This window comes from Panthera tigris, chromosome D2, assembly GCF_018350195.1.
Source record: "Panthera tigris isolate Pti1 chromosome D2, P.tigris_Pti1_mat1.1, whole genome shotgun sequence".
Lineage (NCBI taxonomy): Eukaryota > Metazoa > Chordata > Mammalia > Carnivora > Felidae > Panthera > Panthera tigris.
The window spans coordinates 4,002,908-4,074,996 of NC_056670.1; positions in this window are offsets into that span (position 1 = coordinate 4,002,908).

The following is a 72,089-nucleotide window of genomic DNA, read 5'->3' on the forward strand; positions in this document are numbered from 1 at the left end:
CCTTGGGTACTCATCAATGCAGGCTACCTAATAATGTGTCTATAGAGTTAAAATTAATGGTGCTTCCCAGGCTTCTTCAGTCGTATTATTGTCAATACAACATTTTGAGACTATTAACTGCGAACATCAATTTATCACCTTGAAGTAAAGTCACTTTTTTTAAAAGTTTATTTTTTACTTATTTTGAGAGAAAGAGAGAGAGAGAGAGAAAGCAGGGGAGGGGCAGAGAGAGAGAGAGAGAGAGAGACAGAATCCCAAGCAGTCTACACACTGTCAGCATGGATCCAGGTGCAGGGCTCGAACTCACAAACCCTGGGATCATGACCTGAGCCGAAGTCAGGAATCAGACACTTAACTGACTGAGCCACCCAAGCACCCCAATCTTGGAGTAAAGTCACTTTTTAAAATCCTTATCAGTGAGAGGTAGCTATAGTCTACGACCTTATAGTTTTTTGTTTAGGTATTCACATTTCTCATGATTTTTTTGAAATTCTGATTTCAATATTTCTCATATTTAAAAGTCAAGCACCAAGCAGACTTCCAAAGTATTGAAAAATAATTTCAAAAACAAACCCTACCGGCAAAGTCAGTTCAGAAATTCAAAATTAACTGATTCATTTCATACTGAAAAATATGTTATCTGAAATTTAAAAAATACATTAATAATATATACAAAAATCTGCCATCAAAATTCTTAAAAACTGTTGTGATAATAAAGGAAAATGGAATCTATGCTTTTGGAGAAAATGTAATCTTTTCCAATGGGTGAACTCAATGCCCAGCTCTAGACTTGATTTTATAAAATACCAAATGTTTGCAACCTGAAAATATAATAATAAGAAATGTACATAATCTCAACTTTGTATTTTTCCTGACTTGCACATAGATAAGCTTACATTTTGTAGTCAATGGTTCCCATCTACCCCACACCAAGCAAATGGATAACATCTCTATGGTCCAGCCCCTATGGGCACAGGCACAGACACAGACAAGATGCCAAAGGCATCTCAGGCCTTCACTTGCTCTCAGTCCTTAGGGTTGCAAGCAACATTGCAATTCCATGCATTGAAATTTATCTAATTTAAACATACAAAGGTAATTCAACCCATACATTGTAGGAGTAAGACAAAAACTTTGAGGATTTTATTACTATTTAAATTCAAGTTAGTTAACATACAGTGTAGTCTTGGCTTCAGGAGTAGAACCCAGTGATTTCATCACGACATACAGTACCTAGTGCTCATCCCAACAAGTACCCTCCTTAGTGCCCATGACCCATTCAGCCCATCCCCCACCCACCTGCTTCTATCAACCCTCAGTTTGTTCTCTGTATTTACGGGTCTCTTATGGTTTGCCTCCCTCTCTGCTTTTATTTTTTCTTCCCTTGCCGTATGTTCATCTGTTGTGTTCTCAAATTCCACATGAGTGAAATCATATGTCTTTCTCTGATTTATGTTGCTTAGTATAATACCCTCCAGTTCCATCCACATTGTTGCAAATGGCAAGATCTCATTCTTTTTGATTGCCAAGTAGTATTCCATTGTGTGTGTGTGTGTGTGTGTGTGTGTGTATGTGTGTGTGTGTGTATACACACACACACACACATACACACCACATCTTCTTTATCCATTCATCTGTTGACGAACATTCGAGCTCTTTTCATAATTTGGATATTGTTGATAATACTGCTATAAACATCAGGGTGCATGTCCCCCTTCGAATCAGCATTTTTGCATCCATTGGATAAATTCCTAGTCGTGCAATTGCTGGGTCATAGGGTAGTTCTATTTTTAATTTTTTGAGAATTTTTTTTAAACTAAAATACAATAAGCATGTTAAAATAGTATTTGATGAAAATGTGTATTAGTGAAAGTAAAATAAGCTCTCTACTAGGGTGGGTAGGAATAGGGAGAGTGCAATAAAGGGGAAGGACTATCAATTTGTGGGGTGCCTGGGTGGCTCAGTCAGTTGAGTGTCCGACTTTGGCCCAGGTCATAATCTCATGGCTTGTGGGTTTGAGCCTTGTGTCAGTGTCAGGCTTTGTGCCGACAGCTCAGAGCCTGGAGCCTGCTTTGGATTCTGTGTCTCCCTCTCTCTGCCCCTCCCCTGCTCACGCTCTGTCTCTTTCTGTCTCTCAAAAATAAATACATGTTGAAAAAAACTAATTAAAAACAAAAAACAGGAAGGAATATCAATTTGGACTCAGCTTTGTACTTAAATAGGTAAAATCACTAACTGATTTCTGATAATAGGGATTAAATGGTCATGGTTATATGTCACCTGCGATGGCTTTGTGCCTCTCTGGAGTCATTTCTAAGAAGTACCCATGTGGTTTACATGTGTTACATTGAAGAGAAACAGGTCAAAGATCAATGTTTATTAAGACATCCATTTATTCATCTATCTGCCACGCGTCCCTGAATCCGTCCTTCATCTTTCTACTAGCCTGCCTCCCTTTTCCTGAAATGATTCCAGAGTTAAGATCTGCTTTTTCCTGGAAGAGTAATACTGACACACTCCTTTTTTGTTTTGTGTGTTTGCTTATTCGTTTCTTGGACTTTCACTGAATATTTGAATTAGTGGCAGTCTGTGCTAAACGCTGGAGCAGGACTTAACACAGGTCTTCAAGACTCTAAGTCTCATGCTCATGTGAGAGCGTCTATCTGGAAAACAAGGTGGGAAAGAGTTCCACCACTTAACTATGTGACCTAGAACGTTCATGTTCTCATACCAGGGTGAGTCATGGGTGCTCATCTGAGACATGTGTGGTATAGATTAAACAAGATGGTGTGTGCAACCCCCCGGAACAGATGAAAATGTAAAGCCTTTCAGTCTTTACCTATTACATATATTGTATACATATTACATATAAATACACACCACATATTACATATCAAGTTTTGCACATACTTTGATCACCTCCCTTTCACCCTTTCATACTCCATAGTGGAATGAATCCTACTGAAACCACAAAAACAGTGGGAAAAATTTAGTTTCCCGTGAAACATCTCATAGGTATTCTTCACCTGGAAAGTAAGCATTCCCAAAACAAATGAAAGACAAATTTGGCCAGTAGAGTAACAGCTGTTCCCTGTGCTCTGAAGGCCATCACTCCAGAAATTAGTCCCATAATCCACGTGAGATACAAGTGTAGCATGGCCCAGGGCATGGAGGTGGTGATGATCCCAGAATTATTTGGGAGACAGCACGGACAGGATTCCGGGGCTGCTGGGATGCCAGAGGGTAGGAAGATGTCACATCAGGCAGGAGGCCACCCAGAGTGTAACTGAGAGACTAATGCTCAACCGAGTGGAAATTTAAGTAGTGATGCCAAGTACCCCACGCTTCATAAAACACCTCTGATATTACTGGAACATGTGTATTGGTAATATAATAGCTTCTTAAAGTATGAGGAACATTTAAGTAAAACAAAAATAATAGTTATGCTTCAGGCCATTTGGTTGAACATTTGCATTTCCTTCACTAACTTTTCGGATTTGCACAGTAATTTATTTTGTTTTGAGTTTGCGGCAATAGTCTGAGTTAAGATGTTTTATTCAACGTTTGAAAAATTCATTTATTTAATCATTTTAAGGGTAGAGGATTTTAAGAATTTACTGCTCTGATTCACGTAAAAGCAATTTCTCTTCGCTGAGTAGCGTCTCTGCTGCTACCTCATGCTTAATGCCGGCACATTAGTGCACGAGAGAACACTTTTAAATAATGCTCCACATCTGACCTGTGTTTCAGAACATTCACATAGGCACAGGGCAGTGGTAAATCAAAGGTTGCTTGTTCGATGCATTAAGGAAAGCTATAAAAGGGAATGAAATGATGTTTAAAAATAGAACTCTAATAAAAGGCCTGGATAGAATGGAGACAATAATTATATGGTGGCCTTGTGCGTTCAGCCAGGCCAGCTAGTAGAGCCTGCAAGAAGGCTGCCCCCGGGGGGGTGAGGTTGGGGGGTGTATGGGAAAACTCCCTGTTTCTCCTCTGCCCTCACACGATGACGACACTTCACTTCTAACACCAGATGTGTGGTGTCGCGCCTGCCAAGCGGTTCTGTGACACCAGCTGGGCATCCCACGATACGGTTCAGCTCTGACACCATCTACCTGGGATGAGCGCCAGGTTCCACATGTTAAAGGCTCTGTCCGACAGGACTCCCCCATTTCAGGGGGACTCCAAACTCCAGTTGTCACCTGTACTTCTGACGGACCAGCTATAAATTCTGCTTCCCATGACTCCCTCCTTGGGTCCAATAATTTGTGAGAATGCCTCACAGAACTCAGGGAAGCACATGCTTACATTTACCAGCCTATTATAAACAATATACTAAAGGATACAGATGATTGGCCAGACGAAAAGACACATATGGAAGCGTCCTGAGCTCAGGAGCCTCTAGTCCCCATTGGGCTGGGCAGCCCCACCCTCCCGGCACGTGGGTGTGTTCACCAACCCAGAAGCTCTTCCATATTTTTGGAATAGGGAAGCCTCCATGTATGCATGATGGATCATTGACTCGAGGTCCAGCCCTCTCTCCTCTCTGGAGGATGGGTGGCGGGGCTGAAACCTCCAAGCTTCTAGTCATGGCTTGGCCTTTCTGGTGATCAGTCCCTGTGCAGAAGCCCACCCAAAGACTCCTCATTAGAACAAAAGATGTTCCCATCACTCAGAAAACACCGAGTGGTTTAGGAAACACCCCAATCACTTAGGAAATTACAAACATCTTATAAGCTGTGTGCTAGGAACCAGGATAGAGATATATATTTTTTTCTATTATTTCATGAGGGGGCAGTGGTAATTATAGCAGTAACTTTCACAAGTAAGAAAGTCATTAACCAACATTATTGCAAATTATAAAAGTGGGGGTGGGGGAAGAGTCAATACAGTAGAAGAATGAAATTATGGGCTCATCACTTATTCCAGTGTGCCCAGAGAGACACTTGGTTGGCCCTACTGAAAATGTGGTTCATTTCCTGGTTGTCCTGTCCTTACACATATATACATCTCCTCACACTAGTTTCCCTTGGAAGTCCCCTGTGAGCCCGACATGAGGTGAAAAGCTCGTGCCTGACCTCACAGCACCACGCAAAACACACCCTTTTTGCTGTGGATCCATAAACATACTGCTTCCTTGATATTGCAATCACTGATTTATCTCTCATTTACACCATAATAAATGACCTTAAGGTGCAAGGTGTTTTGTGTGTGTGTGTTTTGTTTTGTTTTGTTTTTTACTGCTACATCTCCAGTACTTGACATTCAGGGATCATTCAACATGTAGTTTTAATCTGAAGTGAAGACAGATTTCTACCAACTCCGTATTTCCACGCTTTCTCACTGGCAGTCTAAATTCCTACTTCCTCATTCCAGATCCCATTCAAGATTCTCCCCCTGGATAGTATAGAAACCATGAGTGCCAAATTTCCAAGGACAGGTTCCAAGTAAGTTCATTACTGCTGTAAACAGATGAGTTTCAGTCTGTCTGCTACAACATCTTTCAAAGACAACTCAAGGCATTTTCTCCAAATTCGGGACAGACGGTGTGATGCACGCGCGCGCGCACAGGCACCTGAATTAGCTCTGAGACGCGCTGGAGGGACTTCAAAGGGCTGTCAGCTCACCAGGAGAACTGACAGGTGCGGATTTGTGGCGGGGCATCTCCACTCGTGGACAGCGCTGCGTGGCGCTCCGAGGAAAGTGCGGCAGTGTTTCCATAGCTCATAAAAGTTAAAAATTCTACTGAGCAACACAGGCGAAGTCGGCCTGATTTCACTAATGCTTAAATATACCTTACTGTATGTTCCCAATGGGTCATTTATCCTGAAACGGCCAAGGGCCAGCACCGCACCTGCAACATCGTGGGGGGATCAGCCTAACTTCTGTGATGGGCAAAGCAGTGTCCCATTTCAGGTATCTGATCAGCTCCCAGCTTTTATTATTATCATCCCCTTCCAGAGGAGGAAACTGAGGTCAAGTGACCTGCAGGCACTTTCCCCGTAAGGTAGAGTTACAAGCAGCAGAGCTAGAATTCAAATCCAGATCTAACTTTATGTCCTTTGAAGACAACACAATGAATCTCTTGAGTTTCAGTGAATCTTTTGAGAATCAATCGGTGAATTTAGAAGAAAAATAGGCACATATATAATATAAAAATATATAAAAACATATTTATAAATATATATAAATATGGAAAGTAATATAAAATCATATAATTACGTATATACTTCCAAAGTAATATACTTGTTATAATAAAAGTACACTATTAGCCATTATATAATTATCATAATTATATAACATACATGATATATAATTATAATAAAAATATAATTATAATAATATAAGCTTATTACACAATAAAATATAAAGTATTCACATATATAATGTAAAGTGATGTATAAATATATATTTATAAATACATAAAATTATATGAATACATAAAAAATATAAAGTAATATGTAAATAAAATAAAAACTCATGTTTGAAGTGTAAGAACATTGTGGCTAGGTTTCTTTTTTTTAATCATTAGTTTGGTAAATACTTGCTACTTTTTATTACCATGTGTTTTTTTTTTTTTTTTAATTTTTTTTTTTCAACGTTTTTTATTTATTTTTGGGACAGAGAGAGACAGAGCATGAACGGGGGAGGGGCAGAGAGAGAGGGAGACACAGAATCGGAAACAGGCTCCAGGCTCCGAGCCATCGGCCCAGAGCCTGACGCGGGGCTCGAACTCACGGACCGCGAGATCGTGACCTGGCTGAAGTCGGAGGCTTAACCGACTGCGCCACCCAGGCGCCCCTATTACCATGTGTTTTAATACACCTCATCTCTCATGTACTTTGAATGCCATTTGAAGATCTGTCTCATCTTGTGGTTCTTCATTTCCTTTTTGTTTCTACAAAGAGGTTTCCGCCTACTGGTCTTCCAACTGTACTTGCTGGCAAATTTGTATGAAGCCTAATTTAGTAGAGTTTGAAAACGGAGACATTCTTATGAATATTTAGTTTTAAAAGTTAGGTTAGGGCTCCATAATGAAATAATTGTATTGAAGACCTGAACATTTGGAGATGCATAGTCCATGCGTTTAATCTATAAATTTATGGGGCGCCTGGGTGGCTCAGTTGGTTAAGCGACTGGCTCTTGGTTTTAGCTCAGGTCATGATCTCACAGTTCATGGGATTGAGCCCCGTGTTGGGCCCTGTGCCCACAGCACAGACTCTGCTTGGGATTCTGGCTCTCCCTCTCTCTCTCTGCCCCTCCCCTCTTCATGATCACACACTGTCTCTCTCTCTCTCTCTCTCTCTCTAAAATAAATAATTTAAACTTTAAAAAAAATAAAAATTAAGCTACAAATGTGAATCCTCACTTTTTTTTTCTATTTCCCATTGGTACAATACTTGAAAATGGCTGAACCACCTAGGAAAGGATTATCTAATTCTTCACATCTGGAATGGTCACTTTGAAGTGCCTCACTGCTAAATTTTATTGTCACTGCATAAAATACTATTAAAACTCTTTGGGGGGGGGGCTTCTTATTTCTTAATTCACTAAAGAAGACAAATAGTCTGTCTACTAGTAATTACAAAGGAAGACAGTGGAGCACAGACAAACGGGGTACCTCAGCTCAGGACATAGACCTAATAGGTGGTAGGTCACCTCAAACATCAGCAGTCGGGCCCCTGAGTCCACACTATCATTATGCTACAGTTGACTCACCTGAGAAGTGTCACAGTGACAGAAGGCAAGACATTTGATTTTTTAGCAATTATATGTACGTGATCTGAATGCCTATCAAAATGATTTCTTAGAATATCAACCTAAGACACATTGCTCCTCTAAACAAGAAAGACGGGGTTGTGGATTAATCAAACGGATGCATAGGTATCCCAGCCAAGTTGCTTTCCAACTGCATTTGTATTAAGTTAACTTTAATGATCTTTCTGAATCCAGAGATAAATGTAAAAATGATGAGTACTGAAGTCACAAAATGACAGCTGATTGGCAATCTTATAATCATTAGTAGAGTGAATATTGGCAGGTTGTAAGAAAAAAAGCACATAAGTTTGGAATTTGGGGAATGTGGAAACCTCATAAATTAAAATCATAGACCATAGTTAATATTCGAAACAAACTAAAGTAAACTTAGTTCAAAGCTTTTGGCTCAATACCATCTAGAGGCATGGGTCAGGGACGATAAGATGGGGCATTACATGTGACCCCAAAAGGGGTGATCCTCAAGTTTGACTCTTAAAGTAAATGGATATTTGTTTCAATTGGTGGTAGGAATGTTACTGGGTCACTTTTTTTAAAATGGGATGGAAATGAATTTCTAAATACATTACTGACCTTACAAAAATACTTGCTAATTTATCTCTCACAAAACCCATTCTAACTTTACCAGGATTCTTCCGTCTTCTGTGGTGTCAAAAAGATTAGAGGAATAAGTCAACTTGCAGAATATGGTGTTTTTTTTCTGTCACAGATAAACACTAGACTTGAATGATTATTACGATTTCCAGTGTGTCCAGATAGAGTTTCTCTGAAATTATAGATACTTCTGAATGATGTTGGAAAATCCATGACATGCCTCTATGAAACAAGTCACATTTAAAAACCAGATCATGGCAGAACAGAAAGGGAAAAATAGCCCTATACACACACAGGGGAGACTCATCAATGTTTTGTTTATCTGTGCAAAGAGTACACTCCAAGTCAAAGAAAACTGATAGCGTTTTTTTGTTGTTGTTAAAGTTTATTTATTTTGAGAGAGAGAGAGAGAGAGAGAGAGAGAGAGAGAGCGAGCACACATGAGCAGGGAAGGGGCAGAGAGAGAGGGAGACACAGAATCCAAAGCAGGCTCTGCACTGTCATCACAGAGTCTGACACAGGGCTTGAATTCAAGAACTGTGAGAACACGACCGGAGTCTAAATGAAGAGTTGTAGGCTTAATCGACTTGAACCGCCCATGTGCCCCCCAAAATTGATAGGCATTGAACAATGTAAGTTTTCCACTAGTGAAAGCAGGTAAAGAGGAAGTGATATTTCACACTGATGGCTCGCTGTATAGAGACTAAAGCTTTTTATGCCTATGGGAGTTTCCTTTAAATATCATATGACTAGGTGAAAAATAAATAAACATAATTATGTGTGCTTCTTTCCTTCCTTCCTTCCTTCTTTTTTCTTTTCTTTCTTTCCCTCTCTCTTTCCTTTTCCTTTCTTTCTTTCTTTCTTTCTTTCTTTCTTTCTTTCTTTCTTTCTTTCTTTCTTTTTCTTTCTTTCTTTAACAAATTGAAATTAAGACAAGAACCAGATAACCTAAGTGGTTTTCCTTAATCACAACAAATTGTACTTTTAAGACTGATTAATTCCTTTTTCTAAAGGAATTCAACCCAAAGCAAAATTGCCAGTTTCTTTCTTGATTTTTTTTTTTTTAATTTCAGCAGTTCTTTGGATTCAGGATCATTTCCAGCTAAAACCATCAAAAACTTACTAGAAATGACATGTTATGTAGCTTATTTCCTGAAAAATCAGTCTGATACCTTCTCATGCCCCACCCAGGTATTAAAGAGTCAGATTGGGAAACACCAATATGAATGTAAATAACCCAGAGACACATATCTAAAGAAGAATGGTAAGGACAGACACACAGGTTATCAATAACAATTAAGATACCATTATCTTCCAGATAAACAGGTAAAGCAATATCCTACCAGGAACTCCTGACTCCCCTACTGTAATATTCGCTTTGAACAGATGGTGAGTTTAGGATGGCTGCCGGGGATGACACAGAGGGCAGCTTATCCAGCAAGAGAGAACAAATTATGCTGTGGCTCCATAATTCTGTGCTACAGAATTAATCATTTAAGGACACAACCAATCTTCTCCCTCTCAGTCATCGTATTTCAGTAACTTCAATGCCAGCTACAATTCAACCGTCCCTCGAGATCTATAAAAACTGTTCCAAACTTCTCCCTCAACTCTTATTACCAGGGTCTGAGGAAATCCAAGGATCTATGTCTTTTGGAAATGCCCAGTGGATTTCAATCCTCTTAACTGCTTCAAACAATAGACTCCTGCTTCAACACACACGGTTTCTATATTTATTATTTTGGCACCCATAGGAGGGTTAGCTCTGTCTGTTTTCATACCAAATCACTTGTAAACGGGAGATTTTATGGATGTCCTGGGGAACAAAAGGAGATGTTTTCTAATGCAAACCATTCAGAACAGTAGGCATCACCTTTTAATCTTAAAATCTTTAGCCAGATGATCATCACAGGGTTCTGTTGAGCCTTTGTTTTCCCTATATCAACTCCACCCCCTCTAAAGCTCTATAAATTTATGCGTGTATGTACTTATTAATCAATCTCATTTGATTAACCTTAAATAAAATTGACTATTTGAATAATATGCATCTGATGGGCTCTGTCACGTTGTGGTACCAAATAATTCCTCAATCTTTGTGCTTTCACACAATGAAAATTGCATTTCCCATGCACATAAAGGCTTCTGTGATTTTGCATAGCTCTCCAAGGTAGATGTTCCTCAAAAAATTGACAGAGAGGTCCATCCATGATTCCTGCAGCTGTGGAAGAGAGGAACTGGAGAACTTTCCATGGACTTTTCACTTCATATTTCCTTGGCTGTAACCCATTGGCATGAGCTACCCAACATCAAAAGTGCAGAGAAATAACAGACTTTGCTGTGACTATAACAGAAAGAGAATTGGATACTGGTGAAGATTAGAGACAGTAGCATGTCTCTTGTATGATATGCAAAGCCTCCCCTATGTTTGAGTCTGGATTTTTTATTTTACATGTCTATACCTTTCCAACAGCACACTGGTTTATTTATGACAAGTTTTGATATTACAAGCTTCTAGTAATTTTTAACATTTGGCAAACTGGGCTCAAAGTACAAAAAAGCCATTGCAGATTCTCACTCTTGATGTGAGATATTCTTTTTGTTGTTGCTGTTCACGTCTGTATTTTACATTTTCTCTGCTTGTAGATTTTCTATCACTGCTACGCATTTGGGCAAAGGCAGTAGGTAATTCTTTAAACATTAACACTAATTCACCAAATCAAGGTACACAGTTTTTGATAAATGTGTTTAATGAAACACAGATCAGGTATCATCTCTTCCGTATTTCACATTTCTGTTCTAAAATACGCAATTATTACAAAAGGGGACATCGCCACGTTTCCAAAGCTTGAACTGCCTCAGTCTGAAGAGAATCCCTATCAGTTACATCCAGACGAACAAAACCGTCATGTGAGAGGCACACCAACAGCGAAAGCCTGCCTCTACCTTTTGCCAGATCTAATTTGAATTTATGCCACGGTCAAAACGTTACTCGGTTTGACTATGGAATTTGTTTCCCGCTATTTAATTCTATCTCTTTCTAGCAAAAAGACGATATTGCATGTTAGCAGAAGCTGTTCACCTTCCAGATCCTAAGGGACTGGCAGCATCCTACCTACAACTGGGAACAAAGCAGGCAGCAGAGGTGGAAGCCACGAAGCCGATGTTGTCAAATACGACTGTATTCACTATTCTGTTCAGGCTCAGTCGGTGTCAGCAGCCAGCAGACCCTGATAACCATAGTCTTCTGTCATTACTCTTTGCCTGTGAACTGGTCATAATGCCATGAGTGAAAGAATCCAGTGTCTGGTCTGAAGCCTTTGCCAGGAAAGGGCTACTGTTGACAAATTCTTTGTTCCAGACCGCCCAGCACAGTGGCTCCGAAGTGCCCATCAAGCCGGTGCTTTTGTAGACTTTAGTAAATCCTCCCTGTGTTTAGAGCTGGTGTCTCTCTTGACCCTTCATCATTCAAATTGCCCAGAAAGACACATCTCTAACACGGCCACTTGCCCAGTGTCGACTGCTAGAGATGAGGGTCTTTTTGTTTTCCAGCCAACAAACGCAACGGCCACTCTAGCTGCCCAAATCCTGGATATTCTACCACACTGAGTCAAAGAACTAGCTGTTGCCTCCAACACTGTTTTGTCTCCTGTGTCTGGGCTCCGGGTCCACAACCTAGTGCCAGGCCTTCCTATTCCCACGACAGGACTTCCTTCCCAACTTACGGTTTTTATTTTTGTATTCAAATCACTAAATACATTTGTGCTTATTGTTTGATTTTAGTTATATTACTTCTTCATAGGTTTCCTTACTGAGGGATAACACAACCCATGTCATTTTGTTGATGTAGTGATTTAATGAACGAATGTACCCAAGGTTCTCAAAGTGTACTATGCATAAGAATCAGCTGGTACACGTGTTAAATGCAGAATTGGTATTTAGCCCATATATTCTCACGCAAAATATCTGGGATGTCTCCAAGAAAATGAATTTTTATCAAGAGCCACAGTGACATTCATGGAAGTATCCAGGGGGCAACTTGAGAATCGTTGATAAATGCAAATTAGTTAGCACAACGGCTGTCACAAACTCAAGATTCTCCTGATGCTGGTGAACAATGTTATTACAGATAAATGAAACGGAGTTGGAAATGCAACACAGTACGGCTGGTACACACACGTTCTCCATCAGTAGACGACGGGTCAAGCTAGTAGCGTGGCTGTGGAGTGACCACTGCCTGGCTCCTGTCCTGCCCCAGACGCCCGTACAAGTCCCATCCCTGCACCAAGTGTTGGATTACGAGCCTCACATTTTTCCGGTGTAAACGTCGGTGTGCTCAACATACAAATCTCATTCGTGTGGAGTTGCTCAAGACTATGCCCTTAAATATTCAGTTACATTTGGACATCACGCTGTTCTGAACCGCACGCGCACCTGTGTGTTATCTGTGTTTCTGAATATTTGGAACAAGCCCTGGTGCTTTGGGAAGTGGATCAAACACTCCTTTCCTGACTGTCTTCTTTTGGTTTTTTTAAAATGCCTGAGAATGACCTTTATGCTTGGTCTCATCATGACCATTTATTTTTCACTATTAGCCCCTTAGAGGAAAAAGTCCTTTCTCTGGAAGTGAAATAAACTTAGCCCGTGAAGCTAGGAAGTTGCATCATATCTGCTCGGTTTTCACTGCAAAGTTTCATCATAGAAAAGCACAATGTTTGGTAGAAACAAATCAACTATATATTAGACAAACTAGTATGCCATGAACTTGACTTCCTATGAACTAGAATGGCATTTAGTAGAATCACAGAGCTTGATTTGGCTTCAAACGACTTTCAGAGAACCACTCTACCTCCAGTGTAGGTAGAATCTGTTGCTGTCAGAGGTATGTGATTTGCGGGAACACCCATAGGTCACTCTGTTTGTGATACCACAAGCCCACGTGTCGATGATATTTCCTTTCATCAAAGGCATAGCTGATTGATGAATCCCTTGTTAAAGAAAGGTAAAAGAAAAATTTATCTTAGAAAATGTGTTCCTGAAAATTTGTCTTAAGGTAATTAGTTATTCCTTGGAAAGGAGTGCAGGAAGATATGTTTCCCAGGCGATGGCTACCTGTCTGGAGAGGCTGGGAATGGTGGGCCTCAGGGCCCCGTGTGCCTAGAGGGACAGCGTAATGGGCCAGAAGTTGGGACATGGATGCTGAATGAGAAGCTGGATGGGGCTGGAAGGAAAACTTGAATTACGTTACAGTTGGGCCCAGGTGCCTCTGCTTGTAAATAATCTGAAATGACAGATCTGACTCTGGGCTGCGCCTGGGAGCTGGTAAATGGGACCAGCATTCTCCTTGGGCACCGTCCACTGGGCAGGAAATGTTAGAAGAGCCACAAGTGAGATTATATGCTTGGAAATTGACCCTTAGCAAGAGGAAGAATTTAAATTATTTGCTAATATTGAATTTAAAAAATGTATTTCAGCTTATTTTCTTTAATTTTTAAGTTGAACTGGTAAACAGAGTATTTCCAGAATTAGTAATCTAAACCAAACTGGAAAACAACAACAACAACAACAACAACAACAACAACAACCACAACTAGTTGTGTCTCTACTATGTCATGATAATGGCCTTCAACAATAATTTCTACTTACTCAATACCCCATATATTTTTATAGAGAAATGATGAAAAGTTAGATAGGTAAAAGACATATTCATACAAGTTGTAGGATTTTAGTGTCATGAGTTTAGAGAACAGAGTTAAAGTTGGCATTGGATGAGACCAGGAATTCATCCCAAGCCATTCCAATTCTGCAGAATCTAACAGGATAACAGCACTGCCTTCCACACCCCAATTTCTGACTTGAATTTCAAAAGCATTAAAAAACGGATTTAAAAATAGCATTAAAAAATGTCATCCAATCTGGGACAATGTACATATTGAAAGGATCAGGTCTGATAGCTCAGCACACCGCACTGTACCAGTATTTGTAATCAGGACAATGGCTGAGTCTGTGTCCTAGAAAAGTTAACTCAGGTTCAGTACATCTTCAGGCAATAGGAACAGAAACACTCCGTGCTTTTTTGTGTGCCATTGGATGTCACAGAGGGATTTTTGTTTTGACTTATTTATTTTAGCTTGTATCTTTCAAAGCATACAAAACATGATCATATTCTTGTGATAGAGAATCAAAGTCTAAGATCACCTCAATCAAATTTAGCTAACTGGGTGTTTCACCTTTAACCTAAGCTTGCGTTAGAGTATCTGAAAATCACAGTCTCCCTTCAGTTATGGAGAAAGAGCTCAGTACAGGTAAAATTCTCGCTGCCCCTTCAATTCCCTTATAGGAAAAGGGAATTTGTATATTTCAGAATGAAGCTGAGAACCTGTAGAGGAGATAAGGTTTATTTTGTGATTTAAATAGCAATGTTGCACCCGACACCAGCCACTGAATGTGATATGGTCGACTCCAGTTTTTGCATAGCCTCAACACATGTTTCGGTCTGTTAGATTAGGAAGGTTGGCTGCCTCATGGCAGACTTTTAGTTTAAATTACTTCTGGAGAGAGGATGTCTGACTGTCCTAAACGCACCACAGACATAGGCACCTGTGGGAGAGAGCAACTTCATTATTGGAGTTCAATCTAAACGTGTCGTCCTGGAAAAACATTGTTCCCCACTAGTTTGCTATGTGTTATCAACTGCCTGAGGGCTATATGACTCATTCAAATAATTCCTGAGTTTTTAAATAGTTATATTTCTACTCTAATTAAATATTTGCCTGGAAATCATGTATCAATTAAAAAAAATAGCTGTGGTATAGGAATTGTAAATTATACTAAAGTACTATAAAGGGTCCCCTATTCTTGGCATCAAATACTCTTTGTTTTGGTCTTTACAACTTATTTTAAATATTCTGATGGAGCTACCCGATGTCCCAAATTTTTAAAAAGGTGATGTTTCAAGAACAATTAAATTTTGGCCATTCCATAACTGATTAAAATAGTGATATAAATATTTTATTGCATTTTAATGTTTATTTTCTACCTTATCACTGGGAGCTTGATTTCATTCAGAAAGTTTGCAGGTATGTTCTAGAGGTAGGTAACTGTGGATGATCTCAGAGAATAGTTACTGACTCCGACCAGGACCCAATATGCTAACTATACACAATCTCTCTCTGGCCCTTCAAGAAACAAAGGGTGTTTATTAACATGTTCTTTCTCTTTCAAATAAACTATCCATATGGTATTGCATACCATAATTGGTTTTCAATGTAGGGATGAAGTAATTAATAGGTGATTCATTCAATAAGCATTTAGTCATCTATTGAACTATATAATGTCTTAAGCACAAAAGAAAGGCCCAACAGATAATAGCTCCTGATGAAAAATACCAACTGATTCAGGGGTGCCTGGGTGGCTCAGTCGGTTAAGCCTCACACTCTTGATTTGGGTTCAGGTCATGATCTCATGGTCTTGAGACAGACCTTCCTGTCAGGCTCCCCGCTGAACGTGGGGCCTGCTTGGGATTCTCTCTCTCTCCCTCTCTTTCTGCCCTCCCCCCTCAACATAAATGAACATTTAAGAATATCAATGGATTCTATGAATAATTTCCAAAAGAAATGCAAATTACTGGCTTCAGTTTTCCAAAGCTTATAATGTGCCTACAAATAAGAGCCCCTTTTGAAAGGGTATGCCCCAGATCCTGGACAACAAGCCCAGAGAGGCAGACCACGGCATCCCTGTGGAATCACGTGGGTATCTGCAGGGACCACTTATTTTTGTGTAAAAGTGAGGGGGAAGAGGAGAATAAATCCAGTTGTTGCAAAGAGTCTGATGTAGTGATTGATCCTGTGAGCAAACTATAAGAGAACCTGCTTTATATAGTTGGGAAGCATGTTCTAAATTTATTTTGTAAAGGCAATAATCGACAGAACTGTGTATGCCAAATTTATTTTTTTTAATCCCTTAGAATTACTCATTTGCGAGGCAACATTCTTAATCATTCAGAGCCAGTATTTCCCCCCCATCTCCTTCCAGCACTGGTCCAATGAAACTTTTTTCAACTGAACAGCAAATAAAGTTATTAAATGATGTTCAGTTGCTATGTCAGAGTTAGAAGTAGATTATAACTCGGTATGGTGAAGTACTTAGAATGAGAGAGAAACACGAATAGAAAAGAATTGTGCAAAAGAAAGAGTTATGAGAATTACTTCACATTTCATGAAAATATCCACTTGGTAGAGTGTTATGTGTAAGTGACAAACTGTTTTATTTCTTTGATTTTCCTTTTCTACCCTCTTCTTGGCTGAGGGTATTTAGTTTGCATTTATACAACAGCGTTAAATACAACTTTGGGATAACTTCTCTTTATAAAAGAGAATTGAATAAGGACAGTGGCTACAAAATGAAAAGGAGAAGGTTGAAAGTTGATAATAAAAATGAAAGAAGATACAAATAAATGAAAAACTATCCCCTGTTCATGAATTAATATTGTTAAAATATTCATACCACCTAAAGCAGTACATAGACTGATGCGATGCAATCCCTATCAAAAATCCAATGGCATTTTTCACAGAAATAGAAAAATTAATACTGAAATTTGTATGGACCCACACAAGACTCCACATGGCCAAAGTAATGTTGAGAAACAAGAATGGAGTTGGAGGCATAATATTTCCTGATTTGGAATTATATTCATCCTTGGGTATCTGTGAGAAGCAGCTAGCTAGGCTCTAACAGGATACCTGGAGGCCAGAAAAGAGGAAGTCATGGGCAGCTATTGGGAAGGTCAGAGGCCTGAGCTGGCAGCGTTCCCCAAAAAAGCCACAAGAAGCAGGATCAAACCAGACATACCCAAGATGGCAGGTGCCATGACAGGAACCTGGATCCAAATAAGGAAGAAAAAAAAAAGCAGGAAACCCTGCTTCCAAGAAATCATGCCTCAAGTAATGAATAATCTGCCCCCTAGTTAACAACAGCCCATGCAAGACAGAAACCCTAACCCCAGGGTGTGCATCTCTCTCTCTTATCTCTCTCTTGCTCTCACACCTCAAGAGTATACTTTCACTTTTATAAACTTTCCTGCTTCTGTCATTTGCTTGCTGTATTGTGTCTGTCCTTGAACTCTTTCTCATGACAACACCAAGAGCCTTCAGTGACATCTTTGGGACAGGCTGGAGGACATCCCAGGGCCCGGGGTCTTCCCGGTCCAGTCGGCAAAATATCCACATGCAAAAGAATGAAACTGGACCCTTACCTAACAACATGCAGAAAAATCAACTGAAAATGAATTAAAGCCTTAAATTTAAGCCCTGAAACCAGAACTCCTAGAGGAAAACATAGGGGAAAAGCTCCCGGATGTTGCCTTGGAGATTTCCTTGGTTTTGTTTTTGGTGTGAATAGAGGACACCAAGAACTCTGGCAAACAAGCAAACAAACAAGTAGGACAACATCAAAGTGAAAATCATTTTCACAGCAAAGGAAACAACAAACAAAATAAAAGGGCAAACCACAGATTGGGAAAAAATATATAAGGAACCCATACAGTTCAACAACAAAAAAACAACCAACCTGACCACAGAGTGAGCAAATGACCTGAATGAACACTTTTCCAAAGACAACATATGAATGTCCAAGATGGGTAGAGAAAGCTGCTCACTGTCATTAATCATCAGGGAAATGCAAATCAAAACCACAATGAAGGAGCATCCACACTTGTTAGCAGGGCTATCATCAAGATGTTAAGAGATCGGGAATGTTGGCAGGGATGTGGAGGAAAGGGAATTTTTGCCCACTTTTGGTGGGAATGTAAACTGGTACAGCCACTATGAAAACCAGTATAAAGTTCCCTCAAAAAACTAAAAATAGAACTACTATATGATCCAGCAATCCTTCTTCAGGGTATATACCCAAAGGCAATGAAATCAGTATCTTGAAGAGATATCTACATTCCCATGTTCATTGCAGCATTATTCACAACAGTCAAATATGGAAACAACGTAAGTGTCTATCGATATAGGAATGGATAAACAAAATGTGGCATGTAGTCTATACGTATGATGGAACATTATTCAACCTTGAAAAAAGGAAACGTGCCATTGTAAGGTATGAACCTGGAGAACATTATACTAAGTGAAATAAGTCAGACAGGGAAAGAAAAATACTACAGGATCTCACTTATATGTCGAATCTGAGAGTCGAACTCTGTTGTTATATCAGAGAGTAGAGGAGTCCAGGGCTGGGGATGGGATAAGAAGGTGTTGGTCCAGGGGCACAAAGGCACAATGAGGTAAGATGAATAAGTTTACAGATCTAACATACAGCCTAGTGACTACCGTTAATAATATTGCATTGAATACGGGAAATTTGCGAAAAGAGTAGATTACAGGTACTCTCCACACACACACACACAGACACACACACACAGACACACACACACACACACACACACACACGGCACCCATGCAAGGAGATAATATGTTCATTAGCTTGGTCGTAGTAATACTTTTCACTATGTATACGTATGTCAGATCTTCATGTTGTACACCTTATGTATATATGCTTTTTTATTTTAACAATTTGCTTAATGTTTATTCTTTTTTTGTTTTGAGAGAGAGAGAGACAGACAGAGAGTGACTGCGGGAAGGGCAGAGAAAGAGGGAGACACCGAATCCGAAGCAGGCTCTAGGCTCCCAGCTGTCAGCACAGAGCCCAACCCGGGGCTCAAACTCGTGAACCGTGAGATCATGACCTGAGCCGAAGTCGGATGCTTAACCGACTGAGCCACCCAGGTGTCTGAAAACTTTTTATTTTAAAACATAGTTTGCAAATTAGACATACATGGAAGAGTCCCAGAACAAAAAGAAAGTTGAGGACAAAGACAGAAATGTAAGAAGCCTCGGAATTTGAGAGAGAAGAACAGGAAATACAAGCTGCTGTCAAGTGGTTCCAGACAAGAGTGAAGACAGAGGGGGGTTATGAAGGGTGGATACTAACAGCTGAGAGCAGTGGAGAGCGGGAGACCATGAGTTTCCAAATGATCGCCACAGAAAACTCTAGCAAGGTGTTTTCCAGGGAAGAGAGAGCCGAAGGGTCTGCTAGGCATTTGCTGGATGTATTGAGGAAGCCTCACCAGTACTTTAAGGATGAATTTTAGAAAAGGTAAAAGGAAGAATGTGTGACATTTCATAGGAAGACTGAAGACACATCAGCTAGCTTATTTTGGAAAACAAAGGACTTTATAAATATTGACAATTTGAATGATAAATAACATAATTTGGATGCTTGCAACTTGTCTATAAAACGGCATAAAGGAATAGAGGATATGTTTTGTACCCGAGCACAGCTTCGGGGGAATAACTGTCTATCTTTCATCCAGCCTTAAGGAATTACTTTTGTTTCTATTTTCCTGAGACTCAGACTCGTTCCATTTCTCTTTTTCCTGTTTTCTCCCTTCTAGGAATTGATATTCCTACACCTGACTTTTAATTCATGCCATTTCTTGTTCATTACATTTCTAGTATATTCGCTATTTTGTAAATGTTCTGTTCAAGCTCTTCACAATATTACCTTACACTTGGTCGAGGCTTTTCTATTGCAGACAATGGGGACAGCGGAAAAGATCCTGAGAAGCATAAAAAGAAAATGATAGATCAATTCAGATATGATCAAATATCGGAAGTGACCCATGAGATAATATCAAGTGGTTTAACATGCGTATAAATGTAGTGACAGAAAAAGACCAAGATAGAGATTAAGGAGGAGAAGAAACATTGGAAGGAAAAAAGTGACTAAAATCTAAATGTGAGGAAAACTCTAAAACCCCAATTTGCAAGAAATTTAATGAAATTAAAGCAAGATAAACGAAAAGAAAACGACACCAAAGTAACTCAAAATTAAGTTGTTAGAAACCGAGGATGAATGTGGCACCTGGCTGGTTCAGCCAGTCGAGCATGTGACTCTTGGTCTCAGGGTCTTTTGAGCCCCGTGTTGGGTGTAGAGGTTACTTAAGAATAAAATCTTAACAACAACAACAACAACGGAAAAAAACATAAAAGCAGACTGAAGAAACGACATGACATGTCTTATGTAGAAAGGAATATAGATGAGAATGATCTGAGTGCCATCAAAAAGTGTGGGAGTCAGAAAGCACTAGAAGGATTTCTTTAAAGAGCCAGGGAAGGATGGAAATCTAGAAGGTTGTGTCTATTTTTAAAATCTTCAACAACGAAGGCTAAATAAGCACGGTTTTCAATCAAAAGCTGAGAAAATGTATCAGCAACGGTTTTTGCTTACAAAGAATATGAACAGAAGTTTTACAGACTATAGAAAATCATATAAAGTCTGATCTATAAAGAAGAATAGATAGAATCAGATGTAGTAAATATAAGTGTAAGTGTAAAATACATTGTTTGTTTTTAATTTCTTTTAAATATACTCGATAATTTGGGTTTGGTAACATGCGTAAGTCAAATCTATGACAAAATACCCAAAGTATGAGGAAAGGAAAATAGAAAGACACTATTTTTGAAGTCCTTTTTATTTTGTGGGATTTGGGAGGTCTTATAATTTTTTTTTAATGAAGATTACCAGAAGATAAAGATGTGCATTATTGACTGATTGATGGACGGGTTGATTTAATTTACTGTGAAAGAGAGAGAGAGAGTGAGATAGTGTGCGTGAGACAGGGGCAGAGAGGGAGGGAGACAGAGAATCCCTAGCAGGCTCCATGCTTTCAGCACAGAGCCTGACTCAGGGCTCAATCTCACAGACTGTGAGATCATGACCTGAGCCAAAATCAAAAGTTGAATGCTTAACCAACTGAGCCACTCAGGTGCCCCTAAAGATGTGTATTTTAAATCGTAAGAACACCATAAAAATACATACAATAAGCCAACAGAGGAACTAAAATAGGATATTAAAATATTCAATTGATCCTAAAAAGATAGGAAAAGCAAGAGGAAAGGGCAACAGTAACATGATGTATAATGAGGAAATAGATGATGGAATTAAACAAACCTGTATTAAACATAAATGCCTCTAATATTCCACATAAAAGGCAAAGACAGCGAGAACAGGTGCAAAACCCCACCTAAAGACGGTCTAAACATATGCTAAGAGACAAATCATAGAATTAGAGAATGCAGCATCAGAAACGACACATTGCTCGGCCCAAACTGGGAATTTACTTCACAAGCAGGTAAAGTCATCATGGAAACATGTTTGCAACATTTTGGGTTTTGTTTTTCACAAAATGCCACCACGTGAATAGAAACCACTGTCATTGTTACCATGTAAGACCCCATAAGGCTGGCTCCAAGGTCTCGGAGAGCTTTAATGAGTCTCTCAACATCCAAGGAACCTAAGCTCAAACCTGGATTGCATATGTATTAATTGTGTCATACCAACAGAGGCATACATGGAGGTGTGGTGGTCCCCAGATGTGATTAAAAATAAGAAAGTAAAGTGGGTAGATAAAGAGTGCCACAAAGTGTGGGTTTAACTAATCCGTTTTTAAGTGGTATCACGTTTCCATGGGCCAACCTGCAATTCTGCACAATAAATTCATTTAATTCTATTTTTATCCATATATCTGAAAATAAAAATCCTATTGCTTCCAAGGATAAGGAGTCTGCATAATCATATTTAGGTATTAATTCATTGATGACAGCATGAAACTCATAGCTCAGCACGCAACAGTCTCAGAGGTAGATAAAAAGTATGACCACTTCAGATACACTCAGAACACAGATAAATGAATCAAGAAGTATGAAGACGTAAGTCACAAGTGGAGTTGGAACGTAATGGCAAAACAGGTTCAAAACCGGGGGAAATACTATTATAAATATCAAAGTGCACCCTCAAACATGGCCAGGACACTTGATTGTTGAGGAGGCCACATATGGGGTATCAGAATGGATTTAGGAAGGAAAAAGGATAGTTTATAAATATCTGAGTTAATATCAATCAGAATGTTTAGCATTTAGAGTGGCAGTTCTTGAAGTAGTATTTCCTGTTCTGAAAATGATTTCTAAGATTCATTCATATTTTAAAATTATGTATATATCAAGTAGTATATCATTTTTTCGAATTAGATATTTTAAGGCAGTGGTGGAGAAGTAGATTCTGACCTTACTTTTGAGGAGCATGTGCTCAATTCTTTTAAAATGAATTATTCTGGGAGCACCTGGGTCGCTCAGGTGGTTAAGCGTCCAACTTCGGCTCAGGTCATGATCTCACAGTTAGTGGGTTCGAGCCCCATGTCGGGCTCTGTGCTGACAGCTCAGAGCTGGGAGCCTGCTTCAGATTCTGTGTCTCCCTCTCTCTCTACCCCTCCCATGCTCACAACCTGTCTCTCTCTGTCTCTCAAAAATAAATACACATTAAAACATTTTTTAACAAATTATTTTGGATGGACATTATTTTAGGCTGATGAAATATTTCAGGGAGAAACACCATGAATCGTGATTTGGATATTAGCTTGCAAAACGCAGGACTCCTGTCATGGCTGGCCTTTATGTTGCTTGTCTAGGAATTAGCAGGTGTGAATGCCTCTGGCAGAAGCAACTCCAGTCAGAGGAGCCTCGGGAGGGGTGTGTGTGATCGATTTCAAACCCACATCCTCTCCAGCTGGGATCCATGGTAGAATGAGTCCACTGAACCCGGTGGAATCCACCAGCCCAGATGATACTTCCCCAGAATTTCTATCTACGGTGAGATTTACATGTCATGGTAAGAAATTAATTGTAGTGTTTTGGGGTTTTTTGTTGTTGTTAAGTTCTTCCCCAAAGGCCAGATGCGATGTAATTAATGTCAAACATTCTTATTTAAACTACATGAGAACTGATGACAGTTTTAACCTCATGCACAGATGAGATAATTCAGGCTCAAAGAGTTTGTGTATCTTTCCTGAGATTTTCAGCATTGTCAGGGGCATACTGAGACCGACCGACTTTAAGTTCACCAGACTTCACATGAAAGCTCAACCACCCAAAAGAGGTAATGGAAAATAAAATAATCTGCCATATTTCACAACTGCACGTAGCTCCTTAGTGAAACGGTTCTTTCTGTTTAGGAACAAACTTAAATGGACACTAACTATGATTTATTGTAACCAAGAAGGATCAATCAACCTTTATCTCCTGTTACAATTATTCACTTTTAGTTGCAGACAGCTCTTAAATTTGTCCATATACATAGCACTGGGATTTTCCGACATTGATTTGGGCAGAAATGTACCAACATGTTTTGATTTTGCAAAGGTTCGGTAATTCTCCAAAAGTAAACCACATAATTTTGAACTCTGAATTTTGAAAACAACAGAAATTAGCTACACATTTCAAGTAGGAAAGTGTGTTATCTGTCGAAAGCTAATGGTGGAAGCATGTTATTTCATTAACACTGGGGTCAGACAAGGTAAGAGTCAAATAAATGCTTAATCAAGTATTTTGACACTGTTAGCCCGGCTAAGCTGTCATTGATAGTAGAAACATCTTAGTTCAAGAGACTCACTGCATTTCATTTAAAAAAAAAAATTTTTAACATTTATTTATTTTTGAGAGACAGAGGCAGAGCATGAGCAGGGGAGGTTGCGGGGGGTGGGGGGGGAGGGAGATACAGAATCTGAAGCAGGCTCCAGGCTCTGAGCTATTTGTTAGCACAGAGCCCGATGCAGGGCTCAAACTCATGAACTCCGAGACCATGACCTGAGCTGAAGTTGGCCACTCAACCAACCGACTGAGCCACTCAGGCGCCCCTCATTGCATTTTATAAGCAGAAGCTGAGTTCCATGTGTCGGGCACGTTGAATTCAAAACTCGATACCTAACAATTCGAAGGCAGTGGATATGGAAAGATGGGCACCTTATTTTCATTTTAACTGAAAGAATGTTTCAATTGCTTGATCTCCTCTAAGAGTAGTTGTAATGTGAGTAGTCTGTAACTGGTAAAGATTTAAGAAGGACTATAGATTGCCAAGAATGTTCTTTTTCTTTTATTTAATTAATACTAGCTGAGTTCTGCAAAATACCACATTTACACCCAGCAAGCAACCTGCGTCTTCGAGATTTTTACTTCGGGACTGTGTAAGGAGCTCCCCAAGTGGGTCAGTCATGGTTATTCGTCATCTCTGGCCCTGCTTGACTATCTACTGTAGCTACTACTGCAACATGATGAATGAACCCACATGTCAGTGCCTGACAGATTCTGCGGGTCCGGGATGCAGACAGGACCCACACTTTGCCCTGTGATGCTTGGATGTCAGCAGAGAAGACTGCTCTGCTCAGAGTGCCTCGCTAGATAGGAAGTCTTATGATCTGGAGGCTTCCTCACTCACATGTCTGGAGGTTAACGGTGCTTGTCTTCTGTCAAGCAGTGCACATAACTGTGACCTCTCCGTGTCACCTGGCTTCCTCAAAGAATGATGACCTCAGTTAGTCACACTTCTTAAAGGGGTAACACGGGACTCTGAAAGTTTGTGTCTCCACGAGTAAGGCAAGATATTCCTCTATAACAAATCAGACACACATCTAAATCAACACACACACACACACACACACACACACACTGCACAGTTAATAATTTAAATGATAAGACTCTGTAAACTATTTTTCTCTTCCCAGCAGTAGACACAGGAAAGAAACAAATTTTTTGAGGAAAATTATCTTTCTCATTTTCGCATCACCCAAGTCCTTCCACCCCCAACATTTGCTGGATATCCCTTGTCACCCTACCCTTGAGAAGCCTCAAGGAGACCATGATGAAGCCACCAATACACCCCAGTAACACCATGATTGTCTCACAATCCCTTGTAAGTAAAACTCAGGCAATACCCTTTCCTCTCTAACTGCAGAGGTCCCTGAGCAGCAGATGGCTGTGGCGGCCACAGTGTGTAGCCAGGGTGAATGTGGAACTGTGAGTGTCTTGAGGTTGGGCAAAGGCTGCGTCACAAAGTGAAATGGATTGTGGGTTGATGTAGGGCTGACTCGTGTCTCGTTTCTCTCGTGTAAGTTGGCCCCCCTATACTGGTATCCCGGTTTCTGTATATAAACATATAATCACGTATGGCGCAATACAAGATAACAACCCAGATGATACTATTGTTTTGAGCGTCCATATTGTACCAGGGCTTAAGAGTATAATTAGAAGAGAATAACATGGACACACACTCTCCTGGGGTGAGGGGACAGCCAGTTATATGACCTCAGGCAAATTATGTGAGCTCTCAAGACCTCCGTTTCCTGTAAAATGGGAAAGAAATAATCGCTTTTATCTCATGGTCTCATTAAAAGTATGAGATGTGATAGTGCATATAAATTGCTTAAAACAGTGCCGGTAAGTGTTTAGGAAATGTTAGCTGTTAAAATTTTATGAATGATGGAACTAAGGTGCAGTGAGTTTAAGGCACGCAGGTAAAATTAGTGAAACTAAGGCTCGGAATTAACTTTGCTTGACGTTAAGGCCACGTTCTTTCTCCTATTTTGTTCTAGCTCTCCATCGCCAATGATTTTACTGTCTTGTAATTTTCAGACAACGAACAGGGTCTTGAGCCAGACTGCTGGTTTCAATCTCAGCCTGCCATCTACCAGCAGTACCCCTTGAGAACATTAACTCTTTCTACCTTAGGTGACTCTTCTCTAGACTATGGATGACAGTTTAGATCCCAGAGGATGCAACTCCGATGCACAGTGAGTGCTGTGGTAACATACTATCGTTTTTATCACCGCTATTGACCACTTGGTTTTAGGTACTGTTTTTAGATCTAATCTCAATAATGTTTTATTTTCCTTGGGGCTGGAGATAATATCTCACATCATTTATAAATTATTCATCATGCCTACCAGTAGATATTTGTATTTATCAAGGAATATTACTTTTCTGATGCTAGATCAGCTCTGAGACTGTTGACTTTTATTTCATGACAATAAAATGATTACAGAATGGTTTTTAATACCGTTTGATATAACTATACCTCTAGTACACTGGGTTTTAAAATGATTACTATTTGGGGAGCCTGGGTGGCTCAGTCGGCTAAGCGTCCAGTTCTTGATTTTGGCTCATGTCATGATCTCTCAGTTCGCGAGTTCAAGCCCCTCCTCGGGCTCTGCCCTGACAGAGTGGAGACTGTTTGGGATTCTCTCTCTTCCTCTTTCTCTGCTCCTCCCCTGACCTATCTCTCTCAAAATAAATAAATCAACATGAAAAAATAAAATAAAACAAAATGATTACTCTTTCTTGAATCTTATCATCAAATGGCCTAATGTTATTTAAAACCTTATCATCTACACTGATCCTCATACTTTGGTCCCTAAAACCCTCAAAATGTAATTTTCCCAAAAGAATGAACTATCTTGATGGTAGGGAGCCTTTCCACAATGTGTATGCATATCAAATCATCATGGCATACACTTTAAAAATCTTCCAATTGTAACTGTCAATTATACCTCAATAAATCTGGGAAAATAAACAATTAATGCACTCTATCAAAAGTTCCTGCTTTTGGGGCACGTGGGTGGCTTGGTCGATTAAGCATCCAACTTTTCATTTCAGCTGAGGTCATGATCTCATGGTCCGTGAGTTTGAGCCCTGCTTGGGGCCCTGCTGCTTGGGATTCTCTATCTCCCTCTCTCTCTCTCCCCCTCCCTCATTATCTCTCTCTTTCTCTAAAAATAAATAAATTAATTTTAAAAAAAAGTTCCTGCTTTTAACTTTAGGAATTGCTTCAACACAATAAGGATACGGTTCAATGAGTTTTTAGGCAAATATAATCTAACGTGAACTCCCCATTTCCTTTCCTACTCACACACACACAATCAGGAAAGGGTCATTTTTCAAGGATACAATTATTGTTAGTTTTTCCAGGAGAACAGCCTGTGTAGGAGCCCTTAGTGTTTAGCTGGTGAGTTGCAAAAACTCAAGGTAAGTCTCCTAACAGAAAGTAGTTAGGATGTCAACGCCAAGCATATAATCCTCGTTTCCGGGGGCAATTTTCACAGGTGCAATCAGAGCTTTTACAAGTTTAACAGGGAGCTGACTTCGACTGGAGAATTTGGGCAAATTCATACATGAGGACTCCAGAGGAAATCGAGAGAAACAGTAAAAGAAATGCTGTGAGCTATAAAATCAGCTTCTGCCTGAGCGGTCTTGCTGTTCTTTTCATTTCCGAGGGACCTGCATAATGAGCTCATTTCTTTCCAGGTTTATTTTATATTTGCTAGGAGGAAGCAAAGGGAGAGAGCTTACAGACTCTGAGTGTGGGTCTAGTTAAAATCCGCGGAAAGGGGGAACACGCCTCCAGCACGGAATGTACACAGCACGTCGGGAAGGACACGGCTCTCCATCTCACTCCCAGGACAAAAGCTGCCCCTGAAAGGGTGGCTTGTCAACAATTAGACAAAGTCAGCTACACAGGGACAGACTGGGTCTCAATGGGAACCGATTACATCTTTATAACTCTCAGAAGCATCCAGGATGTTTTACACAGTCTGACGCTGTATCTACATGAGGACAAGACATCTAAGTGATCAGGAGATACTCGTACATCCTTGGCAAAGGCATCCCCCAGAGTAAACTGAATAAGGGAGACTATTTGGGGGTTTCTTTGTTCTAGATTTAAAGGTTTATTTTACTGATTTTTTTTCCCAGAGAGGTTTCCCTCCACTTTTCAGTACTAATTCTATCTTTCTTATCCCTTTCTTCATAAATATCGAAGAAAATTTCTTACATCCTTCTTACTGGGCATTTTTATTCCCTTTTATACACTCTTCATTGGTTGATGAACTAGAGCTTATAGTTCTGAACCTGGAATATGGAATCATTTGTGTGCTTTGTCTAAATCCCCGTGGACCAGCGCTTCCTGGGGGGCACGTCCCTACAAGTCTCTAACTCATGCTTTCCAAACAGAAGGGAAGTGGTTTGAATCCAAATCATTTCTTCTGTTCGGTGCTGAAGAAAACATGCATTCTCACGCGATTTCAGAGGCTCTGCATTACACATGCCCTGAATTTTTTTCTAAGCTGTTTATGAAAAACAACTAGGTAGGCTCTTTCGTCTGTCTGTTCCACCTTCTGTCCTCAGCAGACAGCACAGCCCCACACACTTCCCGTCTGTCGGTCCCTTAATCAGTAAGTGTGGCAGGTCAGGCAACCGACCAGTAAGTGGGGAGAGTAATCTACCCACCGATCCCCTGAGAGAGAAGGCGTGCCACGACAGAGTGAAACGTGCAATCCGCTACTGAGAGGAGTGAGCCAGCTGGAGAGTCAGGGAAGCATCCACAGGAGACCACCTTGGCTCATTCAAGTCTGGCCAAGTTCACAAAACCGCCCTCAGGTTCAATTCACTCACTGAAAGCTTTATCATCACAGTTACAGGTTATCGTAACAGAGGACACTCGTTCAGGAGACTCACAGGGCAGGTGCGCCCCAGTGGTCCTGTCCCTGTGGAGTCAGGACACAGGGACGGGACGGGCACTGATGTGTGACTGCCCACACCGGTCACCACTGACCAGAGAAGGGCCTGTGGGCCCGGGTGGCCACGCAGTTCTGACAGGGGCTCCGTCACCAGAGCCTGGCTGCCTTCTCCTGGGACTGGTGGAGTCCCAGCCCCTCAGGAAGTGACTTTACACTGCGGGACCTAACTCCCCGCCCTCAAATCACCCTGAGCAAATATAAAGATAGTCAAGTAACAAAGGTTCAGTCAGTCGACTCAAATTTTACTTAAGGAGACAGAAATGCAAACAATTTTCAGAGTAGAGGACTAAATGCACAGATATTCTATAGGACACATGTTATCATCCTTTTGTGTGCTGGGGAGTGGGTGGGCAAGATCTTCCGGAGGAAAAGAAAATGCCCACGCGACAGTAGGAGAGAAATAGGTTTTAGTGGCAGACGCTGTAAAAAACCCAGCGGCCTTAGAGTCCAGAGAAGGGGTGCTGGTCCTGGTAACGTGCGTGTAATTGGATCACTGGTAAGAGGGTCACAATTAATAGAGTTACAAGAATTTGAAACATTAAGATTTTTTTTTCATGGACATTCAGCTGTCTTGGAAAACTACCAGGGTTCACATAAAAAAAAAAGGAGCATACAAGTGATTTAATAATTTCTATTAGGCATTTTTATTAAGTTGTCAGTAGCTATTGTTTGCTAGGTGATTAATGATGGCCCTGTAATTAAAAGATGGCTTCCACAAAATATTATAATTTATCTTTGGGGGAACGTTTGAGACCAGAGAATAGACCACTTACTACTGTTCCCGTTATACAAAGACGTCTTTTGGAGGCAGCCATTTTCAGACTGCTTTAATTACATTTTCGGACAATTTTAGCTTGATGAAGATTTATGGAATCGAATTCACCAGCTTTCCAGGCAAATGAAAAGCTCAGTAGAGTTGCAACTAAATATAAAATCATAGAGAAGAGAGAACATCCTGTGCAAACAGGGTAGATCCCTTTGTTACTAACCCCACACCCATCTGTTAACTTGCAAATGCACCTTAGGAAGTATAGGAAAAGATACTTTGTATGACAATGACTTCCAGGAAGATGTTATCAAAGGGGTAGTTGCTCTCTGTTTTATTAGAAAGATGAGAAGTGGGACAAGCAGGTCTGTTTATTTTACAGGACACACACATGTCCTGACACCTGTTCATATAAGGAGGCATTTATATTTTTCAAGAGTGAGCACAAAGTATATCAAAGCTCAGAGAAAATGGGAAAAGATTTAATGCTGCAAAATGAGCTCTGCCTGTGATTTCTTCCCCCCCCCCCCCCCCAACGTTGAAAATTAAACAGCCTGGTGCCGGGGCGGGGGGGGGGGGGACACTCTCTGCCAGGTTCAAGCACAGCCTTAGTCTTGGGTTAGAAAGGTTAACATGAATACTGGTTTAGGGATAGGTGATTCACACTCCTGTTAAGCAAGGACCACCCGTGTCTGGAAATAATGGTACCACGTCACTAGATCACTTGTATGTGCTTCAGTAAAACTGAATGGCATACGTAAGGGGAAGGCTCGCTGGTCGGCAATTTTAAGATTCCGTCCTGGAAAGGAGAGGCTGCGTGTCACTGTGCCCCCAATGTCCTCAGCTGGCTATAACGCACACGCGGGGACGAGGGATGTGCAGAATATCCTGCGGCCCCAGAAGGCAGGGCACTGTTGTGAATGTTGTGTAAACGCAGAGGATGATGGGGCCACGGTGACCACCCTGTCCTATTCCGCAGAAGCGAGCTGGTCTTGAGGCTCTTACTGACTTGGGTGAGCTCCTCGACTTCAGTCTAGGGTTTCATTTTCATGACCTAAACATTCAGAAGACACCTTCAGAGCCTTCCCACACTGTGCCCAAACCATTTTATTTTTTATTTTTTTAAGGCAATTTATCTTTATTTTTATTTTATTATTTTTTAATGATTTTTAAAATTTTATTTAAATCCAAGTTAATTACCATTTGGTGTGATAATGGTTTCAGGAGTAGAATTTGGTGACTCATCACTTTCATACAACACCCAGTGCTCAACTCAACAAATGCCTTCCTTATTAATGCCCATCACCCATTTAGTCCAGCGCCCCCACCCCTCCCACCTCCCCTCCAACAACCCTCAGTTTGTTCTCTGTATTTAAGAGTCTCTTATGGTTTGTCTCCCTCCCTATTTTTATATTATTTTTCCCTCCCTTTTCCTAGTTTTCATCTGTTGTGTTTCTTAAATTTCACGAGTGATACCATATGATATTTATCTTCCGCTGACTGACTTACTTCGCTTAGCATAATACACTCTAGTTCCATCCATGTTGTTCCAAATGGCAAGATTCCCCCCCCCCTTTTTTTTTTGATTGCCAAACCATTGTTTTTAGGTCAAAACCAAAAACCAACTGCAGAATGGAAGCTATTTTCACAATTGCAAAAGATAAGAATATATAATTTTAGTTATTTGCAGAATATGGAAATATCTTTCTTGGGTTGGCAGTGGAGAGAACTGATAGCAGAGGGCAAATTACTTGCTTTTTATTCCAAGATGAATGAAGTCACATTTGGTGGAACACAACTATGGAAGAAAAGCTGTCATCATGGGAGGGCCACACTCTTACTCTACCCTGGAAACCCCAGTGGGCGTTAGCCCTGTGCTTGTAAGAATGCCAGCTGAGCTCTGCTTACCCAGCTTTCCCAAGTGTATTTAACTACAAGCCACAATTTGTTGACATTTCCCCTGTTCACAGAACACAATTTGCAAAGTCTGTTGACACATGTCAAAACAACCATTTAAGTGAAATATTTTTGTTCCTCTGTTTGGGTGTGTGTCCTCTTCCTGCCTCTATATCCAGTAACAGAAAAATAATAGGAGTGCAAAATAATTTCCACTGTCCTAAATATTTAACATAATAGATACATACAAATGTATAAATATGTAACATATATATAAACACTTATACATATGTATATATACGTAGCACTGGCGTGTATCTGTTCATGCTTGGTATAATTATAACAATTATTAGTTACTATTGTGATCTTAATTTATATTATTTTGCATCTGTAAGGAAGGCGGTGATCTATTTGGTTTTATTATTTTCAACGTATATCATTTCAAACAAGGTGTTACATTGCTATGAATAGCATTGTAAACTAGCTCTCGACAAAGTCCTGCCTATAGTAGATACGTATAAACCTAAGTGATGACGTATAGCACCCATTTACTGACTTGATTTTTTCTTAGGCAAGTTGGGCATCATTTCTTTTTCTTTTGTTTTTATTTGAACATGGTTGGTTGACACACGACGTCCCGTGGGTTTCAGCTGTAAAACGCTGCGATTGTACAACTGGACACATTATGCTGTGCTCGCGCCTGTGTAGCTACAGCCTGTCACCGCACAGCAACACCACCGGCTCTCACAAGAGTCTTGGATTTTAAGCTTCCTGGTGACTAAAACTTTGGAGCTTTTCGGTAACAGTATTAGAGAGTCATGTCTCATTCATCGTGAACTTTTCTTTTCCCGCTGAGCAACAGAAGTGCTTAAAAGCACTTATGCAGAAATATTCACGGAACGTGATAAACATCTGATACGCTCCCCACATGACAGCCGGGACAGACAACTGAAATGTACTTTCCTGCATTTTGATTTTTTTTCCCCAAATGATTGCTTCGCTTTATAAATATGTTTCCCAAATGAAGAATATTTTCTTTGAGGACAAGATTAAGGCCTTCACTTTTTCTTGGATAAATATACATTGACAGGTGTATTACTCAGAGTTAAATCAGAGAAGCATAACCACTTTGAATAATAGGATACAAGATTTATTACAGCAATTAGGTCCTATTCAATTACAGGAAGAGCCGGAGAAGGGAACATCTCAAAGGAGGGGCTGAATTAAGAGAGGCACCCTAGCCAGTCAAGAAGGCAAGCAGGCCAGGCCACCCCCACGGAGCTGCGTGGGGAAGCCTTTGGGGCTGGAGTCCAGCACCTGCTGGTGGGTCCTGGGCTCCCTTGGGGTGAGGGAGCTGGGCACAGAGGGAGTTTGAATGACTGAGAACAATCTGGAACCCACAGTCATGCAATCTAAGCATGACGACTTTCAGAGAACAATGATTTCCGTTTGACTTCTACCTTCCAAATCCTTTGGAAAAGTTGCTGTTTGGTCAGCTCTAACCCGGAACCACAAAGAAAAGGGGGGTTCTAGAAATCACTGCTCCCAGCTTAATCTGGCGACTGCTAGAAAAATCAGGCCTTGTAGTCAGTCATTCTTTTGTTTTTTAATTTTATTTTTTATTTTTAAAAATTTACATACAAATTAGTTAGCATCTAGTGAAACAATGACTTCAGGAGTAGATTCCTTAATGCCTCTTACCCATTTGGCCCACCCCCCCCCCCGCCACCACAACCCCTCCAGCAACCCTCAGTTTGTTCTCCAATGGAGTATTACTCGGCAATCAAAAAGAATGAAATCTTGCCATTTGCACCTACGTGGATGGAACTGGAGGGTATTATGCTAAGCGAAATGAGTCAGTCAGAGAAAGACAACTATCACGTGACTTCACTCCTATGAGAACTTTAAGAGACAAAACAGATGAACATAAGGGAAGGGAAACAAAAATAATATAAAAACAGGGAGGGGGACAAAATAGAAGAGACTCATAAATATGGAGTCATTCTTTATATATATATGTTTAAAAAATATTTTTAATGTTTATTTATTTTTGAGAGAGAGACAGAGAGCACAAGACAGAGAGAGACACAGAGCACAAGACCCGAAGCAGGCTCCAGGCTCCGAGCTGTCAGCACAGAGCCCGACGTGGGGCTCGAAGTCCCCAACTGTGAGATCCTGACCTGAGCTGAAGTCAGACACTTAACCAACTGAGCCACCCAGGAGCCCCTCAACCATTCTTAATTACTTAAATTGCATCTAGCCTAGGGGTAGATATGTCTGGTCAGAATATGCTGTCACCAGGATGTGCTACGGAACAAGAATTACAGCCAGCTCATTTCACACCCAGCCATGAGCTGTGTGACGGTGGGCAAGTGTCTTCCCTCTCTGTGTGCAATCCGTGCAACAAGAAGGAGGAGTGTGGAAGCCGTGTGCACACCAAAACCTTGGGGGAGGGTTAGGTCAGACTACATAAAGCACCAGAACAAAGTAAGTGCTCAATAACCGTTTACTTGGTGCAAGGCACTGGTGATGGAAAGGAAAAGACAGGGTCTTTACCTTTAAAAAAAAAAAAAGCCTAATTGTCATGGAACCAAGCGATTATTTTCATACAACTAACCGAGTCGATAGGTTGGTTTGGTAGCATTTAGACTTTTTTTCAAATGAGAGGTGATGATTCAATAGCATGTAGCAGAATAAACTTCGTGTGTTTCAGCATCTTTAAAATATGAAACAGAACAGACTAGTTTAGATGTTTTAGAAGGGGTTCACAGAGAATAGAAAGTAACAGGGGGCAGCATTAACTAGGGAAAGAATCATTTAATGAATGTTTCTTTTAGGGGTATGGCTATGTGTGAGGGGTGTGTGTGTGGGTGTGCATGTATGAGACAGACAGACAGACAGACAGACAGACAGACAGATGTGTTGGGGACTTTCCAGCAGTAGAGTCTTGCTCACACACTGGTCTGTATGAGATTTCTTTCGGACCTGAGCCTTGGGAACAGAAGGGAAGGACGGAGGAGAATGCAATGGAAAAGGAGAAACAGGCAGGATGAGGGAGCATTTGGGGTGAAGGGGACGTCGTGAGGAGCGCACAGCAGGCCTCAGCATCATCGTCCCCTTGGGGGACGATGGGGAGTCTCCCCAGGCCTCTGCGGGGAGGGGCTGTCCCCAGGGCATTCGCTCACCCCTCACTTCCAGGTCTGCCGCTGCTGCTGTCCCTCACACCCGGGAAATCCCAGAGCCACAAAGGAAAGGTGAAAGGTGACAGAAAAGAGAAAGTCGAAGCCCAGACAGAAGCATCTGCTGGGGGGAAGAGGCTGGAAGCCAACATGAGATGTGGGAAATGTGGGTCAGACGCCAGAGCCAGGCTGGCGACCTGTGCTGCCCACGAGCATCATCCTTACACTGGGTCACGGCCAGCTTGGAGTTTCCAAGGCGATGGTCAGCCGCCGTCTCTCCCACGTTCACACCCAGGCTGGCGGGTGGGGTGCGGTTCCCAGGACAGGGACCACGGAAAACGGCACAACAACAGGAGGAGGGTGACTCAGGCAGGCAATACGGGCTCCATGGCGTGATCCTGTCCAGACAGACATGCGGGGACCTTCCTGTGCTTTACCACCTGGTGTCTGGGACCCTTATTCTCAATCTTCACCACGGCGAACTCTCTGGTCTATGTTTGAAGAGACGTCATTAAATCTGTATCAGGGCTAAACAGGAGAATCGCTCTTCAAAGAGAAAATGTAATTCTTCACAGGCCTTTCCTAAATTTACACCCATGATTCGTGATCTTCCCCTTTCTTCTGTTCCCGTACAATTGAATAAAAATGTATTCTGTGACAGGTTTGTTTTTGGTTTATTTTTTGTCCCTAGGAAGAAGCTAGATACCAGAAGTGACCTACCTTCTTCCGGAAGAAGAAGAACAAGAAAAAAACAACACTAGGTCTCTTCCTTCCAGCAAAGCAAAACAAAACACAACAAAAGTGACACCAAAAAACTACCGAAACCATTGCGCATCTGTGAAATAACATCCACGTGTCTGACTTAAGCCCCAGCCGCAAGCCGCAGCATTTTCCGTGGATGTGTAACCATCGTAAGCAGAGTGCCCGAGTCCTCCCCTCCCCTGACAGCTCTGTCCCCAGCCCAGTAAGTGGCACTGTTCCTCCAGTGTCTCCTGCCTCAAATCTAGAAGGCCCTTTCTGGATTTCTTTCCCCCCAGAGCCCACGTGCAGTGTGTCACCATATCCCGTTGAGGTTCCCTTCAAAACACACCCAAGTCTGACCGATTTTTTCAACACTCTCACTGACACTGTCCAAGCCACACTAAGCTTGGGAAAAGGCACGAATTTCTGATCGGTTTGAGTCCATCTGTGAACCTTCCTCTGCAGTGCATTCCCCTCACAGCCATAGTGCTCTTTTGTAAAAATAAATAAGATCACATCACTCTCCTTTCCTGGAACTCTCTCCTATCCCACTTAGAGTAAAGCCCAGAGTTCTTACCACATCTTATGAGAACTTATACGTGTCTCTATTTATCCTTTCAAACTTACTTTCTACCGTTGTCCCCATATCTTTCCCTGTAGCAGAAACGGATTTTTCCCATCATAAGTAGGAAAACTGGATTTTTCTTACCATAAATAGGAGTTGCTGGTTTACTATACCCTCTGCCCAGAACACCTCTTCCTCCAGATTTTCACATGACCTACCCCTCTTGATGTTCTGCCCTTTGCCTTATCTAATATACCTGCTTTCCATCCAGTTTTTCTTGAGGTCCTTATCGTATTTAACTATTTTCAAAATAATCGACAATGTATGAATTATATTGTATATTTATTTCATTATTGATGTCTGAGTCTCTAGCACATAAAAGTCATGGGAAAAAGTTTTTATTTGTTCTCTTTTGCAGTGGAGGTCCTCTGCCTCCCCCCATCCTTGTCTCTCTCTCTCTCTCTGTACACAGACAGATGCACACACACACACACACACACACACACACACACACACACACACACAGTCACTGAATGAATACATGAATGAAAGAGAAGTGTCTTACACAAATTTCCCAAGAATTCAATTTGAATACATATTTGGAACCATATTTGTCCTTGGAAGTATTACAAGCTAAACGAGAGTCTCATGTTGGCATTTGAAAAGAAGCATAAAGCTATAATGAGAGACACTGCATTTACACTCACAAAGCTTTCATTTAAAGGAAACTCTAAATGTCTAGGACACCTATTTGAGGGCAATTGTGACTTTCTTTCATTAGTTAATAACATGTGGTTTGACATGTTTTGATTAATGAGACAGTAAACATTTTGAGCATTAATTAAAAGATAAGGCACAATTTATGCAGCAGGCAAATTAAATTGGAAACACTATGAAGCAGTTTAGTCCTGGCAGAAAAGATGAAATATTATGGATATTAACTGAAACCATTCTTTTAAATGGTGCTGATTTTGGGGAGAATTTTGTAAGTGTCAGACATAATAGTTTGAAAATCAGTTGTGTTCTAATGCTGACAATGTTAATAAGACCTCACTGATTTTGAAGAGCTGGTTTATTATTTTTTAATTTTTTTAAATGTTTATTTATTTTTGAGAGAGAGACTGCAAGCAAGGGAGGGGCAGAGAGAGAGGGGGGAACACAGAATCTGAAGCAGGCTCTGAGCTGTCAGCACAGAGCCCAACATGGGGCTCAAACCCATAAACCGTGAGATCATGACCTGAGCCAAAGTTGGATGCTTAACCGACTGAGCCATCTAGACGCCCCTTGAAGAGCTGGTTTAAAGAAAGGACAGCCTTCTTAAGTATATTGTATATATGATCATGTGACAAAAAGTTGTGAATGATATATATATATATATATACACACACACATATATATGTGTGTATATATATATATATATATATATATATATATATATAAATGTTTATTTTTGAGAGAAAGATAGAGCACAAGTGGGGGAGGGGCAAAGAGAGAGGGGGAGACACAGAATCCGAAGCAGGCTCCAGGCTCTGAGCTGTCAGCACAGAGCCCGACGCGGGCCTCAGACCTAGGAACCGTAAGATCATGACCTGAGCCAAAGTCGACGCTTAATCGATGAGCCACCCAGGTGCCCCAGTATTTGTATATGGTTTAACTTTAGATGGTATAAGTTCTTTCAGGATATAAATTGCTCCTTTCAGGAAACTTCTTAAGCTCCTGTTTTTCTTGTTGCCCATATCATACCCCTCCAGTTGTCCCCTATAGCATTTTCTAGTCTGTGTTTCGGTGTGTGTGCATGTGTGATCGCTACTCTGCCAGGTCTGTGGGGGCAGGTGCAGGATCCACTTTGCTCATCATGTATCCCCAGCACTTGTACACTATCTGCTATATAACAAGTACTCACAGTTTTGTTGAAGTATAAATGTATTTACTCAATGGTTTCCACCCATGACAAATTACACAAATCTGTACACAATATTTTGTATAATTTGAGTTCATTATTTGCATAAAATTAGAATACAGACATTATTGGAATAAAATTAGAACACAGCTTGGTTGACTAATGGAGATGGATATAATTGCCATAGTTCCTCATGCATATTCTTAAGCCTAAAATGTGTCAAATCTAAGTCCTAAGTTAAATACTGGAATCAATTCATTAGTGGTTAAGCTTTACAAAAATCCATTAAAGAACAGGAGGTGAAAACTGTTTCCTGTTACTCCTGTACATTTATACCAGACTGCACAGAGTTCCTCACGATAACAGTTATGCAGAGACAGCACTGGAACAGCAGTTGGGAGTTTGTCCAGCCTCAGTTTCAGAATTCATCACCATGACTTAGCCTGCCTGGGCAGCAAGCAGCAAAGTCATACTGAAAAGTAAGGAGATTAGTTCCCAAAAGTTGTATTAAAAGCCTCTTCCATCTCTAAACTTCTGTGAGATAAGACCTTGTTTCAGCCTGCTCCGGCTGCTATAACCAAAAAATGTAAAAAGTAACGGGTGGCTTCAATGGCAGACATTGATTTGTAACAGTCCTGGAGACAAAGCCCAAGGTTAAGGCACCTGCTGGCAGATTCAGTGTCTGGTGAGGGCTCCCTTCCTGGCTCATCGACAGCTATCTTTTGTTCAAGTGTCCTCACGTGGCAGAGAAAAGACTAGATGACTCTTTTGTTTTGTTTTGGTTTTTAATTTTTTAACGTTTATTTACTTTTGAGAGAGAGAGAGAGAGAGATAGGGAGACAGCGCGAGCAGGGGAGGGGCAGAGAAACAGGGAGACACAGAATCTGATGAAGCAGGCTCCAGACTCTGACCTGTCAGCACAGAACCCAACGCAGGGCTCGAACCCACGAGCCGTGAGATCGTCATGAGCTGAAGTCGGACACTTAACCAAGTGAGCCACCCAGGAGCCCCTGGGTTTTTTCTTTTTTTAGAGGCACAAATCCCATTCACCAGGGCTCTGCCCTCATGACCTAATCAGCTCCCAATGGCCCCACCTCCTAACACTATCACACTGAGTGTTAGGATGTCAACATACGAATTTTAGACGGACACAAACTCCTCGTCCATAACAGAGCTAAAGGAACAATTTCACTGTAGTGTTTTACAATATTATAATCATTTAATTCAATTTCTTAATTGAACTATGGACCTGACTAAACTTTATTGGGTAGAAACAATATTGAATTCTATAACAAATTCAAAATATCTTCAGCTTCAATGATTTAAAACATATGCTTTAAAAGGTTTCCCGAACCATCACTGTGCAACATAAAAAAAATTCTCAAAAACTGTGCTCACACATCTGCATCATCAACACTCAGATTAAGAAATAGGACATCAATAAGATTCTAGAAGCTTTCTTTCACATCCACTCATTAGCTGACATACACCTCAATACATTTTTTAACTTCCGTCACCTTATATAAGTTGTGATGATTTTTGAGCACTATGTACATTTAATCACACAATACTCTACTACGTCTGATTCTTTCCGGCACTATTACATTTATGAATTTCCTCCCAAAGTGCATTTACCTCTAGCTCATCTATTTTTATTGCCGGGTAGTATTCCACTACATGAATATACCAGTTTATTTCATCTGACCTGCAGTTAATGAGCATGTGGGTTGTTTCCTGATTTGGCCATTAGAAAGCAGGCTGTTAAAGGGACGCCTGGGTGGCTCGGTTGGTTAAATGTCCGACTTCGGCTCAGGTCGCGATCTCACGGTTGGTGAGTTCGAGCCCTGCGTCAGGCTCTGCGCTGACAGTTCAGAGCCTGGAACTTGCTTTGGATTCTGTGTCTCCCTCTTTCTCTGCCCCTCCCCCACTCACACTCTGTATCTCTCTCTCAAATAAACATTAAAAACAAGAACGTAGGCTGTTATGGATATTATCTCCCATGATTCCTGGGCACACAAGAAAGCACTTCTCTTAAGAATATACTTACAAATGGAATGGTCTGGTTATATGGTTGGTAGACCCTGACAATTTTTTAATGATATCCATTTATACTCCTACCATTATTTCCTAAAAATTCTAGTTATCACCCTCCCACCCCCACCGCCATTCTCTGAAACACATGCTATGGTCTTTTTTTCCCCATTGTGTTTGTGTGTGTGTGTGTGTGTTTTTTAATCAGGATACATCTTATCTACTAAAATAAGCAAATCTTGAATGTACAGTTCAATGAATTTTTACACATATATAGTCCTCTGTAGCCAAAGCCCAGATCAAGATACAGAACATTTCCATCATCCCAAATATTACTGGGATCCCTTACACGATTTAGTGCCCTCCTCCATATTCTCATCCCTTTGTCCCACCTCCCTATCAGCACCACTGGCCCCTGCCATGTAGATGAATGCTCTCTCTTCCTGGTTTTTTTACACCATTTGCAAATCTGATCTCCCAAATCTTATCTTCCATGCATATCTTAAGAATCACTTTTTATTTATGACAGACAATAAATAGGGTACTTAAAACGTGCCATTTTACAAATTGTAACATATGTATGCCCATAAGATCATCACTTTCATCAAGAGAGGGAACATACCCAACCCACCCAAAAGTTTCTTTGGGCTCTTTGCGATCTCCCCTGCTGTTTCTCCCCAAGTCTGCTCTCCACAGGCAACCACTACTCCCTTTGAGGTCACTATCGATTCATTTGCATTTTCTAGTGTTTTATACAAATGGAATCATTCAAGGTTGACTCTTATGTGGAGCGCCTGGGTGGCTCAGTTGGCTAAGCATCTGACTTGGGCTCAGGTCATGATCTCACAGTTCGTGGGTTTGAGCCCCATGTTGGGCTCTGTACTGACAGCTCAGAGCCTGGAGCCTGATTCAGATTCTCTCACTCTCTCTCTCTCTCTCTCTCTGCCCCTCCCCCACTCACACTCTGTCTCTCTCTCTCTCAAAAATAAACATTCAAAAAATTTTTTAAATAAAAAAAAAGATTTATGTGTGACTTCCTTCACACAGCATCACTATCTTGAGCATGTGGTTGTATTGATAGTCATTCATTGTTACGACTGAATAACATCCCATCATTTGTTTTCCTTTGCCTCTACACCTGCTCAGAACAGTTAACAGGATAACATTCATTGTGAACCGCCCCCCCCCCCAGCACCATTCAATGAAACTTGCTGCGGTGTCGCGAACAGTCTATATTTGCCCTCACCAGCTGGATTACCAGTAGCTACATGTGGCTATTAACACTTGAACTCTTAGTGCAGTTGAGGAGTTGGATTTTAGTTCTATTTGCTCTTTAATTAGTGTTAATATAAATTTAAATGGTCACAGATGTTATTGGCTGCCCTATTGTACGGTGCAGGATATACTGTTCAATATTTCTCAAATGTACTTGATATATGTGTATATTTGCGTGTGTCTCATGTAATTGTTTATCTAAGAGAAAAATGAGAGAAGACGAGCAAAACACATAGGAACTTTTAGGAATGCATGCGTTAGTTGCCCATAGGGCATGTTAGTCACCATCTGACCACAGCAAAATAATTTCTATCCAGCAATCGTGTAGCCGTTATCTTTGCATTTTTGTCAACTGCACGTACGTGGCCATTCCTGGTATTCTATATATCCTTGACTTCCATAAAGATACTTCATCGCCTTTCCTCTTAACCATCTAGTTTCTTATACTTTGTGCAGATTTTCCTCCCTTTGCCGCCTCCTTAGAATTCTGAATCTTCTGCTGTTTGCTTTCACTGGTTCTTCTTCCCCACCACCCCCCCCCACCCCCGCTGAGCTACTACCTCGATTCTAATGGCTTAAATTATGAGGTATGTTACATGGATACTCAATATACATTCTCTACACTTGTTCCTGTTTGCAATTCCAGCATCCCGCAACCCCCACCCCTTAGGGAGAGTGTCCGCCATGGATACTGCCCATCGCTCTTCATTATTGGACAACGAGGTGTTGGTAATCCAGGCTATTCCTTGACTAAATCCCGAAGGTGATCCGTGCCAGCACGTCCTTGTGCACAAAGGTTCAAAACTGTGTTTCCTCCTCTCTAGTCTGGCTATATTAGCACAACTAGAAGCTGTTTTATGTGAATTAGGCCAGGAGGTTAGCAGTTTCCTGTTTTCTGGATTAAACGTGTATATTTATACTGCAGTGAATTAAGCTACTACCTATGGTAGTATGAGAGTACCTACTGCTTCATGGTTCTTAAGCAATTTTTAGAATCTAGTTGACATTTTATGCTATTTTCTCTTCTTATTTATAATTTGCGGTAACCTTTTGATTTCCAGCATTTGTTATATTTGTAGAACTTTGCTTACCTTATTGCAGAGTCCCATACTATATCACCCATCAGTTCTCAAACCCTCAAGCCATCACGACAGAAACAGGAAGCACATTTCTTTAAATAGCATTATTTTACCCTGACTTTTGGAATTTTTGCAGGATCTTTTTAAATTATGGCATCCTTTGTTTCTTACCCTCAAAAGTGCCCAGGATGAAACTCTGATTTACCACATTTGGTTAAGTGTCATTTGATCACATTGGATTCACCTCCCTCTGATCATGATATGTAGAAATGAACCTCCTTGATTGTTTCTATGTTCCTTGGGTTAGGGATACAGAACATTCAGGTGGGTAGGGTGCGACTATAAGATTTGCCTCTTTCTTTTATTCCTATTATATTCTCCAGTTTTGAAAATCATATTTTAGTGTTATATGTCATTTTAGCATATCTTGTATTCTTTCAAAGACTTACTTAAAAAAATTACTGACAGTCACATAAGCCTGACTTGTTCAGATGGCAATGTTGTTTTTGGCTGATGTTCCTTATCCTAGTTATTATATTTTAGATCATATATTGTTAAGTTGCTGGTCAGGCTCATTCATATCTTCATTTTACTTTTAAAATTTGATGATTACTTATTCCTTGAACTTATATAAATAGACTTCTCTATACTATATTTTAGCCCTCACCTACTTATCCAGTGAAAAAGTTATTATAAGGACAGAAATGTTAACTGCATATCATAAAAGAGAAAGTTATAACCTGAATGCCAAAGAAAGAAGAAACATCCAACTTAATTCATTATTCCACATCTTTATGGAGACTTGGGATTTGCCAAAAAGGTTTTCATTATTTAGACATTTGCTTTACCCCTTTTTTTGTATAGAAGCAAAGAGGTACAGTCATTTATTTCCTTAGAAAATTTCTAACAATTTCTAAGTAACTCTTCCAAAATATTATTCAAATATTCATCTTTAAAAGTAATAAGGTCCTTGAGACTGTACAGAAAATGTGTACTATTAACTTATGTAATCTTCCACTGCTACACATTCTTATATATAACACACGCAAAAATTGGGCACAATGCTCTCAATAGAGTATTTGGACATGGGTTGGCACATACGAGAGGTGTAGAAAAAATGACCACCAATCCGGTGCATCTCCTGTATCACTATGGACTTTTACCAGCTCCATTTTCTCTCACCTTGTGCTCAGGTACCAACGCTAACATGCTGTTTAGTGTTTATGCTCTATCCCAAGTGGTTGGTTAGAGCATATTATCGGAGGTCTGAAATAGTCATTATACCTGGGCTCCTGGCCACGCAATCTGCACCGTGGCTTATCCAGAGTGTTGGCTGATGGATAACGTGTCCTTCACTGCCAGTTCCACCCTAATTATTCCTTGCTGACTCCCCCAGTGCTCATTTTATTCATTGGCTTTGTTCCCCAAGCTGCTGCTTGATACTTTATCCAACTCCCTGGTTGGAATTGCCAGCTCGCTGTCCCCCAACCCAGTCCCAACTGCCCATTCAGAGACAGGCTGGACCCTGCCCTCTTTGCTGGACCTGGGCCTTGGACTTGGAGAGGGAGGGTCTATCCTGAGGGTCTGGGGGTGACCTGCAGGGAAGCCACAGTAGGCAAGACTCTGCTAAGCCTCAAACCTGCCTCTTCCTTTGAACACTGTTGACCTGGCTAAAAGTAAAATATTCAGTCTCGAGGTCGTTCAGCAAATTGAGACTGAGACTTCAAGACTATGGGAAGAATGCGACAGCTGTGAGCAAAGATTTGGGGAGTTCTCTGCCTTCTGTCCTCCCATTACTGCTGGCCTCTGACTAGTGCCAGAACCCGCACTGACTTTCCTTTCTCCTGTTACTTTGTCCTCTGAAGACTGCAGTAAGAGGAAATTGTTTGCCTTCGCCTTTGTTTAGTGTCTCTTAACAACAGCCACAGCACTAGGGTTTTGGACACTTTATCATCTTTGAAAAGGTTTTACGGTTATTTCCTTCCAGGGAGCTTGGACCTTGAAGACAATTTCCCATATTAATATCTTGTTCCCTGTATTGTATCATAAGGGACCTTTTCATACTTCTCGGTGATCGTTGATTTCCTACATCGCTGCACTGATGCTCTGCTGGGCTGGCAAGAACTAAAACTACTCCAGCAACACAGGGACAGGACCATTTACGGAAAGTCACCAAGCATCCGTCCATTTACCAAACAAATAGACTGAACACAATCGTAGGACAGGTACTGTTCCCGGTACAGAGAGCATCCTCTCCTTCAAGGAGCTTGTGCTTTAGAGAGAGAGAGGCTGACAACTTAAAATTAATACGCAATATAATGCCAGGTAAGTGTAAGAACTATGAAGGGAACAGAACAGAGGGTGAATGACGTAAAAAAAAATCCCCAAAACACAAACAGAAACAAACAAAAACCAAAAAAACAACCCATGCTCAGAGATACAGAAAACAGCTTGGTGGTTGACAGGGGCGGGGCTTGGGGCAGGTGCAACAGGTGAAGAGGGTCAAGGGGAACAGACGTTCAATTACAAGAAACCAGGGATTTACCCCCTTACTGGGATATAAGGCACAGCACGGTGACTATGGTTAATAGTATCGTAGTGCGTATTTGAAAGTTGTGGAGAGGGTGTACCTTGAGGATCCTTGTGGAGAGCAAACGCAAAGCAGACTGTGACTGTGTGTGCTGGAAGGTAGTGACTAGACTGACTGTGTCGTCATTTCACAACATACACACGCAGCGAATCATGTTGTACACCCGAAACTGCCTTAATGTTAGATGGCGATTATACCTCAAGTAAAATAAAACAGATTTTATTGTTTTCGTTATTTTTTAAAGTTTATTTATTTATTTGGAGAGGGAGAGGGAGGGAGGGAGAGAGAGAAGGGGAGGGCAGAGAGAGAAGGAGCGAGAGAATCCCAAGCAGGCTCTGCATTGCTGGCGTAGAGCCCAACACAGGGCTCGGACCCACAAACTGTGAAATCATGACCTGAGCCGACACCAAGAGCTGGATGCTTAACTGCCTGAGCTACCCAGGTGCCCCCAAAACAATACAAATTTTTAAATAAATAAGCAATAGAATGCCAGTTAAAAAGAATTATGAAGAAAATGTAACACAGAGGATGAGTGGAGGGTCCTGTCTAGCTAAACGGACACAAGTGTCTAAGTGCAGATACAAAGGAACTGAGGAGGTGAGCCCCAAGTGTACCTGCAGGAAGCACATACCCGTGGGCATGAATGGCAGGGCAATTCCCCAAGGAAGGGCTTCCTCAGCATCCTGGAGAATCTGGGCGGAGGCCAGTGTGACAGGCACCGGACAGGACCAAGCAAGACACACAGGGGGAAAGACAGGCAGGGACAGACCCTGTGCAGTCTTGTAGGACTAAATCAGAGACAGGATTTTGATCTACAGAAATGTGAGGGGCGCCATGGGGGCTCAGTTGGTTAAGTGTCTGACTTCGGTTCAGGTCATGGTCTCACGGGCTGTGGGTTCGAGCCACGCGTCCGGCTCTGTGTTGACAGCTCAGAGCCTGGAGCCTGCTTCGGATTCTGTGTCTCCCCCTCTCTCTGCCCCTCCCCTGCTCATACTCTCTTTCTCTCTCTCTCTCAAAAATAAATGAACATTAAAAAATTTAAAGAAATTTGACTCCAGTGTTAGAGCAATAGAGCCATTTCTGCGACTGGCTTTTAACCCACAAGTATGCACGTGTCTCCTCCTTGATCGGAGCCCCCCGTGGGAGTCTGTGCTTTCCCTACTTGAAAATGAACATTCGCTTACAGACGCGCCCCCCCCCCCCCGCCACATGCAGGCAGAACATCTGATAAATGTGACCAGAGTAGGGCAAGTGATCAAGGAACACTTTTACTGTCTGAACAGCAGGAATGTTGGAGGGCTAGCCCTTTCCACTGGCCTGTTCTTCTAATGTCATTGAAATGATGAACGTATTTCTCTAGTAATTTCACCTCTTTGAGGAACAAGCCATTTGCTGAGCACAGAACTGTTCTTTGCTTAATGCACACTGTGCAGTTGGCATATTGTTTCAAAGTACTATCTTTGGAAATAGGGGTGGAAATGGTAGCTTGTACGTAGATTTAACTCTGAAGGACTTTGTGAGGCGGTAGGATAAAACCTATCCCAGCAGTTACTCTATATGGCAAAGCAGAAGGCCACATAATGAAGGACAGAGGAAGGGACAAAATAAATAAAAAAACAAAAATGAAAACCCAAAAAAGCAATAATAATCTTGAGACCTTTCAGCCAAATTTATGTGGACAATTGCCAGAGATGAAGCATCACCCGTGTCAGAGATTATGGGAAAGAGGAGGCTGAGAAAAAGGAGTTAACCATAACAGGAAGTAATCCATGTAACTGAAAAAAACACTCCAAATTCTAGCGGTAGATCAGTTAAAACTATGTGAAATCTGGGTAGTGTTTAGCTTAGAGTGCAGGAGAGGAAAAGATGGAAAAGTGAGTGGAAACTAGAAAACAAGAGAGCACCGAATGCCAGGGAAACATGCTTTTATTCTATGGACACTGAAAAGTTTTAAGCCTGGAATTTTATTTTTTTTCTTAATGTTCATTTCTTTGTTTTTGAGAGGCAGAGAGACAGAACAAGCAGGGGAGGGGCAGAGAGAGTGAGGGAGAGGATCCCAAGCAGGCTCGGTACTATCAACGCAGAGCCCGATGCGGGGCTACAACCCATGAACCCAAGATCATGATCTGAGCCAAAATCAAGGGTCGGACGCCTAACTGACTGAGCCCCCCAGGCGCCCATAAGCCCGGGATTTAATAGTTGCTACTAGTATAAGATAGAAGTGAATTTGGCAGTGGTTCACGGAAGAACTTTAGGGGTTCTGAGTTGGAAGAATGGCATGAATTCACAAGAAAGAAGAGTCCCCATGTTCTTTCTCAAACAGATTCCAAATAATTTGGCAATGGATTGGATTAGAATAATGAGAAAAGAGACCATCACGACTCCACCATGTAATTAGTGATACACGAATGGCTGATACACTTAACAAAAAAGACGGACATTGCAGAAAAATATGATTGGAGGTAATACAGATGTGTTGATTCTGATTTTGTAGTCATCGAGCTTAGGCTATGACGCCCCACCGAGTATCTAGGTCGGAAAGGTTAAGAAAATTCTAAATTTAATACCGGATCCCTACCTCGGAGCATACACAAAGATAAAGTTAAAATTAATCACAGACTAACGATAAGATTTAAAAACATAAAACTTGTAGAGAAAACACAAGAGTAAATCTTTATTTTAACCTTATTTTTGTGAAAGCATAGCGGCTTCTCCCTCCTTTTCTAGCCATTCTCTATGCCTTGGACAAGTGTTAGCTTTTTAAACTCCTCAGGATACAGGTGCTTTGGAATGACCTAATTTCCCAAAGAAACTCTCTCCTTACCTTTTCCTCCCAAGCTCCAGGCTGTCTATTGTATGTCTCAACTCTGGTCTTTTACCCAGACAGCCATGGGGTTTTCATTTGCCTTAATGATGCTTTCTGGCAATGCCCACTGCTTTTCCTCCCCTAGCAAGTTCCAACATAGGTAAAACAGAGACAATCATCCTGCATCAGTCCTCAGGCAGTCCTGCAGACAGGTTCCAGCAGAACAGACAAACATAAAATGATTGCGAACCCAGCCTGCTCTGCTCCCTCCAGAACCAGGGAGCACAGGCTGCGGTGCTCAGCAGGGCTGTGCCGGGAGGACGGTGGCAAGCAGGAGCAGAAATGCCACCAAGCTTTCCCGGGATTGTTTCGTGCCTCTTTCTTAATTTATTGTTCCCTTGGTTGCTGTAAAGCATTGCCAATTTCCGGAGTTCTGACAAACTGGTTCTGATAGTTTCCGCTTGCTTCTCGATGTTTCTGGGGAGGGAGGGGAGTTTGGAAGCTACCCACACCAGTTTTTCGTAAGCTGTTTTGTGAAGACATTTTTATCAGACTTCACTGAAGCAGTGTATGCAATGTGGGGCTGAGAGCACACCCGAGTACCTTTTTTCTGAAGGGCATTTATGCACCTTCCAGCATAATTTCAACCTTTACTGACACCAACGTGTTGGCAAATATGATATCCTCTCTCTTCAAAAGGAGCCAAGACTGCATATATGGGGGCGGTAGTGGTCTGGTTGGTAGGGGCCTGAGGTTACATGAACCTAGTTATATGGGAATCTACAGATTAATAACCAGCTTGCATACAAAACAGCTAAGACTTTGCGATTCACCACCGATCAATCGTGAATTCATAGCTGAGAAACCCAGTGCTAAACTTGGTGTAATTATGTGCTTAAGACTCACTCGGTATATGACATTAAGTTTTCAATCTATAAAAAGTGAACAGGTTTTCACCTTATCACCTATTTAAAAAGTTAAGGTTTAAATGTTTCATGGAGATGTCATATTCTCTGTTTCTGCCTTGCCCTGAATATTTAAGTCCGTATAGGTATGTTCTTCATATATATATATATATATATTTGTGTTATGAAATCAGGATAATGATTTTTTAATTTGTTAAAGGCCATCACTGACTTGGTAAAATGTTTTGTGCTTGAACAATTCATAGAACAACTGGATTGTTGTAATCTTGATTAATTTCTACTTAATTTATTTCATAAAGGCTTTTGTTAACAGCCAGACTGTGATTTTTCATATGCCAGGTTATAGGGGGGAAAAATCTTTATCAACTAATTGAATTACAAAATTCAACTCAGCCATAATCACACAGATGATTATAATTGCACAAGTCTAAATGTAATTACACTGAAATTATTTTTTTCAATCAGAATCTATATGATTGATAGGGATTCATTTTACAGGTGAGAGTTAAATTGTGAGATATTTAAATGTAACTGAAGTGTATCTTTCTCAGATATAAATGTGTCTCAATATCTTGAATATCCCCGGGTGACCGGCTTGCCAAGCGTGTGCTGAACAATCATGACCCTGACTGAAATGATCAGCGAATTCTCCAACCTGTTAGCTAATCCAAGCAGTCAACTATACAAAGTATGGCCAGAGGCACTTTCCTTATAGAATCAATGTTTAATCCCACCCAAGTTTCCTGCAAAGTATTGCTATGTGAAATTACTTGGCTAATTCACATCCACGAGCTATTAAGAATGAGGTGATTTTCTATTTAAAAGGGCCAAGGAATTATCTACACTGGTCAAATTAAATAGCTAATGACATTTCCATTCCATTGCATGACAGAAGGAACGAGATATCAAATAGCCTCAATTCTCTCTACACCAAGATGTTTACTGACTTTATGCTATTTTGACATCACTGGCCTCACTTTGAATCCAATGCTGTGGTTTCAGATATTACAGTAACAGGTGCCTCTGTGAATTACAGAGTGACCGTAGCCAATTAATTGATGACTCTGGGGTTCAGATTCCTCACCTGTAAAATAAGGGTAAGGGTAATTCCCTCAGAATGTTGTGACTGTGTGGAGATTAAATGTCGACAACAGTCTTCAAAGCCAAATCCCTGATTCAGCACATTGCCCAGAAACCTCTTTGAAATGTACATTCTTGGACTACACCCCAGACCCACTGAGTCAAGAAACTCTGTGGAATGGAGTTCAGCAATGTCAGCTGGATGTGACACATGTTAACACTTGACAACTGCTGGTCTAAAACATGGAGAGCCTGGCAGAGAACACGGTGCGTCTCACGTGATTACCAACGTCACCACTGTCCTATGCGGGGGGCAGCCATCCCCCAGCAACCAGAATTTATGTTTCCTTCTCTCTTCAGGTCTTCACAGCCATGGTGATGATAGGAGATACTTGGAATAGGATGTGGGAGCCTTAAATTCCCTGAACGAGTAGTGTAGCTGTTGGGATGGGCAGCCCCAGAGTATTTATCTCAAATCAACCTTGTGATGAATATTTAGGAAGTCATAAATTATTCAACTGCTTTTTAAATTCTATTTACTTATTTACTAAAGTTTATTTGAGAGAGACAGAGAGAGTACAAGTGGGGTAGGGGTAGAGAGAGAGGAAGATTTCTATGCAGGCTTCGTGTGGTCAGCGAAGAGCACGACATGGGGATCAAACTCACAAAACTGAGAGATCATGACCCGAGCCAAAATCAAGAGTCGGACGCTTAACTGACTGTTGGCACCCCTCAACTGCTTTTTTAATTAACAAAATTTTCTCAAGTACTAGCTTTCCATCTTGCCACAAAAATACATGTATATTCAACTGAAAGTAGTTCAATTCCAAAAAGGTATACGTGTTTTCTTTGTTTTCCTTTCTACCTGTACACACCACCTCTTTACCACTGCTTTTATAAAGTCTATAAAATGGTATAAAGGAAATAATAATATAGGATTATACTAAAAAATCATTGTTGTCATGTTTCAGTTTGAGTTTTTCTTAATAACTCAATGTATAACCTGAATAAAATATTTTAATTGCATAACCATTTTTGCCTTATTTTTTAGACATCGTATTTTTAGAATTCTTTTGTTCTGCACCCGATTCCCCTGTGGTGGTAGGGGTGGCTTTCCCCCAAGCAATTCTCTAGACTACAGCGACGTGTCCTACAATTCAATTCTGACACTATCTACGCTGAGACAGCATAGGATTCCTCAGGTTAAGAGTTCAGTCCCACAAGACCGCCCTCAACCTTCAGATGCTAGCTGCATGCTGAAGCTGTTACCTGTACTTCTTACCAACTGTCTATAAACCTGAGGTTCCCACAACCCCTTCTATGGGTTCAATGAATTGATAGAGCTGCTCACAGAGCTCAGAGAAAATTGTACTCACTAGATCACCAGTTTGTTATAGAAGGATACAACTCAGGAACAGCCAGATGGAAGAGAGGCACAGACAAAACATGGTGGAAAATTGGGGAGCTGGCAAGCCCTCTTAAGGGCTACCTGTATCCCAAGACCTCCATGAGTTCACCAACCTGGAGGCTCTTTGAACCTGTCCTTTTGGGATTTTATGGAGGCTTCATTAAGTGGGCATGATGCATCGAATCACTGGTCATTGGTGATTGAACTTCATCTCCACTCCCCAATCCCTCCCTGAAGGTCAGCGAGGGGGGCTGAAATTCCCAACTAACCACATGGTTGGCTCCACTGGCAACCAGCCCCAACCCTGGAGGCTTTCCCAAAGTCACCTCATGAACACAACACAAGACAACTTAATCACTCTTAACAGTAAATTCCAGGGGTTTTGGGGATTGTGAGCCAGGAACTGTAGAGGAAGACCAAATGTATACGAAAAATATATTTTGGACATCTGAGCAAACTAATATGTAATTTCCTCATAGATCTCAATACCACAAGAACAACCATTAAGAAAATAAGGTGTACATGTCTATTTTAACACAACTATTAAATTTATATGAATTAAAGTTTATTAACTTTAATACATTTTTAAATGTTTATTTATTTTTTGAGAGAGAGAGAGAGAGAGAGAGAGAGAGCGAGCACAAGTAGGGGAGGGGCTGAGAGAGGGAACAGAAGCAGGCTCTAGGCACAAAGCCTGGCCTGAGGTGGGGCTCAAACTCATGAATCATGAAGTCATGACATGAGCTAAAGTTGGACACTCAACCTACTGAGCCACCCAGGTGCCCCTATTACCTTTAATATTAAAGTTTTACCAAGAAGCTGATTATTTTCCTGAGACTTTGTTTCTATATTTAGATTTAAACAGGTGAAAGTGTATCTTTCTTAATGGTGCACTGATTGAATAGTTTCATGATTGCATCTGACTGGGGATTATCTTTATCTTAGAAAGACATTACAGTATTTTGCAACCTGAAACAACAGACTGAATGATTATAGCAAAATTACTTTTCCATTCAAAAACAAAACAAAACAAAAAATACTTGTTTCCCTGATCTATATTGTCTGGTAGAACATTCAGCAAGATAACTTACTCAACAAGAACAAAGGGTAAAATGCACACTGGGCTTTAGGAAAACTCCAACTTTCACTGGAATTAGAGCTTCACATTCTTCCTTTATAGGGAAGAGCAAGTATGACACTTCTCCAAAGAAAATGCTTAGAAATGCTTAATGGTGGAAGAAAATACTTATGAGGAAAACTCAATTCAGACTGAGGGTAGGGATAAGAGTATTTAAACCTTGCATTTCCATTTAGCCTTCTATACCTGTGGCTAAGCAAATGTCACAGCACTGATTAGAACGGGTAACCTGGGGCAGAATCTGCATCTGGCTGTACATCACACAACAAGGAATTCAAACTCTTTAACTCTGAAAAAGCTTTTCTTAATTATGAACTTAAAACAAAGCTATGTCTCTTTCTTAGAAAAAATAACTTGAACAATAAAAGATCAATCACAAAATAAAATACACAGTTCGTAAATGTACTATTAGAGTACTAGAATTACTTTAACTTAGAATTACATTAAATTAAATTGGAATTACTACAATTAATGATATCCATTGGTTCCTCATTCATGACCAAGATCATGATATATTTGTGCTATGATGACATCAAAACTATAAAGATTTGGGGCACCTGGATGGCTCAGTCAGTTAAGTGTCCGACTTTGGCTCGGGTCATGATCTTGCGGTTTGTGGGTTCGAGCCCAGTGTCAGGCTCTGTGCTGACAGCTTGGAGCCTGGAGTCTGCTTCAGGTTCTGTGTCTCCCTCTCTCTCTGCCCTTCCTCCACTAGTGCTCTGTTTTTCTCTGGCTCTCAAAAATGAATAAAAACATTAAAAAAATTTTATATAAAAAAACTACAAAGATTTTTCTAAAAGACTCTCCTTAAGAAAATAATTTTTGTACAATAGTTTGGTATTATTTATTCAAGCTTACAATGATTTAATTTTATCTATTTGTACATGTTAAAAAACAAAATCCAAGTGGGAAAATTTGAAGATCTAACTGGCTTTATTCAAGTACTCATGGATCAGGCAGTATCCCATCTAGCAAATGGAAGAAAGCTCCAAGTTGCTGTACAAAATGGAAAGTTTTTAAGAGCAGAGAAGAAGGTGGAACCCGGATGACACCAAGGAAAAACAAGGATTCTTTCAGATCACCTTCCTTTGGAGAACAAAAGGGCCTTTCTGGGCAGATTACCTCACTGAGGCTGATCAGGAAATTCCACAATTACTGGTTTCAAATTCCACTCCTGGGGGAGGCTGAAACTGCTATTAGTGATGCAGGTGGACTGGGGAGACCCTGCACCCCGGGACCTCCACCCAACCCATCCCAAAGATGTCACCGAGGCTCTTGGTCTTCCCATGAGAAAGAACCTGAGGACAGCCATGCAGCACAGTGGACAAGCGACAGAAGCAGGAACATTTACTAAAGCAAAAGCATTTATAAAAGCCCTCTCTCGAGATACAGTGGGCAAGACAAAGAGTTTTCCACCCCAGAATATGTCTCTTTGGTCTAAAGATTATCTTGAGCTGGTTATTAGGAAACATCAAGGGTAGGAGAGGCTCTGAAACCTGAGAAGAAGTTACCCTTTGGAAGGGGCATTTATGTTTGTAAAAGAAATCACCATACCTGTAAGGACTAGGAAAAGAGCTAAGTCTCTAGAAACTCCTATCAATGGTGACATCAACTGACAAATCCGCATAAAACCACACCTGGTTCACTGTGCTGTGCCTGGTCACCTCCTTTAACTGCCCCTCCCCCCATCCCAACATCATCTTTTGTCTTTAGCTGCAGATGGTATTTAAGGTGGCAGCTTGAGGCATTTCTGGGAGACACTCAGTACTCCTGGGTACATATTTGTTCTTAGATTTCCGTTTAATAAACTTCTGCTTGTTTTTCTCTTGTGAATCGTTTTAGTACAAGGTGGTCTCAGCTAAGAACCTAGAAGGGTGAAGGGTTTTTCCTCCCCTACATTTCTGTGATTGATGCCCTAATTCCCACCAACATCACAAAGAAGCAGCATTCTCTTACTTTTTGCTGAAAATTGCTGACCACTTGTTAAGATGCTAAATCAGGTTAAAGTTGTGATCATCAGCAGTGCAAATTTTAAATTAAATTTAAATGTAAAAGAAAATTTGGAAGGTTGCTTAAGCCAAAGAAATTCACTTCATGTTCAGTACGAATATCTAAAACTCTGAAATGTCCACCAGGGAAAAACCTAAAATTTCTCCAAAATAAATTGTATTTAGAAAATAAATAAGTTGATTACCAAGTCCTAGTTTTTCTCCAGAATCTCTGAGTTAATTAAAATGCAATCAGTGAGTGATTTTCTGAGTAATATAGAATTGCCTTTTATTGCTCAGAGCAGAATGCATCCAATTAAAATGCTAACTGTAGCCTCAGGATGGGCCACCAGGATAAATCCCAGCTGTGCAGCAGCACAAGGAAGTGCATTTTCTGCCTTTTCCTTCCTTTTAACTCTAGTGGAAAGAGAAAGCATATTTCTTCTAGATAAAAAGGGAGCATCCCTTATGTTTTGTTGACTCAATGTACTAGCAAACACACACACACACACACACACACACACACACACACACACACACAAAGAAACAAAACCAAAGCCTACATTCAAGATAAGTTAAATAAGTGAAAACAAGTCAAAACATATACACATCCCCAGCCCTCAGGAAATGCCGTGAACTATGTCATTAGTTGTAGCTGGTCTTGCTGCTGGTTCCATTTTGCCTTCTCGGAAATGTCCTGCTTCGTATTTCATTTGAGTAGACATTTCCAGCTCTCAAGTTCCCTGGCCTTTTCAATAATACTATAAAAGGTCCCCTTGGGGAGGTAAAAGTAGGTAGATACAAACTTGTCTGCCTTGTCTACACATGCTCTTCTTATAAATGACATACGTTGTCTTGTGGTTCCAAAATGAATTACTGCTGTTGTGGAATTAAAGTGATCCAAAAAACAAACAACAACAAAAACCCACTAAATCAAACTCTATTTCCATTAAAACAAGTACAAAAATCTTCCAAGCACTTCAACAATACATTTAACACAATTATGAAGTCAACTACATACGGCTCAAAACCTTCAACAAGGGTCAATCAGCTTAGCATTTCAAACATTTCCAGATGTGGTTTCTCAAAGCTACCTTTGGTTTTGGAAAAACTAGTAGGGAAGTCCATATACATTGAACGTATGGAACAACATTTACTGACATTAAGGTTGCTAACATCAGTTTACCCTTGTCAAGTTAGAGCACGTTGATTTGAAGTCATGATCACAGGATTAGTACACAGAATTTCTATTTCTTCACATTTTCTGATCCACTCAACATTTTAACATTCACCTAGTCAAGACCCAATATTCTCCATGTCCTGTGCCACCAATGGCATTTAATATATTAATTGAAATTACTTCCCTCTTCACGGTGAGTAAATAAGTACATTATTCTACTAACTTCAGAAATGATTTAGGAAGAAGTCACCATGTGATTCTGGCAGTTATTCACTGTCTATTCCCAGGTAATTTAATGAATCTTTCTGAACCCCAATCTCTGTTTTTCTACAAAATGGGATGATAATTCTTTCATGGTCAAATTCATAGGCTTATTTATCATAATGATCAAGTGAAATGGCAGACTGACTATATGTATAAACAATGAAATGTCACACAAATAGCAGATATATAGGTTCAAGACCTCTTAGAGTGGTGATTGTAGATAGCTAGGTGGGTCCTGAGGGATTAGTTCCTGTTTGACTTAGAAGTTGGTAGAGAGGAACTTTTCTGCCTTGTGCTTTACTTATTAATGACAAACATCGTCTTCTGGTACCAAAGTGAATCCCATTGTTCTGGAGTGAAAATAATTGCAGATGGCCTGGGCCTCTGGGTACTTGGGCACAGCCATCAGTGCACAGCTCCCTGCCTCGAACATAAGCATTATACATATTATTATAGCGTATGTATGTAGTTGCTCTTTTGAGCTTGTTTGGCTCTCTTAACATTTTCATCAGAATGTTTGGGAGACTGGAAGATGAACGTTATCATATATACGTGTACATTTGTGGTGATGCCCAAATAGTAGCGAAAATATTTTTAAAAGCATCATGTTTTCAAAGGCCTATAGGATTCTGGTTGCCTGAGAGCTCAATCTGAGTCCCACAATTGAATCTCCCCCACCCCACAACCCAATAATCTAATCACAGACAACAGAAGTAGAAACGTGTGTTCTCCTAAACAAGGAGGGTCAGACTCTTTCTCAACTCTACGCTGGTGAGATCACGGTGAAGGGGACCTTCTTTTCTGGCTCCTGGTTTTGGAGGCAATACATAAAATGAGGAAATGAAACCAGGATGGTCTATGACCTGCATATCATGAACAGCTGGAATGTTGAAAAAACTGAAAAGGTTCAACTTGGAGAAGAGAATACTGAGCAAGCAGTATGTTTGCATACTTCTGGAGGTCATCAAATACTAAAAGACATTTCCTGTCTGTTTAAAGAAGGCAGACACAGATTGATGAGGAAAAGCTGTAGGAAAACACTGTGACATAAAGTAACAAAGAACTCGAGCCATATATCTATATCTATATCTATCATATATATGTGTGTATATATATATGTATATATATTGAGTCTTTACACTCAAGTGTTTCTATATATATATATATATATATATATATATATATACACTCACACACACATATATATAGACACACACACACACACATACACATACAGTTAAGTCTTTATATATATAACTCTTTATATAAAACTCCTATGTATGCACACACACACACACACACACACACACATATAGTTCTTTTTACTTCCCAATGCACTTCAAGATCTCTAAGTAGCTACAAATTAGTATTTATGTAGCGCTGTATACACACGGTGTTCTCACTCTGAAAAATACATCTTGAGAGAGAGATCAGAACAAAGCACCATTATAATTTCAGGAAATGTAGGACAGATTAAAAAATGCTTATGAAGGTCACGAATATGGGTATGAACATGTAAAGATCAATAGAGTTTTGACCGATTGATAAGCTGTGATGTTCTAGGTAGAGTAAACAACACAAGCAGAGGCCCTGAGTTTGGAAAGCACAGGTGTATTTAGAAAATTAAAAGAAAATGAAATATGTTGTAGTATAAACAAGTCTTGAGAGATAATGAAAGAAGCGTGGGCAGGTTGGGGACTTTGGTATGAAGGGCCATTCATGTCAAACGCAGAAGACTCTCAGAAAAAAATAGGTACCATTGAAAACACTTGATTCTTTTAAGACTTTGAAATCCACTTAAGACATTTTTAAAATTTTCCTTTAGGAAGATGACCGACGGGTCCTTTTCATATCACATAATGAGATTTAACATGATCTGACATGTTAATTTTATTTGACAATAATATTATGGAATAGTTGTGCATTCACTTCAATGTTTTACTAACAAGCAACTTGAAGAGGGAAAATTATCTTTATGTTTGTATTTTCGAACAACTTGCACTCTGCTTTTTTCGTGGAAGGTAATCAGTATCTGATTAAACATAATCTATGACTTGATAGTCCCCCAAACTTTAGCATTTAGTGAAATTCACTTCATTTGAGAATAAGAACCCACATAGTTTACGTTTATTATTTCCCAGTGCACTTCATGACCTTGCAGACCTCAGGAAAAGCACTACAGAGATACTTTCTTACTGCCTAGCTCATGAAAGAAAACAAAGTTTATACAAGATATGGCAATTTTTTGATTTTTAATAATTGGCATTCCACGTGTTTATGATATTTTATATGCCTGTAAGCTTCCTAGACTAGGTCAATTCCTTAACTTTATTAAATGTAAGAGTTTACATTCAGTTTAGAAAACAGTTTATGTATTCTTCTATTCTACCTATGTGCCGGATCCTTATATGCAACCCCACTTGTTCCCCTCGTGTGAAACTAGTCTGTTAACAACTTGAAAATGAGGAAAAGTTGCTTTTTTGGCACTATGCACAGAAGCTGGATGTTTTGTTTTATAGTAAATGTAGATTTTTCTGTGATTTCAAACCTTTGGCTCTCTTAACTGTACAGAGTGTGATGATAGAGTAAGGAAACTGTTGACAGAGTCAACAAATGACAAGATCAATTTTGCCTGCTTTATGCTTTTAGATTAATAATGTGTCTAACACTTCCCAAACAGTTCTCAACTGGAAGGTGTTAGAACCCTCCCACTATGAAGCATTACTTTATCATTTTTCTCCACTATCTGTACTAGCATTATCAACCAATCGATGCCAAAAATCAAGTCAGCAAAAACTTACTGAGTAACATTTATGTGCAAGATACTTTCCAGGGCAAGGGGGCAAGATAGGCTTTGGGGGATGCAGGAAAGAGAGAGACTCAGCTTTAGAGTAACGTGCAATTCTTACCAATCAGCAGCTAAGATCAAGGAGCACCTTAAACTAAGGAAGACATATTTACATTGATGAGCAGTCTTCTTTGTTAACGAGTGTTCTTGCTTTGAGCCATAGCTTGGAGGACTGACAGAGTTCAGCTTCTTTCATAAGAGATGCAACATGATGAAACAGACACGGTGTTTCAGACGGGTTGGTGTCTATTTATCGACAGTGTCGCTGACACTACAGATCCCTCTATGTATGATACCCCCAAAGGACACTCACAGCAGGTATCTGTGTACTTGAGGAAACATCAAGGGAACAGATGATGTCCTTGCCCTCCAGGTACCTCTTTGTTGATGTAATTCACATGCAGTTTGATCTAGAATGGCCCTTCGTTGCAGCTGGTTGAAAATCTTGCCTGTAGAGATGTCAAAGTGAAGTCTCTGGTTGATAGGGAGACTGGTGTGCAGCAAAGGCAGGATGGAGGGAGATTTGCTATCCCATGAGCCTGGCCAAGAGTTCAGGTCTCCCCTCTCCCTTGTCTGTATTCCTCCTTCATCACGCTGCTTCTCAGGCTTGAATTTATAAAGGGACATTTTCGGAGAGGGCCTGGAAGCCTCACGAAGGCATGTGGTAAGCAGGTAACACACACACACGCACACACACAGGGGCTATTTCTTGGGTCATTAAGTAGCACAGCTTTGAGACTGAACAAGAAACACCTCAAGAGAAAACACAATCACAGTATATGCTGGAAGGTATCAGAAAATGCTACTCTTCACAGAAGGAAGAGATCAGAACGGGCTGGGGGAGTCAGGGTAGCCAGTTGGTTTGTTCTCGGAGATAAGTTTCAACACATCCCCTGGCCAAGAGACTGATATCCTCGTGGGGAATTCTGTCTGTTTTTATGATGTTTAGTTTGGATTCAGGAAAAAGGACCCTCCCTGAAGTAACTGTTTCTGTTCTGTTTAGGACCCAGAAGGTGACAGAGTAGGGTAGAACAGGGAGAGTGGCTGGCTGTCATGAGGATTTCCACAGTATGTTAACGTATTGCCATTATCTGCTTTCTAGGATCACTTGTGGTCAGCTGCGGCCAAGGGCAATTTCTCACCTACAGCAAGAGACATACGTCTGGACACCTGATTTCCTGCAGCATTCACAGAAATCCTCGTAACAAATCTAGAAAAGGAGGCTCTAATTTCATCGTAAAATTACTTCCACTGCATAGATGTTTATTTCAAGCTTATCAGGTTTTCTTCTGCCTCTAAATTTTGAAATTCTGATGTTCTAATCCATCCCTTTATGGGTCAGTTAAAAAAAATTGTACGTATAATTATGCTGTATACAAATGACTATCCAAAGACACACCCCATTTGCCAAATGACTATCGAAACATAGACTCCACTTACTCTTATCATTCTCTAGATAAGAATTTATTCCCTGATGTGAAATTAACTTTTAAAAACATTAACTATTTTATTAAATTATTTTCAATGAAAATACATTACAGCAGAGCCTTCATGTCCTCAGGGAATATATATTAATAATGCTACTCATCTTATGTGCTTTCTCTCTGATAAATAATTACCACCTTAAATAGAATAAATAATTTGAATGGCATTATTTCTATATATAATTCAAGAAGAGCATTGTGAGTAGTAGCAGCTGGACTGCCTCAGTTGACCCTTCAACAACAAAGGGGTCAGGGGAGGCGACCTTTGCACAGTTGAAAAGCTGTGTATAACTTTTGATTCTCCCCAAATTTACTAATAGCCTACACTTGACCAGAAGGCTTACTGACAACATAGTCAATTGACATATGTTTTATATGTTATTTGTATTATACACTGTATTCTTACCATAAATTAAACTAGAGAAAAGAAAATATTAAGAAAGTCATAGGAAAAATACATTTATAGTACAGTACTGTAAAATTCTGCATACAAGTAGATCCAGGAAATTCAAACCCAAGTTGTTCAAGAGTAAACTGTTTATTATTATGTTATATTTATTATATTATATTATATTATATTATATTATATTATATTATATTTTTATTTATACATATACAAAGTTCTTAGAAATCTTCCTGGCACATATTCAACACTCCAATTGTTGCTAATATATATGTGTGTGTGTGTGTGTGTGCGCGTGTGTATGTATGTATGCTCACAATACATAATTTCATTTAAAAAAATTAGGGAAAATAGAAGATGAAGTCAAGAAAATATGGTAGTCTGAATAGGCTGTAACAATCACCACATATTATATATGTATGTATGCATATATACACATTTATGTGTACTTTTATACAGATTTATACATAAATATCATAGCCTTTTCCTATCATGACCTTCAAACTCCCACAGCCTCTGCCATTGCCATTCCAACACCACTTGTACATTTGTGGGTATTTGTTGTAGTAGTGACTCACTTCAGGTGCCAAAATCTGCATAACTTTGCCAATACCGTTGCTAGCCCATCACCAATGCTTAGTGTTTCAATACAACATAAATCTACCATCACTCAAGTTCCAGAGGTCAGAAGTCCAAAGGGGTTGCTTTTCCTTCTGGCGACCCTAGAAGAGCAATTCCGTTCCCAGATGCTGGCCTCATTCCTTGACTCACGGCCCTTCGTCAATTCTGACTTCTATTCCATCATCCTGTCTTCTCTGGCTGACTTTCTTGTCTCCCTTTTTTCCCTGATAAGGACTCTGAGATTCTGTCAGGCAGATCTGAATTATCCCCTCATCCTAAGATTCTTAATTTAAGGATATTAGCAAAGTCCCTTTCCTATATTCAGTAATATAGTCACACATTCTGGGGGAGAAAGATATGGGCATTTTGGGGGGTACCATTCTTCCTACCATGACAACCATGCATAGTTGAAGCAAAATTCTTATAGTGCCGGGGCACCTGGGTGGATCAGTAGGTTAACTGTCTGACTTCAGCTCAGGTCATGATCCCACAGTTCGTGAGTTCAAGCCCCACATTGGGCTCTCTGCTGTTGGCATAGAGCCCACTATGGATCCTCTGTCCCCCTCTATCTCTCTACCCTTCCACTGCTCACATGCTCCCTCTCAAAAATAAACATTAAAAAAAGAGTAAAAAAAAATTTTAATGATACTGCAGATAACGTGATAGATTCTGAATTTAAGAGAAGGCAAAGTTTCTTTATGATAGTCTAAAAATTAGTCTTTTAAAATATTTTCCTCATACAGAAAACAGAGAGAGATGCTAAGAGGCCTCAACAAATGATAAAAACACAGGAGTCCACATATTGGTCTAGGCCTTTTCTGTCCTACAGATGATACTCTGATGCCATCTACCAATTTCTCACCATGCTGCTGGCGATGTGAATCAAAGCCTCCATGGCCGCCTGCCCCAGAACATTCCCTGCTCCATGAAGTCCAGCCAACTGCCTAATTGTACCTTCTTTCTCACTCACCTGCAGGTCTGTGTTACAGTTTTGGAACGACCAATAATAAACAGCCAGCTGACATTTGGAGTAGAAGCTTTCCTGGTCTGCAAAGGCCACAGAAATCTCCCCAACAACAGGTCATGGGCTCATATGACCCCTCACCTCCTCACTGGGGCAAGGATCATCTTCCCTCAACACTGGAAGGCAGACCATCAGTGATTGGAGAACACTGGAGAGAAGAAAGTTGCAGATCCTCACAGCCTCTCAGCTGTCATACTTAATAATATGTTGAGCCCACTGTAACAATTTATAAGAAATCAATATTTAATTTGGGTGCCAGGTTGCTAGTATTTTTGTTCTCAGGAAACCTGTATTATGGATAAATCAAGTCATGTGCTCAGTGAGCATTCATGTAAAAAAGCTGAGACCTTTTTTGGACCATGATCGGTGAGGACCTAAAATATTTAGAAGAGGTTAACAGGGATGATAGGATTTAACCTAAAGCTATAATGTTTTATAGAAAATATCCTGCTGTAAAAGGGAGAGGAAGAGAATACAAAGGTCAGGAAGAAATGATAATGGCGACGGCCACCATATTACATATTTACAGGACTGATGTCGATACTGTGTGATGTAGGTATTATTACCTGATAAAACTGGGGCTAAGAATTTGGTTCTTGCCCAATATTGTACCACTAGTGACACAACACAAAAATAAACTCGCAATCCTTTAATATGAAATCTCCATTGTTCTTTCTCATTCCTTAAATGTCTTCAATAAAAATCACAGCTGAAGGGCACCTGGGTGGCTCAGTCGCTTAAGCATCTGACTTTGGCTCAGGTCATGATCTCACGGTTCGTGGGTCAAGCCCCTCGTTGGGCTCTGTGCTGATAGCTCAGAGCCTGGAGCCTGCTTCGGATTCTGTGACTCCCTCTCTCTCTCTCTGCCCCTCCCCAACTTGTGCTCTGTCTTTCTCCCCCCAAAATAAAATAAACATTAAAAAAATTTTAAATGCCTCACATATATTTAATATATAATACTGAATAGTTATTTTTTTATTTAAACTTTTTTTAATGTTTATTTATTTTTGACAGAGAGAGAGAGAGAGAGAGACAGAGCATGAGCAGGGGAGGGGCAGAGAGAGAGGGAGACACAGAATCAGAAGCAGGCTCCAGGCTCTGAGCTGTCAGCACAGAGCCTGATGCGGAGCTTGAACTCACAGGCCACGAGATCATGACCTGAGCCAAAGTCAGGCGCTCAACCGACTGAGCCGCCCAGGCGCCCCTTGAATAGTTATTTAAAGATAGTTGCTATTAATATTAACATCCTCATCCCCGCTGTTACAGACTATGAATGGATTCTGTCCTTTCTCTAGACCAGTCTCAGCTTTTGCACAGCCCTCTGGACTCTGGGACTCATTGAGACAGCTTCCACTGAATAAATGAATCCCACATTCCAGTATTCTCTTCAGCTCTTATTTCACTTGGTTTCCAACCTGACATATTTGGTCAACTCAGCATATACGTTCTAGTAAACCTGAATTTTAACAGTGGGCCTTCCACTTTGGGGCTTCCCTTACTGTAGACACAGCGATCATACCCTAGAGCCTAATGCTCCAGTACAGTGAAATTTTGCCCTACCCCAAGCCAACCTGAGGATTCAGCCTGCATTAAGTCTTCAACCTGCATGCCTTGCCTTAGATTCTTCATTGCTAATCACTTTCCTTTTAAATTTCAATTCCATAAAGAACCTAGAATATTTCACCCTCTAGTAACATTTCCACTTTCTTGGACACATCACCTTGCCAGGCTTTTACAGGTGTCTGAAACTGAATCTTGAGAAAAACTCATCCCAAAAAAGCACAGGAAAGAAATAATATCCAGCCTTCTGTGTTGGTCTACCATTGGGCTTATGGTAAACATCAGACTCCTTCTAGAGTCAGTCCCAGAAAGGCCTGGACTTTGAAGTAAAGGAAGATACTCTTGAGACTTTTTCATGTTCTTTCCAAGGATGACTGCCAAAGAGTGTTGTAATTGAGCGCCCGATTATTTCCCCCTTTCTATGTTAGTTACATCAAGAGATTTGAGGATTAAATGCCTGAGAATAGCTCTTCTATTCTTTTTCTGAGCTTCTAGGCTAGTTTTCAGGTAGTGGTTACAAGTGGGGAATGAAATACGAACTACAGCTAAATTTACACGTTTTTTAAATTAACCAAATAAATTGCTTAGTGCTAACATTGTCAGATCTTTTGACAGCTGAATTAGGTCTTTACCAAGCTCATAGGAGTTCTAGAAGTAAGCAACAATGCACAGTTATTACTAATGAACTAGGATGGTATTAAGAACAATGTGCCATTGTTCAATTTACCAGGGCTTCTGATTACACACAATACCTCTACTTAGTAAATACTACCCTATAATGAGGTCCTAAAATAAAAACTACTTAGATCAAACCGGTTCATCAGAATGGTTGCCTTTCATGCCTGGGAAATCCATTATTTAAAAAAAAATTTTTTTAATGTTTATTTATTTTTGAGAGAGGGAGAGAGTGAGTGTGAGCGAGTGGAGGAGGGGCAGAGAGAGAGGGAGACACAGAATGCAAAGGCTCCAGGCTCTGAGCTGTCAGCACAGAGCCTGACGTGGGGCTCGAACCCACGGACCACAAGATCATGACCTGAGCTGAAGTCGGACCTTTAACTGACTGAGTCACCCAGGTGCCCCCAGAAATCCGTTATTTTGAAATGGCCTGGTGGAATATACTGATACAATTTTACTTTATGTATAAATTTTGACATAATTTCAAATTTCCACTGACACCACACCTCAAAATATAATGATCGCGCACCTAACAATTAGAAAGAAGTCTGGATGAGCACATTGTAAACTGTTTCCATCGGTACTGCCTCTTAAAACCAATTTGCTAGTGAGCAAAACTACGCTCTGTTCTTTGTTGAATGAGTCCTAAATTATTATAGTTTCAAACAATGGGAAGTATTCCAAGATGCGGTTGCTATGTGCACAGTTATTATTGCAACTTTACATGGATTCTGCCTCATTTATCTATGTTCAGTGAAAGAATATCTATATTCAGCACATGCAGGATGGTTCCTTCCTTGATTTCATGTCATTTATCCCTGTGTATTCTGCTACTCCATTGTCATTTACTGTCCTTACATAGCTAGAATTAACGGTGCACCTGGGCTTCATAACAGCAAGCATTTATAAGCGCAACTTACGTGCCAGGTGCTGTTCTAAGTGCTCTGTCCTATTAATCCCCACAACGACACTGGAAATAGGCAATATTATGATGCCCATCTTCCAAATGGGAAGGAGGAGGCACGGGAAGTTCTACTTCATGCATTCAGGACTGCGCACACCTACATGCCTTGGGCAAGATCCCTGCTTGTCTTCTGTGTTGGTCTCAGTCCCATCTCACCTGAAATGTTACAGATCACCTAGTGCTGAGGCCGGTCCCCAGCTGACGGCCAGCAAGGAAATGGGGAATTCAGTCCTACGGTCGCAAAGAAACTAGATTCTACCAACTACCTGAATGAGCGTTGAGTCTCTGCTGCGAGGGACCTTGAGTGTGAGACCCTGCCCACAGAACCCAGCACAGCTGCACCCAGACTCTGACCCACGGAAAATAGGGGTTGTTTCAAACCATCAAGTTTGGTAATGTGTTATGCAGCGATGGAAAACTAAGATGATTGGTCTTGAATTTTACAATCTATGTCAGGACAGTGTACCAAAGACTAAACCCTCATTTAGCCTAATTGAAAATTACTCATTTTCAATAGGTGGCAAGAAAATCCAAACGAATTATCCCCCCCCCCCAAGGGGCAAATTTCAAGAAGGAAAATCTGAGAGTAAATACTTTGGTTCTCCCAATAACAAAGGAGATGAATGAATTCAGTATTAATTATAACAAAAAAATGCACTCTCCTTCACAAACACAAAGTTTCATGGGGCGCCTAGGTGGCTCAGTCAGTTAACTTTCTGATTCCTGTTATCATCTCAGGTCGTGATCTCACAGTCACATCATGAGATCGAGCTCTGTGTCAGGCCCCCAGCTGGGTGTGGAGCCTGCTTGGGATTCTCTCTCTCTCGCTCTCGCTCTCTCTCTCTCTCTGCCCCTCCTCCACTTGCACACACACTCTCTCTCTCTCTCTCTCAAAACAAACAAACAAACAAACAAACAAACATTAAAGAAGAACAAGTTTCATGGAAATGGTTAGGAAAGTAATTTTTTATTAAGAACCCAATTCAAGTTTTTCAGCAATTATTCAACATTCGGCCTTTCAAAACACATGTTCCAAAAGGGGCATCTGAGCATTTGCATTTTCCCTTCTATATTGTACCTCTGTGGAACCCCAAGGTAGGAGAATCAATCTGGGTATGACTGTCAAAGAACATTCAGTGTGAATTTCACCCTCCCACTCTCTGAGATCTTGAACAGGCAATTAATCCTTGTGGAGCTCATTATCTTAATATGTAGAATGGATTTAACACATTAACATGTTGGAGTTCATGTGAAGCGATATATTATGTACTTAATGTAGCTCTCCACATGCAGAAGTAGGAAACTGATAATTAGCTACTATCATGAATTAATTAACATTAATAAGTTGTCAAACTGTCGTTTCCAATGTCGTCAATATTGGCAACAGTATTGGATGACTTAATTTACATAGGGCTGTTACAAAATGATGTCCAGACTTTTTGTATTTTGGATAGTGGAGAGTGAAACAGTTCAGTCTTGGTACTTAGGAGGGGAAAGTCACTTAAAATGGAAATAAGTAAAGGAGATATAAGACAATTAAAAATAATGCAAATAGAAATGAACTTGTAGAAGTTTACTTAGTCCTTATTCTTCCCCAGGACGGAGGCAACCCATGGCCACTCCAACCTTCCTTATGTCACCACATGGCCTTTCAGTAACAAATGTCTGTTATTTATCTGATTTGAAAGGATGGTTTCTTCACAGATACGTTACCTCAGAACTACAACTGCCAGATATAAAATTAATATGTCTAGTTATATTTAAACTTGAGATAAACAAAATTATTTTAGGATAAATATGCCCCATGCAGTGTTTGTGACATACTTATAGTTAAAAGTTACCCATCTTTTCTCTGAAATTCAGATTTCATCCTGTATTTTTATCTGCTAAATCTGGCAACCTTATTCAGAGCAAAAGTCATAATATTAAAACACTTATAAGCTTAACATCAAAGGAAATCTTTTACATCAATGTGAGGTAGGGAAAAAATTCATATACCTTAGAGGCCCCTTTTGATGGTCCTGTGATATGAAATATCATGAAGGTCCATAGTGGCTCTGACGAATCTGGCTGAACTTGAATTGATAGAGGGAATTACACACACAAAAAAAACACTTTAAAAACTATCTTCTGTGCAATTTCCAATAGTAATGAGCATCCTGGCCTCCAAAGAGGAGTGATTGTTCAGATGACAGAGGTGTAATTATTTCTTTCACTTATCATGATTGGCTTGCAAGAAATTTAGCTAGCTACAATGTAATACCCAATGATCCGTGACCTCTTCCCATTTTCCACAAAAATAGGTACCTGGAATAATTAATAAGTGCTAACTATTAATTTTCTAGAAAAATTTCCATTTATGTTATAGATATAAATCATTCCCAATGACCCACCATCCCCAACGCTGTCTAGTTAAATTTTTATGCATTAAAATTCACTTTTCAAAGGAAATCCCACTAACTCTATGGGCTCAGCCTCCATTCAGCTCTGAAGTGAACAGCAATTCCATCTTCTTTCTCTATCTTTTTTTTTTTAAAAAAACAGATACAGTGATCCTGAAAGCAACATGTGCCCTGTAACTTCTGGGATTCTGAGATAATGCAAATTGGAAGTGCCTTTCATCAGGGACAGACAGCCCCGGATGCATGGGAACACCATCATCACCATACTGATAAGTGTAGCTGTGGGACCCAGTGCTTTCTGTCCCCAGCGGAGGCCTAAGTGGCTGTCGATTTGCATTTCTCCCTAGTCCCCACACCAAATACTGAACATCAAGTTCAGGAAGGTTGACTCATGATCACAGACACATCAAGTTCTACGGCCAGGAGCTGATCTAACTGCCAGAGAGAGACCAGGAGATGACCAGTGCAGGATCGGGCAGGGAGACAGGCAAACTGTGCATAGCATTCTCCCCAGTGCTGTCGTCTCACCCGTCTCTGCTGTGTCAAAAGGTTCAAGTCAGGGAAGGTTTTGTTTCTAGTTTTTGCTGACAGCTCTTTTATCCATTATGTTTATTACTTAGGATATACCACCTGGGATCATAAAAAAGTATTCAAGGTGTATGAAGATAGTGACTGTAAATCTGTCAAATCACTTAGGGCCACAGTAGGCTCTCAGTTTCCCAGAAAGCATCAGCATGGCTGCGAACATGACAGGAATCTAAGAATATATATAATACCCATATTTAAAAACTATATACCTATATATAGATATAGATAAATAGATATATATTAATGACCCTATTTAAAAAAAGTCCATCCAAAATGGGACCATTTCACAGCCCGTAACCATGCCACCCTACTCTAAAGCTCCATCCTCTTCTACCGGTACTCTAATAGGCTCCTAACTACTCTTTCTGTTTCTACTCTTGTTCTCATCTATTTATTCTCTACATAGAGACCAGAGTGATCTTTAAAATATGACTCAGGTCATTTCGCTCTTTTGCTCAAAATATTCACATGGCGGGAGCCTGGGTGGCACAGTTGGTTAAGCATCCAACTCTTGGTTTTGGCTCAGGTCATGATCTCACGGTTTGTGAGTTCAAGCCCCACATCAGGCTCTGTGCTGACGGTGCACAGCCTGCTTGGGATTCTCTCTCTCCCTCTCTGCCCCTCCCCCACTTGTGCGCGTGCTCTCTCTCTCTCTCTCTCTCTCAAAATAAATTAACTTAAAAAAATACCCACATGGCTTCTGTCACACTCAGAATAGAATCCAAACTTCTCACCATGGACTCCTCCTTTCGGTACGGAGCCCTGATCTTGGTCCTCACTTCCTTCCAGATACATTCTATACTTCTCTGCCCTTATTCTCTCTGCTTTAAGAGAGCTGTCCTTCTACCCATTTCACAAAAATCCTAAGAACTCCTCCATTTCTAGGGCCTTTGTCCATACCAACTCATCCTTCTGGAACATGCCCCTCCCACACATTCTTGTGGTTTTCTGCTTTACTTTTTTCAAGTGTTTGTTCAACAGTTGCACAGCCATCCTTGCCTTCCCTGACCACCATCATCATGTGGTTCAAATCCTTACTCTGCTTTTTCCCTTTACGTTGCTACCTGAAAATATATTCTATATATTTTTCCTTAATTTGCTTATATTTCTCCCTAGAATGTAAGCCTACTAAGAGCAACAATTTAGCTTGGTTTACTTCTGTAACCCCAACAGCCAGAAGAATGTCTGGCACATTTTAGGCACTAAAAGAATAAAGAAATCCATTATCTGCATCTTTGATAAGTTTAAGGAAATTACGAGAAGCAGAAACTTAGAGATATGGTTCATTGGCCCAAATTATAAAGGCTGGTCCTTATTTATTAAATTTGCTTTTGTTTAGCATAACTGCATTTTTCTATTTCTTGTCCCTTCGTAGCAAAGCAGAGTTAACAATTTTCGCCAACTTCCAAGAAGCAAATGAAGAGCACAGAAACTGATTGTTCAACTGCAGAATTCACCAGTTTTGCTGACTTTTCTTTTTCTTATCACTTGGTTAATCATTCTTCTGATAACCATGTGTGTGCGCTGTGTATGTATGTGTATGTGCCTTTCCATCTCTCTCTCTCTCTCTGCTTCTCTCTCTCTCTCTTTCTCAATAATCCATCTGTCTAGCTATCTAAGTATCTATCATCATGTATATATCTATATTCTGAAGATTCACTGCTCATAATTTATAGCAATGTTATTTATATAAGATAATTTTATTTACTTTTATTCTTTCTCAAAAAATATTTCAAACATGCCCACTCATCTCTATTTATATTAGACATTTCCTAAGGGCTTATTCTTTGGCAAACTAATAAAGTTTAAGTGACAGATAGGAATCTGAGTTGGAATGTCTGTATCTTTTATCTCAATATCCAATTTTTCTTGAATTGTCAGCCACCAGCTGGAGCAAATTGTCTGAAATTAATATATCATCTGAAACCAAGGCAAAACTATTTATTTCCTTCATTTTTATGACACTTATTTTATCACCATTTTAACATAATGGAAATGGTTAGACATGCCTTTTACCTGAAATAACCTGGCATGCAGAGTCATACAAATCTGGATTAAAATCTCTGGTTGACTGGTAACTAGCTCTGTGAGCCCAGGCAGAGAAACTGTCTTTTTGTTGGTGGATAATTCAGCCTACCATTAATGGATTTTAATGGGGCTTAGGCATTTTAATAGATAATTAGTATACAATAATGATCTTTTCTTTTCAGTTATATTTTAAATAAAATTAAATATCCTTTCCAGGTCAATTTTCACAAATTGCTGAAGAATATCATTATAGAAGATAATGTCAGTGACCTACCATTAAGCTTTCAGAATTCAGTCTTCCCACGTATGTCAAACAACTTTTTGCTGCCGCTTTTTATGGACATTCTCTGCGTAGCTCTATTCTCTGGATAAGGGAACATGTTCTGGGTGGAGGTTGTGGGACGTTCACGCCTCTGGAAGCAGCCCTCAACCAGTGGCATATGGAGGCCAGATGCTTAATGGAGTTCTGGTCCTATTTCGACTCACGCTGAATGCAATAGGTCTGCAGCCCTGCCTTATGGTAATTTCCCTGGCCCCCAAGTGCATAATTTGGATGGATACACTTAGCAGCTGCCTAAGCCTAATAATGGTTCTATAATATGTGGAGGAAGAGGAAAGGTGGCAGCCAAGTTCAGTGGGCACCCTAATACTTCACACATCCTTGCAATTTAGAAGTGACACAGCATGGTAGGTGGAATATGACCCCTATATAATCATACGGATGCTGGGTCTCTTTATAGTAGTCATGTTTGCCACACACCAAGCTATCCCAAAATTTAGTGACTTGAAACAAACTATTTACTATTGCTCTACAGTCGACCGGATGTCTCCACTGGTCTGCATTGAGTTTGACCAAGCTCGCGCATCTGGGTGAACTGACTGGTTAGCTGGAAGTGTCTGGTCTAAGGTGGCCTAATTCACGCACCTGCTAGCTGGCCAACACACACTTTTCCTCCCACATAATCATTCCCTCTTTCTCAGTCCTCTTTGTTGTCTCTTCTCGATGCTTCCTTTCTCCTCCATTTTATCTCCTCCTTTCTTTTGTTGGTTCTTCTTTTCCTCTCAATTTGGAAATACGGCATTATTCTAGATGGGGTAAGGGGTCCTCTAGTCTTTCCTGTTTTTACTACCACGACAAGGAAAGACAGTCTTGTGTCTCTAAACAAAATCTATATTCTGACGTCTCTAAATTTAGACCCCTAGCCCTAACCATTCTGTTGGATTCCACACTCTCATAACCAGTTGGCTATTTCACATTTTTAGTTGGATGTTTTATAATTTTCTCGTGTTTCTCAAAGCTCTTATGAAGGCCAAAATTAAATTCTTGATAACTGTCTCACTATGCTGTGTCTCTTCATCTCTCTGTCTTACAAAACGGGACTGCACTCCAAAGTTGCTAGTGCTAACCATCTAAGAGTGAAACTTAATCACTCTTGACCTGACTCTCTTTTTGCCTCACTTTAGAAGATTAAAGCTTTTGTGGGGCTGGAGAGGGGTGGTAGGGGAATTTTAGGGATGATGACTAAGGGAGCAGATTTTCTTTTTGAAGCAATAGAAATGTTCTAAAATTGCTTGTGGTTATAGTTGCATAACTCTGTGAACACACTAGAAATTGCTGAATAGTACAGTTGTAAATAAGTAAACTGTATAGTATGTGAATCATATCTCAATAAAACTATTATGAAATAAAAATGAAAAAACAAAAAGATATCATTCCATTGTCTTCTGGATTACATCAGTTCTAATGACAACAACAACAACAAATCAGTTATTATTTTTATCTGTGTTTCTATAGGGAAGGTGGAAGGTTTCTTTTTCTTAAATGTTTATTTACTTTTGAGAGAGAGAC